The 72089-nt window shown below is 37.3% G+C and overlaps 4 protein-coding genes and 2 pseudogenes across 5 annotated transcripts in view; 5 read left to right on the forward strand and 1 right to left on the reverse strand.

The window, feature by feature from the left end:
• LOC109044911 (vacuolar protein sorting-associated protein 16 homolog) overlaps window positions 1-7077 on the forward strand; it is an 11263-nt gene extending 4186 nt beyond the window's left edge. Inside the window, exons 10-22 of the mRNA XM_042754987.1 lie at window positions 259-335; window positions 790-921; window positions 1030-1193; window positions 1332-1440; window positions 2023-2157; window positions 2248-2356; window positions 2760-2857; window positions 3573-3677; window positions 3940-4017; window positions 4130-4299; window positions 5848-5944; window positions 6025-6128; window positions 6477-7077. Coding sequence (XP_042610921.1) covers window positions 259-335; window positions 790-921; window positions 1030-1193; window positions 1332-1440; window positions 2023-2157; window positions 2248-2356; window positions 2760-2857; window positions 3573-3677; window positions 3940-4017; window positions 4130-4299; window positions 5848-5944; window positions 6025-6128; window positions 6477-6621 — 1523 coding nt within the window. The 3' untranslated portion in view covers window positions 6622-7077. The remainder of the gene's footprint in view (window positions 1-258; window positions 336-789; window positions 922-1029; window positions 1194-1331; window positions 1441-2022; window positions 2158-2247; window positions 2357-2759; window positions 2858-3572; window positions 3678-3939; window positions 4018-4129; window positions 4300-5847; window positions 5945-6024; window positions 6129-6476) is intronic.
• A 132-nt stretch (window positions 7078-7209) lies between these two features.
• On the forward strand, window positions 7210-12298 carry LOC109064102 (regucalcin). Of its 2 annotated transcripts, none has more exons than XM_042754988.1 (7): window positions 7210-7343; window positions 9219-9384; window positions 9600-9785; window positions 10233-10439; window positions 10538-10669; window positions 11723-11877; window positions 11969-12298. In XM_042754988.1, the coding sequence occupies exons 2-7, from the start codon at window positions 9222-9224 to the stop codon at window positions 12017-12019; spliced, it is 894 nt and encodes a 297-aa protein (XP_042610922.1). In that variant the 5' UTR covers window positions 7210-7343; window positions 9219-9221; the 3' UTR covers window positions 12020-12298. The 2 variants fall into 2 exon arrangements, with proteins under 2 accessions (XP_042610922.1, XP_042610923.1); XM_042754989.1 differs by lacking the exon at window positions 7210-7343 and adding an exon at window positions 8586-8658.
• Window positions 12299-13509: 1211 nt separating this feature from the next.
• Window positions 13510-16048, forward strand: LOC109064075 (PI-PLC X domain-containing protein 1-like). The gene is made up of 4 exons (XM_042754997.1): window positions 13510-13600; window positions 13688-13698; window positions 14526-14706; window positions 15731-16048. Exons 1-4 carry the CDS (start codon window positions 13510-13512, stop codon window positions 15976-15978), a joined length of 531 nt encoding a protein of 176 aa, XP_042610931.1. The 3' UTR covers window positions 15979-16048.
• Window positions 16049-30581: 14533 nt separating this feature from the next.
• Window positions 30582-41233, forward strand: LOC122144244 (annotated as a pseudogene).
• Window positions 41234-43704: 2471 nt separating this feature from the next.
• Window positions 43705-49655, reverse strand: LOC109092177 (IQ calmodulin-binding motif-containing protein 1). The gene is given in 23 exon segments (XM_042754998.1): window positions 43705-43811; window positions 44653-44734; window positions 44841-44975; window positions 45630-45656; window positions 45658-45693; window positions 45696-45757; window positions 45760-45780; window positions 46170-46209; window positions 46211-46313; window positions 46408-46529; window positions 47425-47508; window positions 47510-47538; window positions 47628-47696; window positions 47699-47738; window positions 47741-47802; window positions 47903-47930; window positions 47932-48005; window positions 48111-48204; window positions 48780-48851; window positions 48853-48882; window positions 48884-48902; window positions 48981-49146; window positions 49462-49655. Coding segments are annotated over 23 exon segments (1608 nt in total). The 5' UTR covers window positions 49568-49655.
• Window positions 49656-65759: 16104 nt separating this feature from the next.
• LOC122134598 overlaps window positions 65760-72089 on the forward strand; it is a 53465-nt pseudogene continuing 47135 nt past the window's right edge.

A 72089-nucleotide genomic window follows, 5' to 3' on the forward strand; every position in this document is an offset into this window, starting at 1 on the left:
GTTGTGCTGCTCAGTATTTTTGTGAGATTCTTTGATGTATAAAAAGTTTTTATATTTTTTGTAGCATTATAAAGGTCTTTAGTGTTACTTTTGATTTAATGCATCCTTGCTGAATAAAAAGGATTAATTTCAATCAAAAGTAAAAGCCAAATCTTACTAACTCCAAACATTTGAACAGTAATAATGTATATGGATAGCAACCAGGTTCTACATTCCTCAAGCCCACAAGTGATTTGATTTTCCCATGATGCTCTGCAGGTGCATGTGAGGAGATCTTTAAAATTGCCTCAATGGCTCCTGGAGCATTACTTCTGGAGGCTCATAAAGAATATGAAGTAAGATGCATTTACTGTGTTGGTACACATTATTAAAGTTCGACATGGTGTGAAAATGTAAAGTGAAAAATGTAATCCATACAAATGACAATAGATTTACAATTACAGCTACTATTGAAAATTACATACATTTGTTAAAGTTGTTGGAAAAAAAATATTTGTTGTTAATTAGTCTTAGTGGTAAATATTAATATTAATTAAAAAATATATGTTTAAAATGTTTAATTGTTGCCAGCAGAAAAAAAAAAATTTCTGTGTCTAAGGTATAGTTCACCCAAGAATGAAATTTCTGTTTAGTCACTTTTAAGTGTAACTTAAAGAGTAACTTAACAGTTGCCGGTAGCCATTGACTATCATAGTATTTTTTTCCAATTTTTGGGTGAACTATCCTGTAAGTGCTAATTATGGCTGGTATATTATATCTAATGGCTTTTGTGTTTGAATACATTTGCAGAAAGAGAGTCAGAAGGCAGATGAGTATCTGAGAGAGATTAAAGAGCAGAGTCTGTTGAGCGAGGCTGTGAGGCAGTGTGTGGAGGCAGCCGGACATGAACATGAACCTGAGACACAGAAAACACTCTTGAGGGTGAGCCACAAAGCTTAAATGTTGCGAGAAGAGAGACATTTCACTTACAGAAGGAATGACAATACACATTGGTTTACACCTTCTCTCTCTCAATTGTTGTCTCTGTAGGCAGCCTCATTTGGGAAGTGCTTTTTGAGTAATTTTCCTCCAGAGCAGTTTGTCAGCATGTGCAGAGACCTGCGGGTGTTGAATGCAGTCCGAGACTATACCGTTGGCATTCCTCTCACCCACACTCAGTTCAAACAGATGACTGTGCAGGTGCTCATTGACAGGTGAGACCATAAGAGAATCTAATTCTGTGCAGAACAATTGTCTGTTTGCATTGCACAGAATTGTTTTTTTAGCAATTCCTTTAAAATGAGTAAAGTTGTAAAATAAGTGTGACAAAGCAGATTATTCATCTGTTTCAGACTGGTGTATCGTAAACTCTATCCACTGGCTATTGAGGTTTGCCGCTATTTAAAGACTCCAGAATATCAGGGAGTGAGCCGAGTACTCAAACACTGGGCCTGCTACAAGGTGTGTGTGTGTGTTGTGTGTGTGTGTGTGTTGTTTGTTTGTGTGTGTGTGTGTGTGTGTGTGTGTGTGTGTGTGTGTGTGTGTGTGTGTGCTTAGTTTTTTAAAAGTAATTAAAAAAAATATGAATGTTGTGATGTTTATATTTATAGATAAAACTATAAAATATATCTTTTTTTATAGAATTTCATTTTTTAATTTAATTTAATTATTTTGCCTTGGTGAGCATAAGAGACTTCTTTCAAAAACATTAAAAACATCTTACTGACCCCAAAGTTTTTTTACTTTTTTAATTTTAATTTTATGGCACTTTTGTGTCTCTTTGAAGTCCTCATTTATTATAAAGTTATTTTCCCATTCATTATGAGTTTTATAAATCCACAGACATCAAGGGTTTTCACAGATGTTGTTTACAGAACCAGAGGACATCTGCAGGTGCAGATGGGTATCATTGTACTTGCTAAACCTCGTGAAGATGTGATATTTTGTTCAGTCTGAGAGATTCTGATGCAGCACAGTGAAGCTTGTGAATGAAGTGTCAATCATCTAAACCCCATAAAAGTTTCTTTGTGTGTGCTTTTGTAGGTTCAGCAGAAAGAAGAATCAGATGAAGTCATAGCAAAAGCTGTGAGTGTGAAGCTTGCTGATGCTGCTGGAATCTCCTACTCTGAAATCGCCACTAAAGCGTATGAAAGTGGACGCACAGAGCTTGCCATTAAGGTACACACACACAGACTATGTTCTAATAAAGACCAAGGGCCATGGATATTATGGGTTGTCAGTTAGTTTGTGTTGGTCTCTCTCTTTCAGTTGTTGGAGTTTGAGCCTCGTTCCGGCGAGCAGGTCCCACTGCTGTTAAAAATGAAGAAAAGCCCTCTGGCTTTAAGCAAAGCCATTGAGAGTGGAGACACAGACCTCGGTACACACACCTTCGCATACAAGTTCTAAAACCTGTTTACCTAGATACACTGCTTTTTAAATTTGTAACAAAAAATAAATAAATAAATAAAAAAATCTTACTGACCCAAACCTTTTGAAATGTACTTTTGAATAGTAGTGTGTCATAAAGTACATTTGTCAGCAAATAGCAGCTTGGTCAGATCACCTATGTGCATTAAAAAGATTTTATGTATTTTAAAGATTACTCTCCATTGTTTACGATCCATTTGACAAGGATCAAAAATAGAGATGTCATCTGATGCTAAACTGAGCAAACACTCACACATAAGCATTAGAAACACACACTATGTTACAGATACACACTTTTAAACATATCCAGAAACACTGGAGATGGGTTACCTGCATGCTTTCTTGTATGCTAGTGTACACAGTGGTTATGTACCTGAAGAATGAGCTGAACAGAGGAGACTTCTTCATGATGTTGAGAAACCAGCCTGTGGCTCTGAGCCTTTACAAACAGGTATGCACATCTGCACACACCTGCTTCCCAAAGACACACACTCTCTACCAAAGGCATTATGTATGACAAGAACATGCCCTTATCTCTTTTTAAGCTAACCTAAATAATATTCATGAGTTAATGTTCATGTCTGTGAACGTGGCAAAAGGCCACAATAAAATCTGATTGGTCCAAATACCTCTGCTCATATATGTACATCAAATCTGTTCTGATTGGCTATGATTTTGTTGCTCTATATATGGAAAAATGACTTCTGCCTAGTTAGGACAATTGTTCAAAAAAGCAATTCAAGTCAGCACCCGAGCTTCAGTGTTGTTATCGTTAACTACAGTAAAACTAAAACTACTGAAAGTTTTTTTCATAATTGAAAAAAATATTATTATATGAAAAGCCTGAACTTAAATGAAATTTTGGAAACCTACAATAAGGGTTACAATACAATAGGTTACAATACCTCCATTACTTCAACTTTCCAAAACTAAAAATTAAATACAAATAAATTAGAGGTAAATATAAGTATTTTTAAAAGACATAAGTACATAACAAACTTACCAAAACCTAAAATAAAATTAAATGAAACTATAAAAAAAAAGCTAATGCAAAATATTAATAAACACTGATATCTTATCAATAATATTAAAATAACACTGCATTTTGTTGTTTTTTCACCTGTTCACATTGTCATTGTTTTTTGTGTGTGTGTGTGTGTGTGTAGTTCTGTAAGCATCAGGAGCAGGATACACTCAAAGATCTTTTCAATCAGGATGATGATCATGAAGAACTTGGCAATTTTTATGTGAAGGCCAGCTATAAAGACCAGGTAGGTGTTTACAGTTCTTTCTTCCTCATTTTCTTCCCACTTCCATGATTTGAATGACATAAGTGCCATAAAAGTTAAAAAAAAATTATGGTGGCTCCGTTTCCACCAATGCGCGGTGTTTGAAGGCAATCCTTTCTGGGCTTTCCATCTTCATTTCTTAATACTCTTCTATTATTTTTAGTAACGTGATTTTGCTAGTTGCGTTGGTGAAAATTAATCTGTTAAGAATGTAAATGTACTGTATATTTGTGTGTAATTGCAGAGACTGGAAGCTCGGGTTGCTCTTTTACAAAGTGCTGTGGACGAGTACTACAAAGCCAAGAATGACTTTTCTGCCAAGGTGAAGACCTCAGACTCTTCTGTTACAGGGCAGATTAGCAGCCTGGGTCAGAGTTCACTGTCAGTGTACCCAGAACATTACATCTGTGAATTATTTTTTTCTCCTCTCTCAGACAACAGAAGATGAAATGCGTCTGCTGCGGTTTCAGAGGAAGCTAGAGGAAGAGAAGGGTGAGCAGCTCGTGGGATTCTCTCTTCATGACACTATGACCACGCTGCTGTCTGTGGGACTGCACAAACACGCCGAACAACTTTACAAAGACTTCAGAGTGCCCGACAAGAGGTGTGCCTTCTGTTTAGAGTTTTACTTACATGATTTATAGGTTCTCCTTCTGTGGCACTGTTTTATTTTGTTTTAATGAAAGAATATACCTTGAACAACATTTAATTTAAATCCCACTGGCAGTGTTGAGAATCTCGAAAACATTCTCTGAGCTAATAAACCAGAGTTGATACTGTTGACTGTAGTTAAAGACTAGAGTTGTAATGCTACCTTTCATAAAAAGAAATAATATCTTCTGTCATGGGTGTAACCTGGGTAATCATATGTGTAATCAAAATTAACAGGTTCAGCTGCAAACGTCTAATTTAGCAAGTGGTAATAAATTTCAGTCTCAGGAACTCTATTTTTATTTTAAAAATTAATAAATAAAAATGCATATAACCCAAAAGGCTGTGTTTACATATCCCATATAGGGCGTTTAATACTTAAATACACTGATCATCCACAACATTAAAACCACCTGCCTAATATCATGTAGCACCCCTTGTGTTGCCAAAACAGCTCCACAAGTCCTCTGAATCTGTCCTGTTATATCTGGCACCAAGACATTAGTAGCAGATCCTTGAAGTCTTGCAGGTTGCGAGGTGGGCCTCCTTGGATCAGATTTGTTGGTCCAGCACATCCCATAGATGCTCAGTCGAATTGAGATCTGGGGAATTTGGAGGCAAAGGTAACACCATGAACTCTGTCATGGTCCTCAAACTATTCCTGAACAATTGTTGCAGTGTGGCAGAGTGCCACTGACTGCCATCAAGGAACACCACTGCCGTGTGGTCTGCAGCAATCTATAAGTAGGCGGTACATATTCAAGTAACGTCACATGAATGCAGGACTCAAGTATACCCAGCAGAACATTGGCCAGAGCATAAAAAGCATGACTTATCAAACCAGGCAACCTTCTTGAATTGCTCAATGGTCCAGTTCTGACATTCACATGCCTACTGTATGTGCTTTCGCAGTTATCATGGAAACTCTGACTGGTCTGCGGCTACACAGCACTGCAATGCACTGTTTGTCCTGAAACCTTTATAATCATGGCCAGCATTGAGTTTTTTTTTTTTTAGCTATAAGCACTTCAATAGCTTTTCTATGTAATTAGACCAGACAATCTACACTTCGCTCCCCACATGTGCCCATGACCCAGACTCCGATCACCGGTTGTCCATCTGTGTACCAACCACTACATACTGCCCACAAGAACAGCCCACAAGACTTGCCTTTTTGAGATGCTTTGATCACTATTTGGCCTTTATCAAAGTCACTCCTGCCAACTCATGAAATTCAAGAACTGACTTTCCACTTGCTCTCTAATATATCCCACCCCTTGACAGGTGCCATTGTAAAGATATAACCAATGTTATTCACTTCACCCGTAGTGGTTTTAATGTAGTTGCTGTATGTTTCTAAATTAAGAATAATATAATGTGAATAGTGGTCCGAGATGCTGGGATAGGCCCCATCCCCCCTGCAGCCCTGCAGATTATAAGCAGTTTGGAAAATGGATGGATGAATAATGTTGATATGAGTGAAGGTGTTTCTCATTATCAGGTTCTGGTGGCTGAAGTTAAAGGCTCTGGCTGAGAAGGAGGACTGGGAAGAGCTGGAGAAATTTGGCAAAACCAAAAAGTCTCCTATTGGATATCTGGTAACTTGTGTCCTGATGATCTGAATTATTCTTAGACTTATTGTTGTGAAGTATTTATAATCGTCTTTCTCTGATTACAGCCGTTTGTTGAGGTGTGCATTAAACACCATAACAAATATGAAGCCAAGAAATATGTGTCTAAAGTCACACCTGAGCAGAAGGTCAAAGCTCACCTTGCAGTGGGGTAAGTGTTTGTTCCGAAATGTAGTATTTGGCTGTTTTTTCTTTCTTTCTTTCTTATTGAAAGAAATTAATACTTTAATTCAGCAAGTACAAATTAAACTGACCATATAAAATGTTTAGCAGCACAAATGTTTTCAAAATTGCTAACAATAAGAAATGTCCCTGTGCAGCAAATCAGCATATTAGAATGATTTCTGAAGGATCAAGTGATGCTTAAGACTGCAGACTTGGTGACTTTTTTCAGCAACGTTAAAAATTCTTTCTTACCCCAAACCTTTGATCAGAAGTGTACTTTACTGTTCATGATTAAGACAAAGAACCACAATAAATATTGTTGTCTCTCACACAGGGATATGGAGGGGGCTGCAGAGGCTGCTATCGAGAGGCGTAATGAATCAGAGATCAGTACTGTTCTGTCACGCTGTTCAGCCACCACTGATCATCTTCTGATGGAACGTCTCAACCGTGCTAAAGCCACTGCTGTCAAAAAGTGAGCCTGTACACTTCTGTGCTGCTCAGCCCAACTGCATTTTTCATGGCCAACAGTGAACCACTTTGCACTCATTCTCCTGCATAAAGCAGCTCGCAGCAGAATTTGCTTTCGGCTATGTAAATGATTCCTGATGTAATGGAACATTTTCATGAAAATTCTGCACAGTGAAGGAAATTTCTTGGGTGGAGAGAAAGATGGACGGCAATAAAATTGGCATGTCAGCAGTTTGTTTTTGCTGTGTCCGTCGGACAGCTAAAAGTGGTTACCATCTTGCATTTACCTGTAAACCATAAAAACCTTTGTACCTATAACTGCATTATGAACCATTGTTTGTGTTGTATAATCATCCTGTCTTTGATCGTATGTTAATGCCTGTGTTCAGTAGAGATTATCTGCCTTTATGAATATACTGTAACAAAACACTTGTTATTTTAATTAAACCATGATTGGATACCAACACGCGTTGAATGCAATGTGTGCACATAAATCAGGTTCTTTTTAGCACAATCACGCTTTTTTCTCATCATGACCAAGCACTGAGGGACTGGGGTCAAACTCCTCTCTCTTGCACTTATATCCTTATTTTAGGGTGTGTTTAAACGCATGAGCCCAGAGGGCGCTCTATCCTGTCACGTCACATCACATTTGCAGGCGGAAACTTTGCACAGTTGAAAACTTTGCAAGAACAGCGACCAGAGAGGAAAGGGGATATAGTTTAAAAAGGTACGACAATACAAACGTCTTGGTTTGCAGGAAATATGATGCCCAACACAAACTGTTTTCACAAAGCTGCATGCTGCCTTTATCACGTGATTTTGTAATTCAGCGTTTCCAAAAGACTGCACTAATGTGCTGCTGTTTACAGTTCGTATTGTTTCGGTTTGTTTTGTTAGTGTAACTTCGTTAAATGAAACTTGTAATGGTGTCTGTCTTAAAAATCGATGGTCAGCTTTCACGCACTTGCGGTTTGTTTTAAATCCAATTTTCCAGTAACGTTACATAATGTATTAATGCTAATGAGTTTCCAGTGCATTTTTAATAACAGTTGCGTCGTGAGTAGACACGAGCGTGAGTCACGACAAATTGTGACTGAGCAGTGCTTTGTAACATTCTGCATGACTGTCATTTAACATTAATTCGTCAGTAAGTGTCAAATGAATGATCGAGGTGATTACGGTTATGTTTATGAATGCAGTTACATTGTATTAATATACAATCAACTATTCATTGGTGGCTCAAAAAAAAAATAATTAATGAGGTTCTGTATTGATGATCCATATTAAATGTAGTTTTATTAATTAATGATGGGTCGTTCTTGAACAAATCTTTAATGTGACTCGGGAAGAACGAGTCGTCTCGGGGAAGCAGCTAATCAAGGTGTTCAGGGCTACTTGATAATTACAGACAGGTGTGTTGGAGCAGGGTTGGAACTGAAGTCTGCAGGATGGGAGCTCTCCAGAAGCAGGGTTGGAGATCCCTGCCTTAACCTATGCAGTCTGAGTCGGAAAGAGACTTAATAATAATTATAACCAATTCTTTATTACCTTTGTTACAACATTCAATGTATGGAAAATAACCATCATGACAGAAATTCACACATTTATAAACTGTAAGAAGTAAAAAGGTGCAATTTGAGATCAGAAAAGCAGTAACTGTAAGAGTAAATAATCATAATAATGATGATGATAATAATAATAACTATGCACCCGTTTGTAAGGAAGCTTGTAAATTAATTTCTTTATCCAATGCTATCACGTCACGTGACAAAAGAACGAACAATAGGAGGGCCACAGCTCTGCAGAGTTTAGCTCCAACTCACACCTGCTTGGAAGTGTCTAGTAATCCTGAAGAGCTTGATGAGCTGGATCAGGTGTGTTTGATTAGAGTTGGAGCGAAACTGTGCAGAGCTGTGGCCCTCCAGGAACTGAGTTTGAGACCAATGGGTTAAAGCCTTTTACAGTCTATGGTTAAAGCTTATGGGTCTGTCACGTGATGAAGGAACGACTCAAACCCGAAGACTTGTCAGATAAGAGATGAGGTGAGCTAATCATACACTGAAGACCCACGTAAACAATTAATTAATCTTGTCTGTTTCTTATAGCATTATAGTTTATGATTGTTTGTAGTGTGATCAACGTTTGCATAAGTACTAGTAGACATGTTAGGGAAGTAACAGGTAACACTTCAATTATATTTTGATAAAATGAACGAAATATGACTCGAAAAAAGATAACAGATGGGGGCGGTGTTCTGGGGAAACCAGTTTGACAACAGATTTTGTTTTTATTATTATTATACACTTCACCATCAACAGATCAGAAATTCATGTACACATATAAACATAAGAGTTTGTTTAATGTTTATGTATGAATAAATATCTATTTATTTTGTAAGCGTTTTTTAAGAAATACCCTGCTATAAATGTCATAATCCCTGCTAAAATAAAGCTTTCAAGTTTAGTTTATTCTGGACTGTAAACTACACCAGCATCTCTCTTCTTGTTCTGAACTTGTTTTTCTTGATCTTAACTAAACAGTTTCTAAGGTAAAGGTTGTTTGAGGACATCATACAGTAACATGTACTTCTTGTGTGTTTCAGGTCATGTCGTCCATAAAAGTTGAATGTGTTATCAAAGAACAGAATGAAATCGGTGAGAGTCCAGTCTGGGAGGAGAAGGACTCCACTTTGTTGTACGTTGATATTACGGGTAAAAGGGTCAGCCGGTGGAACTCACTGACCAATCAAATAGACAGTATTGCCACAGGTAAGCCTGAAGACATACAGGAAGTTTAGTGTGGGCTGCATTTTTAGTGACTTTCAAGGAAAATGCAACCAAATAATCAATCGATTCCCACAATAAAAATCATGTAGTCAGTGTTTTGAGTTTGCATTTTATTTGAAGGTGCATTAGACATTGATTCAAATTAAATTATCATGCATTATAATGTTGATGAATTCAAATGTCTTATCGTTGCACAGAGAAACTTGTTGGCTCTGTGGTTCCACGGCAGGCAGGTGGTTACGTCATCGCAGAGGGAACTCGGTTTGCATTTGTTGACTGGGTAAAGCGTTCAGTTACACCTGTCGCCAATGTTGATGACAGGGAAAAGCCAAACACCCGCTTCAATGATGGAAAAGTAGATCCAGCTGGCAGGTTTTTTGCAGGTACTGTGTGAGAGAAATCAGTGTTGTGCTCTTGTGAGAGTTGTAATTTTGCATTGTAGTTTTTATTTTTGTTTTTTACAGAAGCTGGTAATAGTTTTTCTGGCTGAATATAAAGATGTAGTCCACACAAGAATGGAAATTCTGTCATCATTTACTCAACATTATGTCATTCCAAACATGTATGCATTTTTTCTTCTGCTGAACACAAAAGAAGATATTATGAAGAATGTATGAAGAACCAAACAGTTTTGTTTCCCAATGATTTCAAGTCAGTGGGAACAGAAACTGAAGAAAGAAAGTCATACAGGTTTGGAATGACATGGGGGTGAGTAAATGATGACAGAATTGTCATTTTGGGGTTAACTAAACTTTTAATTCTTTAAATAAACCAGTTGAATTATTCCAATTTGGACTGCGCCATTCACACTTCTCCTTTACTGTGTGCAGGTACCATGGGTTTGGACATGAAGCCTGATGTGACGGATGGGGCGCTGTACACCCTCCTTCCTGACCACTCTGTTGTCCAGCATTTTGACCAAGTGCACCTCTCCAATGGTTTGGACTGGTCACTGGATCACCGCATCTTCTACTACATTGACAGCCTGGCGTTTATGGTGGAGGCGTTTGATTATGACATCCAGACTGGAGGGCTGTGTGAGTTTGTTTTGCATTGCATTGGACTGTGGTCTTGATGTAAAAATTAAGCTAGTGTGGTTTTGTAAAATCGGTGTATTTATTTATTTCTGTTTAAGCTAACCGCAGAACAGTTTACAACATGGAGAAAGATGAAGGCATACCAGACGGTATGTGCATAGACACTGAGGGCAAACTGTGGGTTGCCTGCTACAATGCAGGAAGAGTGCTGCGTATCGACCCACAAACAGGTGTGTAACATAACATAGCATAGTTAAAGGGATACTCCACCCCAAAATGAAAATTTTGAATTTAATCACTTACTCCCATGTCGTTCCAAACCCGTAAAGCTCAGTTCGTCTTTGGAATACAATTTAAGATATTTTGGATGAAAACCGGGAGGCCTGCGACTGTCCCATAGACTGCCAAATAAATAACAGTGTCAAGGTCCATAAAAGGTATGAAAGTCGTCGTTAGAATACTCCATCTGCTATCAGACATGCAATCTGGGTTATATGACGTGTCGTGACATACATACAGCCAAGTTCGGTGACCCATACTCAGAATTCGTGCTCTGCATTTAACCCATCCAAAGTGGACACACTCACCGTGAACACACACCCGGAGCAGTGGGCAGCCATTTGTAAGCGAAGAAGACAAAAATAACGACTTTATTCAATAATTCCTTTGCCAACGGTCTCCTCTGTGTCTCTCCATATCACAGTATGCTGTTTGCTCTTCTGTGTCATCCGCGCCACAATGATGTGCTGTTTCTATGTGTATTTAGCTTTGATTTGAAATAAAACAGCACATCCTTAAAAACACCTTAAAAAGTGTTCCCATCGCTTCATATAACACAGATTGCAAGTCTGATGGCAGATGGAGTATTCTGACGACGACTTTCATACCTTTTATGGACCTTGACACTGTTATTTACTTGGCAGTCTATGTGACAGTCACAGGCCTCCTGGTTTTCATCCAAAATATCTTAAATTGTGTTCTGAAGACGAACTGAGCTTTTACAGTTTTGGAACGACATGGGAGTAAGTGATTAATGACAAAATTTTCATTTTGGGGTGGAGTATCCCTTTAAAAGTTTCCACGATGTTGCTTCCATAATTGGCCATTAAACTCATGTTTATGACAGAAACATTCCCAAATTTAAATGTACATACACAAAATGTTTCATATCTCTGTTTCCACAAAAAAAAAAAAAAAAGCATCACAATGATATGAGTCTAAATGAAAATCAAAGATCAGTCCAATCTTTCAGTTGTTGAACGGTAATGAGCTTCCCTTCTCAGGCAAACGGCTGCAGACAGTCAAACTACCAGCTGAGAAAACCACTTCATGCTGTTTCGGAGGGAAAGACTACAGTGATCTCTACGTCACCTCAGCGTATGCAGGCATGGATGCAGATTCACTGGCCAAGCATCCTGAAGCTGGCTGCACATTTAAGGTAGACATCTTATTTCATATCATGCTCAAAGTAGCATGACATCAGCTCTGACACATAACGACATTAATTATATGCTTTATTCCTATCATAGGTGTCTGGTTTAGGAGTGAAGGGCATCCCACCATTCTCTTACACTGGATGAAAACCAAGGAAAAATTATTGTTATTAAAAGCGTCATGATCATTTTGCAGTCATGATACAACAATAGTGCTCTAATCATGCAGTCAGAGTATCGGTGCTACTCACACCTCATATAATATTAGAAAATCTTACCTCAATTCAGATGATTTCCATAATATTAGTCATTTCTAATATTAGACACAATTATTAGACAAGCATTTTGTCTACATGACTAAAATCAAAGATGTAATTGTATGTGGAATAATATGCGTTTTAATTTAATTAAATTTCTATTAACTACACAAAGAGCATTATGTGACTTTGCACAGATTTTAGGAGATTATTTCAAGGGATGTATTTTTGGGTCATTTAGGGTAACTTGTAATGTATGTTAACCACAAATGTGATGTTGGTTTGGGTCTGCTGCTAAATTGAGTCAGACGACCATGATTTTAAAAGTCATTTTATTGTGATTGACAGATTTTTTTTTATTTCCCTTCCAAGTCCAAATGACAAACCGTTCACAAACTATTCAGAGTAAAACGATTTCAGTGAGAAAATGTGGAACAGGACATGATTTTAGTGGGAATTGATTGGGTTGTAAAAGTAGCTGTTATATGCCAGAATGCTGGTTGGAAGAGAGAGGCTGAAAAGAAAGAGGGATTTGTGGCGTCAGCTGAAAAGTAATTTCAGACCATGCATGAAGAGGGGTGAAAAGGAGCGGTTTTTATGTTGACTTTAAGGATACTAAAAAAAACTTACAGGTTTTGGTGCAAAGGTTGAATGGATTCATTCGTTTTGTTTGTTGGTTTGCATTTTTTTTGAATCTTTCAGCATAACCTTAAATAATAAGATAAAAGTTTCGAATTTAAATAATCCCTGGAACTGTAGATTTATACAAATTTGCCAGACTATCCATCAAACTTACATTATATTAGCGTATCATCACATACATGAAGTGAACATAGGATGCTGTGTGACTTGAAGAGAGCCAAAAACTGAAACAGAACAGACATTTCTTTTAGGGAGCCATGATGCTATGTCATACAGCTTGGATACAGCACTCTTCAGTACTGGAACCTAAAAAAAATAAAGGAGTTGTTCAGTATGTTTTTTAGGTTGGATTGTGAAATATTGGGGTGTTACTGCCCTTGTAGTAATATGGGGTTGTATGTCAGGAGCCAGTCTATGTTCATGTTTTCAAGTGATTGTCCAGGAGAAAAACATCTCTGAGCAGCTTGATGCGGGAATGCATCAAGTGATTTATTCTTCTATCATGGGCTATACACAACAATGACTGTGAACTTTATTACCCTGATTCATTTTTCATGTTATTCTTTTTAAGTTAATTGCATTTTATAGCTTAATCGGAAAACTGTTATGACAGCTAACCTTGACTTACCACAGGAGGGAATGACAGAACTGGAGAAAAGGTTAGGACAGCATACTAAGGAGGTTGTCATCCTTGCTTTCTTACATTTCTAAGAAACGTCAGCTGATCAACACACCGACATGACCAACTTCCTCAAAGAGCCATTCAAAACAAAACTCAAGTGGTACTTTGCTCAGGATATCATTCAGCTCAACAACAATGCTGACAATGGTTCATGAAGAGAGGATTCTGAGTCAGCATGAGATCTCCTTCAAACAGTATAAGAAGAATCTTTATGTATTTGACTTGGATATGTAGGGGAATCTGTGGTTGGTTAGCCTACGGCAAAAGTTAAGGATTTAACATATTAAACAAACACCCAATGTAAATTTGTTGTTCTAAAGTTCTATGATTTCGTCAGAGCGTCATCATTGACTAACAGCCTCAGTCACCTTCATTGCAATTTCATTGTATCTTTGACTTATGACAAAGTAAATCAAGGGATATAATCACCCGAAAATGAAAATGCTGTCATCATTTACTCACCTTTAGGTTGTTCTAAATCTGTAAGATTTTCGTTCCCACAAATTATTAATTCTTACGTACCTTTTTTAAAATAAATAAATAAATTATTTTTTTTTTTTTTTTATTTAGATTGTGTCCACAATGTACTAATGTGTGCCCTTGGTTTAATTTAGTAAAATCATGACAACGATTTACATTAAACAATGGAACAAATCATGGCCACAATACCTTTTTAGACACTATATATGCATCTAAAATTACATACTGTCTAGTAGGTGCAATTTTTGGTTTGAAAATTACTTTATTACCATTAAAAAAAATTAATATGAATGAAATTTGGACATACTACATCTGCCATGTTGTTACTGTCATGTGATCAACCAGCATCATTTGTGTTACTTCACTGCCATTCACAAATCATCTCCTGTTGCCTCATGGGATAGTACAGTGTCACTCAAATGCCCACTTCAGAATCTCAGTGCAAATAGTTGGTCATCTGGGTACTTTTCGTCTACTATGACTTCTGACATATAACTTTTTTCATGTACTGTTTTTCACATACTGTATATCTCAGTAATCTCTTGATATTATTATTATTATTATTATTATTATTATTATTATTATTATTCAGATCATACCCTCACTACGGCAGTGTTGGAATCACAATTATCAGGTTATTCTGTCATATGATGACTCAGCTGCGTCTGAATATGAGGAATTGTGGCCACAGTGTGAATATTGGTGGGCAAATACATCAGATCCAAAACATGTCATATCTTACCTGGAGGAGAGAGAAACAGAAGGAAGACCAGGTCGGTAATAATTAGGCTACAAAACAAGATAGATAAAGTTAGATGACAAACTTTGATGTTGGCTTGACAAAGCCTTGTTTGAAAGTTTGAAATTTTTTGCAAGGTTTGAAGTTTGAAGATTTTTCTCTGAGACAGTCAATAAAATGTTGCAACCATATTTTAGCATCTTACTAAAATGATATAGCATGTTGCTAGCAAGATTTAATACATTACCGCTAACATGGTCTAAGCATGATTTGATACATTGCTAGCATATTTTAGTATGTTGCTAACATATTATAAAGCATGTTTCAAACATTTTAACGTTGCAAGCATGATGTTGCACATCGTTAGCAAGTTACTAGCATGAGCTGACATGTTACTACCATGATTTAACACATTAATATGTTTGAAAATGAGCTAGCATGATTTAACACTTATCTAGCATGTTGCTGCTAGCATGATTTGGCACATTCCTAACATAAATTAGCACATTACTAACATTTAACATGTTAGAATATTTCTAACATGATTTAGAAACATTAATTGCTAGCAACAAGCTGGCACTTTAGCACATTGCTGTCATGTTGCTAGTATTATTTAAAACTTTCTAGCAAGTTTCTAGCATTATTTAACATGTATAGCATGTTTCTAGCATTATTATAACACTGCATGTTTCTAGCATGATTTAACCAGTTAACATGTTTTAGCATGTTGCTAGTATGATTTAGATAAATAGATTTTAGACTAATCTTTAATGAAATTGTTGAATGTAGCTTTAAAACTGTATTAGATTTAATTTGTGAAAGGGATTCTTCATAGTTTTGATCATCTAGTTTTTGAAAATCTTATGTATGATCAGTTAGAAAATATAGCATACAAAGTCAGAACAGTCTGAAAGTCTGTCCTGAGTTTGATGGTTGTAGCCTAAAGGAGGAGTTACATTTAGAAATTTTGTCTCAGAAGAAGAAGCCGGTGGGTAGGAAAGAAAATATCTTCCATTAAAGCTTGTTTTCCCTAAATATTGCCCTGAATTTGTTTTCAGGTCAGTTTTTTGCTACTGGTCTGAACCTAACTGAGGATGCTAAGTATGTTCTTTCTCATCTGTGCCAGTCTTTACAAAGTATGACCTTGAGCTCATACAGTCTGCTTTTGAACTGGGTCAAACAGCAACGTCCAGGCCCGGGCACATCATGTGTCAACATCATCTGTGCAGATTTTGTGGGGGCTTTCAGCAATGAATTCACCCAGCTGGTTATTGGACTCAATCAAACACTCTTAGAGCAGACCTGACCCTTAAATCTGCCATAAACATTACATAAATGTATCATCTTTCTTGCAGTGTATCTTGTTGTTTTTAATGGAAGCCTTGTTGTTTTTGATGTTTACATATTCATATTTTTTTAGTCTTTTATGACAGTCCCTGAGATGTGAGGAAACAATGTTTTGTGCAATGCTGCCATCTACAGGCAATCCATATTTAGGATTTTGTTTGATACATGTCTCAAAATAATGTTACTTGCAACTTTTACACAAACTACTGAAATGGCAAAAACGAAACTTCTTTCCTGATTGTTCTTGGATATTTGACAAAAGGGCAGATTGATATAATCAAAGACTAAGTGGCTCAATAGATTATAGCATTACCTGTCCAATGAGTCACACTTAATTTTAGTAACGTCTAATGTCCTGTCATGACTTCATCTATTGTTGATACTCTGTTTGGCTTTCAGTCCATGTGGGTAACATGTATCTGTGGGGTCCAATTTTAGACGCCCCTTTGAGTGCACTCTCTAAGGTGCTTAACATTTATAGTAACTACTTAAATGATAATCCAGTTCACTGATGCCTTTCACACTCAGTTTGTGTAGGTTGTATAAGGTAAATAAACATGGGTTTTACTTTTATGCATGGTTTTTCCGGATGTTTTGAAATCTGAAAATAACAGCAAAGATTTTTCTGAAAATCTTTAAGGAAGTTTATTTTTTATTTTAACATCTTATTAATCTGAAGACAAAAACCAAATATGTTTCTTTGGCAACATTTTTTTCATACCAGAGTTACCAACCTGGATATCATTTTGCTGATTTTTTATTTTTTTTTCCAAGAATGCATTGCATTAGTGTGCTCTACATGCAGTATCCAAAGTATTTAGAACATTCTGAATAGATCTGTAGCGGGATACTTCCAAAGAGCTTTGAGAATCCCCTCCCTCCTCTTCCAAGTCCCCACCTCTTTCCTAAACAGATTATTGAGGAGCTAAAGGAGCTTGCATCGGTCCCTGTGTCGTCTCAATAAGGCTTAGAGTTCCAGAGGAAACAGATGGGATAAGAAAACCAGGGGATCTAATTACAGAGGCTTATTTAGCAATACAAGGCCCGTCCAGAACCCAGTCGCAAGCCTCAAGCCGCTGCTCCTCACAGTTTCTCTTTCAGAGGTATTCATCTCAAACCCTTAAGACAGCTACAGTTGTTTAACATGGAGAACGAGGAGAGGAAGAGGAAGATGAAATCTTTACCACATTTCAGGGAGGATATGAAGGGCAGGAAGAGGTGGAGGAGCAGGAGGAAGAAGAAGAACATGAGGAAGAGGAGCCAGAGTCTGAGAGGAAGAGCAGTTGGGATGTCCCAATTCCAAGTCGATCACTGGCCAGTCGCAGAGCTTCACTTCCGTGTCCGGTTAGAACCCAGTATAAGTTTGTGTGTGTGTAGCTTGTTCAGTATCCAAGATGTTAAATGGGAGCAGAAACACACCAGTTATTATGGTGCCAGGCTCTGGATTTCTCTTCCAGACTGCCACCGAGCAGCTGATTCAATTAACACTTTTTAAATAGTATCTCAAAGCACACTTGCTTAATGGGCTTTTCCTAAAGCAATTTAATTCTCTTACCTTCTTAGTTAATTTAGCATTTTTATTTCGTGTTTACTGTTGATGTTTGATGTTTTTACTCTATATTCTATGTCTCATACAATGGCTAATGTCTCATACAAAAATGGCTAATTTAGACTGTGAATCAAAATGTGCATTTTAATTTTCACTTTGATTTACAGGTTAGTGATATCAGAGATCAATGCAGGACACTTTTGCATAATCCAAACTCTTTAAGAGCAGTTTATCCTGAAATTAACATTTGATAATAGGGTTTCTATTTGTGCTGTGCCTGCATCAAAAATGCCAATGAACGTTTTGAACATTTTTAAATATTTTATTTGATTTAAAAAGTTATAAGAATTATGTAAGATTTGCAGTTGTATTCCATGTGAGATCAACATATAAAATGCTTTGTATCGTTCTCACATACTGGAGATAGTATGAAACATCATATTTTACACAAACGTGGATTTCTGCATCTCAACTAGCCATTAAGAGATACTCTTTCCAAAAAACAAAAAGAAATACTATCATTATTCTTAATTATCAAATTCTGTCATCATATTTTGTAAGCATTTTGTTGAAGTTGCAAATAAAGCAAAAATTATTTGAGAACATTGAACAAGAAAATACTATTTCAGACCCACTTGAAAATGTCATGTTTCATGTTGAATTCATTACTTGATTTTTTTTGTAATTGCTAAATGTACAAGCAGTGGAACAAAAACTTGCAAATAAAACAACATTGGAGTCCACTGACTGAAATTTGTGTAAACCAAAAAAAAAAAAAAAAGATTTTTTAATTTCTTCTTTTTTTTTTCTTTTGTGTTTTAAAAATTGTGAAATTTCAATTAAAGTTCTCACTAATGCTTTTTAAAAATTGTGAAATTTCAATTAAAGTTCTCACTAATGCTTTTAAACTGTAGTCACACATTGTATGTGCCTCTTCCTTAGTTTTTTGCATGCATGCATATTTTTCAGGATCAACTGAATGCGATGCATCTGAGCCGTCTGCACGCTGCCACGCTTCAGAGCGGTGAGGCGAGGCCGTGCTCTCGCTCCAGCCATGTTGCCAATAGCGAGGAGGGAGCACACACCAAGAGCAGCGCATGTGAACAACACCCACATGCCATCCCAACCATCCCTGAGGTGCACGAGCCTCTGGAGAGAAAGGCTCGGTTTAGGAGCCGCAATGTCATGTCTCTGGTTGGTGTGATTTTGCTTTTTAACGTGTTAAAATGTAAATGATTAACAATAGGTTATGCAATCACAAGAGCATTTAGATAAGATAAGCAAATATAAGATAAGATCCTTTTATGTTATGATATAATGCTTTGGCAAGGCTATAAATCTGAGGCTCTATCAGTGGAACTACGAGATATGTTATAACCTGAATCTAAAAACAAGCAGCAAAACAACCTTTTGAGACATATAACCAATTTTTAACAGGTTTTTTATGCTTTTTTTTTTACTTTCAGTCAAGTATGTTTGAATATTTTGTTTAGATACTTAGAATTTTGACTTAGTCAATATATTTGGCAAAGCAATTATAGGCCTACTTTCACTTAAGCATAAATTCTTATTCCCATTCCCATTCTATTGTATGGAAGCAGCCTGTTTTCAAAAGAAATCACAACTTTCTATATCACAATTCTGACTATATCTCAAAATTCTGAAGTTTACATCTTATAATTCCATTTATTTTTTTATTTTTATTTTTTTCCCGCCATGGAAATAATAACTTTATAAAATTCTTTTCAAAGTCCAAATTGTGAGATATAACTCAAAATTCTGAATTTATTTTTCAGAATTGCAACTTGCAATTCTTTTTATCTTGCATTTTTTTAGTATATATCTCACAATTTAGAACTGTGAGAAAAAATGTTGCAATTTCTCTTTTATTTTCCTGGTTTTTATTTTTATTCATTCATGCATTCATTTATTTTATCCTGTTTAATTTATCTAAAAAAAAAAATCTTTAGTTTCTTTATTTTTTACACAAAAGAATATATTTGATGACATTCAGTGGACTATAACTTTATTTAAATGGTTACTTCACAGAAAAACGTTAGAAATCGAATTGCATTTTGTAATGTTGATCAAATATAATGTGGGGTGAAACAAAAATTATTTGGTTGATATGTTTTGTATTGTAGATGATGCAGACAGTTTGTGTCTGATCTGCCATGACGACCTACGCAAAGGAGGAGGAGTTATCGAGAGCTTTCACTGTTTCCCACAGCTTCCACTGTGAGGTAAAGGTTCAGACTTTAGAAAGAAACAAATTCAACTTCAGAAATCAATCAGTGCCAAATATAAATGGCCCAGAAACCTGGACTTTTCAGATGAGCTATTTTTTTAGCTGCTGAGCATTTGTTTTCTCTTAAGAGTTCTTCCTCACTCTCCATAACCATCTTAGGGAGTTTCATACTTGCCATTGTCCCCCTGTGTCTTATTCACTGGGGTATTGAGATACAGTCCTATTGTAAAGCTAGCTTTAGAATGTGTTGATGAAAGCACTGTACAAAAACAACTGAATGTAACTAAAATATCGTTCTGCCTCTGGTGTAGTGCATAGTAGGGACATGGCTGTGGACCAAGCAGACCTGTCCCACGTGTCAAAAAGCGTGTTGCCATGCCAGAGCCCCTGTACTGGACATCTACCAGAGTAATAGTGCCCTGAGCTCTTCCAGCCAGCTCCCATTCAAACTACCCCTTGGACACTCAGATGGCTAACCAAAACATCAGGACAATGATGGTGGTATAACTGACTATGTGATAAGAACCAGCTGACAAAAAAAGGTGGTCATAATGACTAATCAGATTTTTGTTATGATCAGGGAAACAGATTGTTTTTGCCCTTTCTTGGGTACATAGGGCTAAAGGATTTTAACATCACTAAGTGTGAAAATGGTTATGTTTTTTTTTTTTAATCACTATTTACATATTAAGAAAATGGGTATTTTTCTATTGTGTTTATTTTTTTCTGCAGAAATGTATGCATACTGCCACAAGTTTTTTTTGTATGAAGTTGTACAATCTGTAAATGTTAAAATGTACGCGCCTCACTATCTTAGTTATTCAAAGTAGGGGCCTACTCACAATGTTCTGTTTTTTCTAAAACATGTAATTACTAAGTCAACAAAAGTGTAGCCTGCATTTACCAGTGTGTGTATATTGAGGTAATAAATGTGCTTTTTTACCAATACTTAAGTACTTCCAGCATTCCTGTGCAGTGTTCCTAAACTTTAATTGGAAAACAGCCAATAAAATCTATTCCAGTGTTGTCATGCATATCTTGTCCTTGAGATTTTTTTTTTTTTTTTTTTTTACCCAAAGCAGCAGGTTTTATTTACATTATAAACGTCATTGCATGTCTGTGAGGGGGGGGGGGGGGCTTTGAAGTTTTAAACATCTAGTAGTGTGCAATTACACTAAAACAATTTTAATTAAAATCTTGATGTGTCCTAGAGAGCCTTACATAATGGGGCATAACAGTGAGACATTGAGGTTAAACAATGTTATGGTGGGGTTATTTTGCACAGGTTTTTAAGTTACTCCTTTAATGCTAAAATACGCCTAGCTAAGCTTTCACTTGAGTATGTTATGTTTAACGTTAGATACTTGAAGTTTAAAATGAGTAAAATAATCGTAGTAAATTCTTAATACTTTTTACACCTCTCTTAATTCAGAGTTTTCAACATGGATCGTCCTAGAAACAATCTTGATACCTACTTTTATACGCCATCGGTAGTGCATGTAATACAAAATGCGACGTAGTAAAGATTAAACAACGAAAGCAAACTAAAAACATTTCGATTTCAGAACGTCGAACGTAATGACGTCGTGTGAATCGTTGCCTTGGATACACACGGAATTCATCGTAATTCACCTGTTGTACATTTTCAAAAAAGAGAAAGGGAAACGAATCGCTAACAGTATTTACTTGACATGTCGACAGGTCGCTTCGAGACATGATTTTCAAGGCTTGCGACTAAGTCTTTTGTTAGGGGTTGTTTTTAGAGAGAGCCGCCCGGTCATCAAACACTGAACCTTTAGGGAGCAAATTAAAGAAAGTTTTTATGAGTGCCAGGAGGGCAATGACGACCTCAACATACTGGCAGGTACCGTTAGTTGCGTTTGAAAGTATACTGCATTACACTTGATACGCACTTACAAAGTACGTCTGACAGTTATGTGTTACAGAGTGATTAGTTGTCCTTGTTGAATTCGAACTTCGCAAATGGGCAACTTTTGCTACTTGTTAGCGAAGGTTGGGCGTGGCATGTGCTGCTTACGTGACTGTTTCATTAGCAAATATCTCATATACTCTGCCTGTTTATGACATATCAAATGGATTTGAGATCTTCTTTTATATGGTGAACATGAATATAGACAACACGCTGTTTAGGTAAGCGAATGAAAGCATCAACACTCGGGATGGGGTCAGCGCGGCGCTCAAGGGATTCCTGAGCGCGTGTTTTGTGGCTGGCGTCTCTGTGTTCAGTTTGGTAAGACGAAGTCCACCAATCGTGTTATATCGATTTATTTATTAATGGTACATACCATAGCCAAATCGTTGTCTACGCTCGTTTCCGTCTCCTTTGTCATCTCAGGGAACCTGTCTTGGCTTTGGGTGCCAGAAACGGACTGACACTGCTTTGCAGTACATTTTACAGTTTAGGTAATATTGCTGCGTATCTCTTTTTAAGGTGAGTCGAACAGCTTTTCCTCTGTCAACCGTTGATATTATTTCACCCCAGGTGTGTCACTGGCTACATTGTGTGGAAGGATGTAATTGACACCATGTTTGCATTAGGCAATGTGGTCAGTGACAAATACGGATGTTTGGAGTTGAAGAACACCGTTTTTGTAACAAATTGATTAATAAGTGGACTTTTAAAGATCATATTGATACCAGCATCTAAAACTGTAAAAAAAAAAGTCAAATTTCTACTGAGAAATTTGCTAGTGAAGGTTTAGCAAATAATTACAAAGAAACTGGGCAAATAAAATTGAGTTAAACATAAAATGGAGCAGGAAAACAAATAGTATGTCGCTGTAAAAACGTACTCAAAGTAATCTTTGTTTTATTCACAATTTTGTGCTATCATTTTTTACAAGTAACGATGTACAAGTCAAGCCAAATATTTTCCTTATCACATAAATGAGTGATTGCAAAACTCTAGGTGAAATTGTATTAACCAAAGACAAGGGTGTTTTTAATTTCTTTTTTAAATCATGAAGGTTATACAATATCGTGATTTAGTTTATACCGCATTTGACATATTAAAAACCTAACCTTTTTTCTTTTTATGTTTTATGTCTGAGAGACCAACAAATCTGTTTTAAAGGCTCAAAAAATGAGGAGGTGCAGGACGATAATATCGGAACCGCTAATTAGGCTAGAGCATCTCGTCACGCGGAAAGCCGTGTTCTCTAATCACCGGCTGTGAAATTTCCATCAGGGGCCTGATTTTTGGGACGCATATTAAAAATCACACTGGATGATGGATGGATTGTTGGAAACGGGGGCCAACGCTGCAAAATTGTCGTGAATCCCCGTTCATTTATGCGAGCGTGGATTTTTAAAGTTGAACGTGACGTGACATACTAGACAGCGGCAAGTAACACTGGTGACGCCAAAAAACCTTTCAACCCTCCAAATTTGCACACACACAGCAGAGTGAACACAGCACACCGTGACCACGAGCATCGGCTGGAGCTCAGTGGGCATGCCATTTATGCTGCGCTGCCACGAGCAGGGAGCAGTTGTGGTCTCGGAGGGCCTTGCTCCACAGGTGCATCCTGAGTCGTTGTTATAAGCGCAGAAGCCGGCAAGACTCTGCGACGCCAGCACCCTTAGGGTTAGGAGTTTTGCAAACTCTCGTAGCGCTACATTAGTCACTACAATTTCCCCCCGCGCTTTTTCATTTTAACAACGGCTGCTGTGTAGTAAGCACGTCTTCTGCACTTTGTGAAATACCCGAATCAGCACGTGATGGAAATTAACGCGGTCTGACTAGAGTAACGCAACATCGGCTTTACTGATGGGGCTATGTGCATTAATTATTGGTCTCGCGAGATATTTAATCGTTGCAACCCTACAAAAAATAAAAAACTGCAGAATTTTGTCTAATCCCTATGCAGAACTAGCGCCTAATAAACTAAATTAAGCTAATAATTGAAATAATAATTGCAAAGATGGATGCCCAGAGTTTTTTTTTCAAGCCTTTTCACATGTAATATGATCCCCCAATATATCTCAAAATAAATTCTTTTAGAGATTTAATAGACCTATTGTTCAACACCCACTATTGTAAATAGTTGAATGCTATAAAACATTTATCAGAGCATGTTTAAAGCTATGTTGTGAATAGATTAATAGACAAAATGCAATGTCGCAGATTGTAACGCCATATGCTACGGCGTTGATTTGTAGCACACTGTGAGCATCGTCAATGTAAGTCTATCCTGAGGTCTCTGTGGGTGTGGATTGTTTTCGGCAGCAATGTTCAAATGTTACGCTAAAAAACGGTTCGATTAAAGCAACTCCACGCGGATGTGGTGCGACAAGAAGCGAGCTCTGGTAAATAGGACCATTATGATTGTGAGATGCACACAATACATATTGCAGATATGCATCATGACCTAAGGGCACCAGAGAGAGATTTCAGTGTTTTTATTAAATTTCCTAATTGGTCTTTTTGTTTCTGTTCTGCCCTAAACGCAACGTTTTGTTGTTTTAAAGTACATGCTCGGAGTGCCGTAGACCTTCCTGTGTCTCGTCTGTTTTGTGTAAGTGTGCTGTTTCTGAAAAGGGGTGAGGGGGGCAATGATGTTGGTTGACATGCATGTGGTAATATAGGGATTCCGTGGGTCAAATGTGTTATGTACCACAGCCTGGGTACATCTAGCTTATGTTTATTTATGATCAGATAGACTGGTTCCTTTACATATCTTTTTAATTTCTTGTTTTTTGTATTTAGGGGGAAGAACTAAAGGGCCTACCTCTGGTGTTCTGCTATCTCTCTGATTTTTTGGCATCCCCTGGTACAATTAACATATGGTAATGAATACCAATAGCCATAGTTAGCGCTTATTTTATAAATGACATGCTATAAATTGTTGTAATTGTATGTATGGAGTATCGTGTATCAAATCAATATCACATACAACTATAAATGTGTATACCTTATATAGAATGAAATTGTGGAATTAGTGGAGAACGATCACAGTGATATATAAGACAATAAAAACCTTTATACTTTGACCGCTATGAATTGCTGCTAAGGGATATGTTTTCGCTTTTTAATGGATGCTGTGCATTATATATCTGAGCGAGAATATCATTCCTGTATAGACGCCCTATCACATTAACCTTTTTGCACAACCTGTCTCGAATGAGGGCCTGGGCAGGAGCTTGTATAAAGGCTTTGCAGAAGTGAATTTGTGTGGCTTTCAGTGGGCAAACATATTCAGGAATTGAGTATGAGTCTGAGGCTGATTACACCCACCCCAGGATGCATACTTTTTTTTTTGAGCAATTCTGCTGAGGCCCAACTTTTGTTTTGCAATGGGCTTTTTTGGGCATTGTTTCTATTGTTTTCACTTTTCACTTGAGATATTGCAGCTAACTAAAGTTATATTTGGATATTTTAGACTTGGTCATATGGGCTTCACGGTGGTATGCCATGGGTGGACCGGGCATCATTTTCCTAAAGTTATGCATGGTAATGTAACAGCCCCTGTCAAAAAGCTTGCGCCCGGATCACATGGCATAGGCTGAGAGATTGAAGTGCGATGCTTTGAATTTGGGGCATCCTCGAATGCAATGTTTGGCTCATCATTGATTTGCCAAGTCATTGAGATGTATGTTCTATCTGGGTGCCGCTTTTCCTTGCTTCTCGGCATGCTCTGTGTATCAGATCGCGTCTCAGATGGAGTGCCGCGTTTTGCCCCGAAAGAGGGGATTGGTGTGTAATACAGCGTATAAGTACTAATCACAAGTTCGAGGTAGCGTATGGTCTCAAGTTTGGGTGCTACAACTACGGCCGGTCACCTTTAATCGGCATGCATAAGAAAACATGAGACAGTGTTTGTATAGCCCGTGCTATCTCGCAGCAAATGGATGTATATTTAAGCAGACATCTCTTATCTAGAAGCTCATAAAATCAGCGGCAATAGTGGCAACCCTGCCTCATGGCTCTGCGTAGGCCTATAATAATCAAAAATCACAAGTAATAACAGACAGCAGTTAAATGCTGGACTGTTATTCCATATATAAATTGTAATGACATCAAATTATACTGGCTATAAGATTTTGTTTGCGTGTGTAAAAGCGTGCCTTTTTGGTCATTGTCGTGATTCAAATGATCCTGCCCCACAAGGACAGATAAACCTGAATTTTTCAACCTACGTTGCCTCACTGACGCAATTTCGCTCTATCTCACGACACTCATTTGTTGCATATTTTATGAGGTGGTTAATTCGTACGACCTCGCACATCGCTTCATGATCAATTTAATATCATTTCTCTGGATTTTTTCTGTATGAGTTTAGGGGTGGTCATTTGTATGAATGCCTATGAATTTGAAACTTGCTTCTAATGAAATAGCATTATGTTTTTTCACAAAAAGTGTTATTATTAGGAATATGTACAAATTGCTGTGAGATCAGCGTTTGGAATTCTTTATATTGTGGGGACATTTTTTGGCGTCCCGTTAGTCAAGGCATCATAAAACATCACACTGAGATGGATGCGATTGTTTGAAATTAGCCTACTAATGCCAAATTATTTGTGAGGGTTAAGCGATTAGCCGAATGAGTGAGGCGCATAGAAGAATAGAATATCCTTGTAGCAGTATTAATTCATTATGTCTTATATTAAAAGTTCCTCATAAAACAAAACAGAAAGAGAGGAAATGTGAGGCTTACGATTTTTTTTATTTGCTATCTGTTTAAATTGTATCTCCGTCTTGTATTTCAGCAGGTATAGCTTAATGCCTACATTCCTGTTTGCAAGGTGGGTTTTCTTTATATATTTACAAAACGCATACATTAAAAAAATGCTGTTGGACAAACAAATCAATAGTTTCAACTGCAGGAGACAAATTACAAATAACTTAGCCTAAAGTGATATAGCAAAATAAAACAATGCCGGATGTCAGAAGAGCTGTCACTGGACTAATTTAAGAATTATTTTATAGGGCACTGTAAAATTGTTAAAATGCAGCTAATTGCCCATTTTCAAAATATGCAAGTTTTGCAATTTAAGTCGCCTATTGACGGTGTAAAAATTCATGTAATTGCTTGTATAGACTAACCCAATCAAAATTCTGTCACATAGCCGACAAAAGGCAACTCTTTAATGCATCTGTTTTTTTGAGCTTTGGCGTTTGTTTGACCTTTGCGCCTAGTTTGTTATTATATGTAGGGATGGCATTATTTAAGTTGTCCATCGCCACTAGCCGGGGCTATTACAGGCCTATCAAGTGAGATTGACCTACTATCAGTTTGCCGGCCTTGGCTAGTACTCTCTGTAATGGCTGGCTTTGGCTGCCAGCTTGTATTCTCGGTGCATGGCCCTTTCAATGGTCCAACTCAACTGGTAACTCACATCGCTGCAGGGCGCTGGCATAGGCAGTACTCATGGCCTCGATCACGTACCAGCAATACGAGGCTCGGGAGCCACTTACCTCCTGTGTCTCCCAACGGATGGCCACACTGCTTCATCTGTGTGAACAAGGGCACAGACACAAGACACAAGTAGCTCTCCCTCTCTCCACACACAAATAGCACACCGCACACACCAAGCACACTGACAGCTACGAGGTTCTTCACACCCACACATACACTACAACTGTGGGCTTATAGGGTGCATTCAAGTAGCGGAAATAGAAGAATGAAACAATCTAATTAGGCTAAGTGGTTGAGTTTTAAAATCAGTCTGGGCCCTGATAGTTGACTATGTTTGGTGGGGCAGGCAGAGATTGAGCATCTCTGCTATTTAGGACATTTAACAATGCTGCTTGTAATTGCTTAATTCGTTCGGCTACGTGCCTTGCCCTCTCTGCCGTCATCCAATGATTATCTTAAGGATTCGCTTGAGGCGTAGAAATGTTAACCAGTGTTTGCAGTTTTATTAGGCTTTAATGTGTATTTACTTGTCTGGGGCTAGAATAGAGGGGCAAGCTGAAGTGGGATTTCTAATATAAGTGTATCGCAACATCTCTTTTAGTTCGACTAAGTTATCTATTAGTATAGGTAAGTACAACCCCCCAACCTGGGCCCCTGCCCCACGCCCGACCCCCCCCCCGCCCCCGACCAAACCCACACACACCGGCACATAAAAGATTAAGGATACGCCGGAAAAGTTGAGCCCTGCCGCCAGCACACTTCGCCTTAGAGTACCGCGACATACCGACCAGAATTCGTCAATTGCGAGGCCTATCATATCCCTATCGCTTCCGCCTGTTTGTCTTCAAAAAAGCACAACTCTAGAGTGTCCTAATCTGATATGCATGTGAACCAGGCGAGTATAACTTATGTGGCTTTTTGGCTGATTAAGAATGTTTTTATGCTGTCCTTATATTTAGATACAAAGTAAAAGCATAACATTTGGCACATACATGTCAGACACATTTTCTCTTGTGCTTATCTGATACAAACCTTAAGCCAGACGAATCACACGAACAAAACGGGACCTGTATAAAGCGGTTCTTGGGCTCTGCGTCTTAAATGTATTTAGATATTAAGACGTAGTAAGCGCGATACAGCTACACGATATGATTCCCTGGCAGAGCATTCACCGGTATTGGATTTCCGTCATATGATGTACAGAAAAGAATAATTTTGACTCAAGCTGTACAATAATGATTTGTGTGGGACGACAGAAAAATGGAAAATGTTTTCCCGTGCATCAATGGAGGATCTATTTAGCCCACCAATGTTTGTTCTTGCGAGTATATATAAATATTGTCAACTTGTATGCTGACGAGGCGGTTGTTTACCGAAGTGTTCTATGGGCATACCTGTAATGCGACATTATTTACTAATCAGATGGGCTAGTTATAACACGAGTACAGATTGCATTTATCTTGCTTACGCTTAATCTTCCGCTCTCCCCGGTGCAATCTCTACCTTTCCTGAGTGTCTTGCCACTAATTCAGTGGTCTTCCCTCCGCACTCGTATTGCACAAAACAGGTAGGCGTGCCGGTGCATGTGCGCTGTAAGGAGCGCCCCCGATCCCCCGGGTGTAAACATTCAGAAGGATTCTTTCATATACAGCTTGTAGCGTTGACTTATTCGTGCGTTGGTTTAAAGGCGATGTTTAAGTAGCTTATGTCCTCGAGAAACTGCCTTAATATGTGAGAAATGGCAAGGGAGGCGTCTGGTTTGGGGGCTGGTTAGTCTTGATCATAGCGTCCGCGGCGGGATTCTCCACGCTCTAATTGAGAACTCTTTTTTCCTACCACACACGGATTTAAACTGCTTCTGAAATCGCTTTAATCTCCTATGCGCCGTGGCTCTGTGATTGAGAGCGGACGCCGGAGTCTGGATCGAGCTCTCCATTCATTTCTGGCGCTCTCGCGCGCGCCGCAGAGACATCCATTATTTTATTTGGGCTTATAATGTGGGAGTATAACAACAATAATTTTAAATGCTCCTACCTGCGTCTTTACAGCAAATAACGGCTTAAAGCGCCTTAGAGACGTATGACCTCTTAGTTACGCGGCCATCACATATGAGGCTCTTTTAAATAAATCGGTATCTTCTGGTGCTTGATTACATGTAGACCGAAGTGGACAACTCGTGCTATAGGCAAGTCCCACGTCGATTGCATGTCTATTTATTATTCAAATTATATGGCATGACTAAATCAGAGATGCCAATAAATCGGCGAGTCTACGACAACTGTCCACTATGGCAGAGGGGCACCAATATGTGAGGCTCAAAAACTGTAAAGTTATACAACATTCCGGAGGGGAGGGCCTGGTGTTTGCTATCGTCACATCTCTAAACAAAAGTCACCCTATGGGATGTAATTAAAGCGATCATTGTTTTCTCAATTCAAGATCCCGTATTTTTATTTTTCCCTCTGACCGGGTGAAAGGGCCGAAAACAAGAGAGTGGAAAAGATTAAAAATCCCAAAATAAGCTTGTGTTTCAAAGTATTGGCAGAAGCCCGAAAACATACTAAAGGAATGCAGCTGGATACTCCAAGTTTTTCTTTAACGTGGATATGTTGTTTTACATAAACTACAGGCACTCCACGTTGCGTTGATAACAAATTAAAATGTTGATAGCATTTTAGCACACACTAGCACCCAGCACTCTCTAAAATAGAAAAATACTCGATGATGTCTGGCATTAGGTTCTGCAAAACAAAAGCATGAAGCAACCCCCTCGAAGTCATTAATAGATTTGCAGTATGCCTATATATGCATATAAACAAACCGGGTAGCGTGTGTCAATGCTGTTTATGAATCATTCTATTTGCTTGAGTTACAGGTATGGGTTTATCATACCTTTATTTGTCTCTCTGAAGCGTTAGTCCTGTAAGTTTCCTTGAACTTCTCTGGGGCCTACGGTTTTTTCATGTTATTTAAAGCAGGGGGCACCAATGATATTTCGGTCTAAATATATAATGTGAAACATGAAAGAAAAAAAAAAACGCCACGATGTGAACATTAAGTGGGTTTTGAACTGAAACAATGTGGGTTGTGAAAGAATCACATTAATTGGTATGAAGATCCAACGTGACTGCGGCCGTCGTATTAGAACCGGGCGGTCATAAGAACATGATGGTCGCAGGAGAGCTGAAGGTAGCAGATCAAAACACACACACCCTGCTAGTAGTACATAAAGAGAGAGTCGTTTTTCTTTATGGTTGAAGCCGTCGGCAAAGTCACATTTGTTAGGCACAACGTTACTTCTAAATCTTCTCAAAAATTCTAGAAAGCTAAAGTTAAAGTCCAGTTCTTTTGTACTTGTCAAGCGCGTGTGAGATTTGCCGTCACTCATGAAGGTGGAGGAAGAGCTGAGGAGCGGCGGCGCGGTGACGGTGCGGTGCTCGGGGCAGCAACGACTGCTGCATCCGCAGACTGCTGAGCGTCGTGGAGTAGCGAGTTTACAGGCCGGCCGAGAGAAGGGAGACCCCACTGAGAAACAGCTCAAAGTCACCCTGGAAGATTCCGAACTCTGGAGGAGGATTCAAGTTCAAAGTGACCAACGAGATGATTGTGACCAAGAACGGCTTAGGTGAGCCACTGTCAACCTGATGCCAAAGTTGTAAAAGTCTTGATTAAGCAGTGGTGTTTGTTAATATTAATTAATAACATTTGTTTAGCATAGAATCTGCTAGACCAATACACATGACGTTTACTCGAACTTACGGATTTATTTTTCACAAATTACATTCAAATTCTTTCATTCAAGTAAATTACAAGTTTTTATTGTTTATACATTAAAGGACGTGGTTATAATTATATACTATTTAATTCGTGTTGTGTCAGAAAATTAGGTTTTATATATATATATATATATATATATATATATATATATATATATATATATATATATATATATATATCTCTATACACACACACACACTAAATATATATATAATTAGTATAAAGATTAGTAAAGAAATATGGCATTCGCGTCAATATGATAGTTTGAATCTAAACTTTAAAAACAATTGTGTTAGTCTTAATCCTTATGAAAATGTTTATTAATTTGTCAAATGTTTATCAAATTATACAATTTTTTTATTTTTTTTAACAGGTATATAAAATGTTCCCATTTGGACACTGAAGTTAGTAGGTTATGATTCATTATAATGTGTTTGCATTATTTAACAATATATCAAATCAAGTGATATTTATTTTAAAGCAAGATAGCAAACACTTTAAAAGTGCAAAACGTTCCACAAAAGTATAGCTTATTTATTAGATTTTTAAGTGATTAAATAAAAAATATACTATACAAAAAAAAAAAAAACCCCTGCTTCAATTCAATTTTTCAAAATTGGCTCAGAAAAGTTTGTCATGGAAAAAAAAGGGGATTTGCAGATGCCATTGCAATGACATTCAAGCAATCTTAAATGTTACTTGGGTATCTTAAAACTCTTAGGGGCCAGTGTAAACATAAAATGGACTGTAATATTGTTTCTAAAGAGAACAGAAAAATGTCAATGTGATTTGAGCTTGAATCTAAACTTTAAAAACAATTATGTTAGTCTTAATCCTTATGAAAATGTTTATTCATTTTTCAGTTGTAGTTTTGGTGTTATTTTTTTTTTTTTTTTAGAAGTGTTATCAATTAATAAAAATCAAGCAATGTTCCTGTTTAGGAACAGGTTGATCATGTTGTGTTGCTGGTATTGGCACATGGTGGTGTTTTTATGTTTTTTTGGAACAGGCAGATTAATTTAATTGAAAGGCTTGTTGTTGAATGTTATCGAGGCTGAAGGGTGACTTGACCAACTCATTCCAGTAGTTACAGGTCAGCTCTGCAGGTGGGTGTCCCTTTCCATTTGCAGCCCGGCTCTTAAGCGTGTTCTCATGCCGCATAAAAAAATAATCAGATCTGGGAGGAAAAAAGTGGTTAAAATGACTACGCGTCGCAACCTCCTTCATGAAGTTCAGTGTTCTTGTTAGAGTTTTGGCAGGACAGTGTGAATCATTGTTGGGGATAACTTTTTTTAATGGCAGCGTATGTGGAGTGTGTGACAGTTTTTGGACAGATTGAATTTGATTTTGTGTCTTAAAGAGATGTAAAAATGTAAAATCCAGAAATGTAAAATCTTTGATTCTTCTTTTTGTGGAAAACAAAAGAAGATGTGTATTGGTCAAATGTCAGTTGACCTTGACTTTTTTATGTATGGACACAAAAGAAATCAATTAAATAAAAGATGTTTTCAAAAGTTTTTGCACAGACACTTATAAAAATACAGATTACTTTGAAAATAATGTCTTGTTTTTTTGTTTGTAGAATGCTATTTTGGGTTCCCTTCACAGGAACCTTTCAGTGTCATGGCGCATATTTTTAGTGTAACAAACATTGTAATCAATCTGAAGAACACATCTTAAATATAAAAAGTTCTTTTCATAGGCAATTAGATGGTCTCCGCAGGGAAGAACGCTTTAACATCCACAGAATCTATTTATAGTTCCAACGAAAGGTTCTTTTTAGTGGAAAAAATGTTCTTTTGATTATTAAGAAATGTTTTTTTTTACTGAACTGAGAAAGAAAATAGGTGTTTTTTTTAAGAACTGTTAAAGGGTTCAAAATGGTTCTTCTCTTAGGGCATTGCTTTGAAAACGTACCCTTTTGGAAGCACTTTTTTTAAGAGTGAAAAGAATCTTTTGTGCAATGAACCATCAATGCCAATAAAGAATCTGTATTTTAGAGAGTGTATGCAACTGGTCTCGCAAACACTTTTTCAGTCGAAAATTCCTAGTAAATTTCATCGAAATAATTACCTAGAAACTACATGTTGATTTAAATGGGCAAATTTTGAAGTAGAAAGACTCAGAAATAGTATTTCGCTTGTAAACAAACTCTGGTAACCACTTGCTGTTTTATTTACAGCTTTGAAAAAGCTATTTTTTTTTTTTTTTTGAGATTCAGTAAGCATTCTTCTGTCCTTTTGTAAGGAGGATGTTTCCAGTTCTGAAAGTCGGGCGTGACGGGTCTGGATCCCCAACGCCATGTATTCATTCCTGCTGGACTTCCAGCCCTGCAGACGGTCACCGCTGGAAGTATGTGAACGGCGAAAGGTGGGTCCCTCGCGGGCAAACCTGAGCCTCACAGTCACCAGCTGCGCCTCTACATCCACCCCGACTCGCGAAAACTGTAGCCTTGCCCACTGGATGAAGGCCCCGTGTCCTTCAACAAAGTCAAACCCAACCAACAAGCGCTCAGCCGGAGGTGGTCAGGTGCCAGCATGCTGACACATACCAGACACACATAAGTTCCCACTCCACTTTCTTGACCAATTTCTCCATCCAAATGGTTCCCCTGTAAAATGCCCCCCCGCACATGTAGCGCAGGTGTGTAGCCAATGCCAGATGTGATCCGTTCCATAATCTTGAGTAGCCTCTCTGGGCTTCTTGTGTGTCCAAACAGGCTTCTGTAGCTTTTAGGAGTCTTGGCCTGCCTTCCAGTCAATCTGTGGCGCTGCCACGGGGAAATTTCAAGTGTGCATTTATACAATTAGTGCGCTCCTCTGCATCCACTTCACCTATGGAGCCCCTTTGTTCAGCAGGGACTGCATGTAAACAGGAATAAACAGCTCTTAATTGCCACTTTTCTCATTTAATGCACTTCCTGCCGTTCAGACAGAGAGTGGTCTACTTCAGCTAGCCATCCTGGCTTTCAGCTGGGCCGCTGGCGAGGTGCTCCAGCCCGCCTCCATTCGAGTATGACTCCTCGGCCACCAAATTATTATTGGTATTTACATGACCTCCCCCCTATGCCTCCCCCACCACCCATCCTCTTCTTCTCCCTATTCCTGTCTGTTCCCTATTTACCGGGGTTTTTAAACGCAGAGCTGGCAGCAGAGAGGACGATGAGAGAGAACCAGCTCTAAATGAAATAATTGCTGTGGTTAGTTGTACATTATGGTAATTACCTCTGTTTTTTCTATGCAAAATTAATTTAGCCATCAGTCCTTAGATGTTCAAAAAAAGGCAACATATTAAAAAGCTAGCAGGCGAGGGACAGAAAAAATGCACACAAAGCCCTTTTTATGTCCCCTGTAGCCATGCAGATGAGTACCTGCCCCTCATCAGTCATTGTAATCTACCAATTAGAGTAAAAAAATTGCTGCTTTTCTCTCTCGGGCTCCATCCGGCTCTCTTTCTCAGAATTCAGTCCATAGATTTATTTGTGCTTGATATGGTCACTGCAGTCATCGAAGAATTTTTCACACACACACACACACACAAAAAAATGCTGTATCTAAATGTAAAGACCTACCAATACACAGTATAGTGTTACTGTCCAAATTTTCAGCTGATGATTTGGAATGTTATGACACAATTGTAATCCCACTGTTTTATCGCATAAATAATTACGTATTGACAAAACAGTCTACATTTATTCTTATTTGATTAGACTTATTGCTCTTAGTAGGATAGTTCACCCAAAATGAAAAATCCTGTCGTCATTTACTCACCCTCAAGTTGCTCAAAACCTAAACCTGAAAGTAGCAGAGGTTCTTTCAGCTGTTGAACACAAAAAATATGATATTTTAAAGGGGTCATATGATGCAGTTTCAAGTTTTCCTTTCTCTTTGAGTGTTACAAAGCTGTTGCATAAATAAGATCCCTAAAGTTTCAAAGACTAAAGTCTCAAACCAAAAAAAGATATTCTTTATAAAGTTAAGACTTCGGCTCCACTCCCTAAAACACCTCGTTTACATGCCCCCACATGTCTATGTCACTGTGTGGGCAGATTTGCATAATGCCACCCAAATGTTTACGCAAAGAAAGAAGGCGTAACTTTAATTCTCGCTGTAGTGTTGTTGCTGCCACCACCATGTTGTGGAGATGCTGCTTTCATTGTGAAAGTGAAACTACTTTGTTTGGCCTTCCAAAAGAGGACACAACTAGAAATCAGTGGTTAAGCTGTATTTAAGTTAAGTTGTATTAACACTGTTCCAGAATAGTTCGACTGAAATATTAGAGTGTGTACAGCGCATTTTATGGAAGACTCTTTCCTGGGAGAGTAGCCTACAATGCCGGCTGTGAACAAAGGCTGTTTCTATATAGTGGGGCAATTCCAACTTTGCAAGGACAGTCTGGCACTTCTGACTCACAGCCTGTAAGTACTTTTCATATTTAAAGAATTTGCAACTGTTGATTCAAACGCAAGTTTTGAGCAGTGTAGAGTAGCGCTTGTTGTTTGTCATTTCTCCGATCACAAATGCAGAAGTCTGGCACTTCTGTTTATCGTTAGCGAGCACGCTAAACACAACGCCAGTAGAAAAGGCAGTAGCATAAGTCATTATAATCAGTAATTATGTCCCCACTCGATGCAACAAATGTCTTGTTTGTAATGGGTTTTATTGGTTTTTATCTCACACACCGACACATCGCATCACAGTATTGGTAAGGGGGCTTAACATTTCCTGGCCACATGCTTCTAAGAAGAATTCGGGCCAATCACAACCACTGGATAGCTGGACAATCAGAGCACACTCCGCTTTTCAGAACGATGAGCTTTTGTAAAAATCTATGTGTTTCAGGAGGCTTAACAATAATGTACAGTATGTGGAAAATAATGTGTTTTTTGTAGAACCTTGAACTGCATAAACACATTGCATTACACCAAATACACAAAAATAATGCTATTTTTTAGCAACATCATGTTATTATTTTTTAGCAACATCATATGATTCCTTTTTAGAAAGAATGTTGGTAACCAAAACAGCCATTGGACTTCTATAGTTTGGAAAAACAATACTATGGATGTCAGTGGCTTCCCATCAGCCATTTAGTTACCACCATTCTTTAAAATATCTTCTTTTTGTAAATTCAGCAGAATAGAAAAGAAAGTCATACAGGTTTGGAACAACATGAGGGTGACTAAATGATGACAGAATTTTCATTTTTTGAGTTTGGAACAACATGAGGGTGACTAAATGATGACAGAATTTTCATTTTTTGGGGAAACTGTCTCTTTAAAATCTTACTGTTACTTAAATCACCCTTGCAGGTAACCCTTTCATACAAAAGATGTTGACATTATAATTAGAATCATTAAAGTTAGACATTAAACTACTAATTTGACATTAAAAACTTTTAATCTTATAAAAATGTTTCTTGGAGCAGCAAACTGCGATATTAGAAATGATTTCTGGAAGGATGATGTGACACTGAAGACTGGAGTAATGATGCTGAAAATTCAGATTTACCATAACAGGAATACATTACACTTTAAAATATATTAAATGCATATATTATATGTAAAATATGTGATATGTAATGTTTGTGGATTTATGGGTAACTCATAACTGAAAAATTAAATGTATTATTATACCCATTTACAACAGTTGTATAATATGCTAATTGATTTCATTCTGTGTTGGTAATTTCTCTCTTACATTCAAAACCTTTTGCCGCTTTTGCATCCTGTTTGATACCTTAAAATTAATTTTTAAAATATATACTTGTACAGTATGAACCTGGGATTTTTAAAGTTGGTGTGTTAATAGATCTTCTGTAATAATCTTCTTACTTCCCTTTTCTCTTCTGTTCTGTTTACCTGGTCCAGATCATGCTGAATTCTCTCCATAAGTACGAGCCTCAGATTCACATTGTTCGTGTAGGAGGCAGCCACAGGATGGTGACCAACATCTCTTTCTCTTACAGAAACTCAGTTCATCGCTGTAACGGCCTACCAGAATGAAGAGGTTCGAGCATCTTCACAAAACAAACATTTAAGTTCAAATTATTGTCTAACGAGATAATTCATCCAAAAAATGAAAATTCTGTGGATTTAGTCATTCCAAAAAAAAAAAAAACAGGTCACATTTCTTACTACTGTAGCCTCTTGAAAAGTCTTGCTTTGTTGCTTGCTGCTCTTTCCCCATGCAATGAAAGTGAATAGTCAAGCTCCTAAAAGTAGTCTATATTAACTTGTGCACTACAGTATACACCCACATCTTTCTGGATGAACTGTACCCTTAAAATAAAGCTTGCTTATGTTTTGCTAAATCTAAAATATAATGACTATATGAGATATTTTATCCTCACAATCCTCTATGCTTCTTCCCTTTCACAGATAACCTGCACTGAAGATAAAGCACACATCCATTTGCCAAAGCTTTCTGATGCAAAGGAAAGGTACAATTAGTTTAAATGACATTAAACAACAAACACACGGGCCAGTGTCAGAAGATAAGTTTTCTCACCGAGTTAACAATGTGTACTTCAACTCATAATAATATCATAGCGGGCATTAGCGCTAGATCACGCTAGCATGACTGTGCGAAATCAGCCATGATTAGCGCACCAATTATTAAACGTTTATGCTTTGAATTCGAAAGTGAGTGTGTGAGTAAAGGAGGAAGGCTTGTTGAGAGGCAGTGTGAAGTGAGAGTGAGAGATTTTGAGCGGCTACAGTGAAGAATGTGTGAGATATACACAATAATGTTGGTGGAATGAGTACTGAATGACTGTTCTCCAGTAAATATAGTCATAACTTCACCAGAGCAGAGGTACAACACTACTGAATTGAGAGTGTACAGTGTAAATTTAAACCATTACGGGTGAATCGCATGTTTAACCCCCCAAAAAATGGTAACACTTTAGTTTAGGGACCATTTCTCACTGTTAACTTGCTTAACAGCATGCATTTCACTAGCATATTGGCTGTTTATTAATACTTTTAAAGCACACGTTAATACCTTATTCTGCATGACCATATTTTACATCCCTTAATCCAACCCCATACCTAAACTTAACACCTACCTTACAAACTATTATTAAGAAGCAGCAAATTAAGATTTTATTGAGGCTAATGCTATACTTAATATATGGTTAATAATGAGAATTGGACCTTAATAAAGTATGGCCAAAGAAATTATATTTTGCATAAAGAAAATTTAACAATATGCATTTATAATTAATGCATATTTTATGGCCGTAGTATTTTGGATTGTTACATTATATTCATGACAATTGAAAAAGAAAGATTTCGTTTCCTTTTTAAATTAACAGAAATTAAAGGCAGTAATTACAAATATTTTGATATAAAAACTTTACTATTTAAGTAGTATATATATATATATATATATATATATATATATATATATATATATATATATATATATATATATATATATATATATATATATATATATATATAATGTGTGTGTATATGTGTGTGTGTGTGTGTGTGTGTAGGTTTTTCCAGCTTACAGTCCATACACAAAGTGAAATATGAATACTTTGAAAATGTGATGAAATTAGAAGTGATGTATCATAATAAGAGTAAAAAGTATAAGAGAGATTATGAAATATTTACCTGTAAAAGGATGTACATCCAATAAAAACCTGACAGGTGTCACCTTTGCCTAAAAAAGAATATAAACAGTGGAAAAAAGTCAAAACCGACCTCATAATAACATACTCTTTGCATACACTATACCATTCAGTATTTTAAATACTTGCATTAATGCATAACATCCATAAATGCACACATGCTTTTAAAAAAGTAGTGATAACAATAAAGATATTTAGTTGTTACTAAAGAATCAGTTTCCTAATGATTCATCATCAAAGAATTCTGTGTGAAAGAAAAATGTATCAGTTTTTCACAAAAATAAGCAACAATGGCTGTTTTCAACAAAAATAACAATAAGAACTGTTTCCTGAGCACCAAAATCAGCATATTAGAATGATTTCTCAAGATAATGTGACACTGAAGACTGGAGTAATGATGCTGAAAAATTCAGCTTTTGCATCACAGGAATAAATTTGTTACATGAGAATAAAAGACTTCTTTTAAAAACATGAAAAAATCTTACCAACCCAAACTTGAACAATAGTGTATGTGGTTCATTTATTTGTATTATTAACCATTATGATATATTAATTCTATATTTGAGGTTTGTCTCATGCATGAAGCTTTTTTATTATCCATAGGAGCTTTCATCTTAAGAATCATCTTCTCGAACTGCCAGCTGAAACCAGCATATGGGCATCCAGCACTGGCATAGTCATTCATTTTCCTGTTTTTGTCAGGATCCTCGTAGATGTATTTAAGAAATATATACAGCATCTTGTTATGTGAATCATATTGGTGTCCACTTGTTGGTTGCAGGCGGATGGTTCATATCAAATCCAGACACTCTGTGTTCTGCTAGTGGTGGTAACTTTCCATACCCAGGAGGGTTTACCGCTTACTCCCACCATGGAGTACAAACACTACCCAGGTCTGCATGGGCACCGAGTGGCCCCCGTGCCCATCACCCCTACCTGCCCCGCCATCATCACCACCACGGCCATAACTCAGGTTATTTAACAGAGTGCAGTTTAATCATATCTGTAATTACAGACAGTCATGCTTTTTGTATAAAGATAGGGTTTCCCACATGAAGGAAATGCAGGGGGTTTGTATGCTAATGAAAAGCTAATAATTAATAAAACTGAATTTGGGGTTCACGGTAAAGGCGACTTCTCACAAACTCTATTTCTGCATTTGCTGTGAGTTTAAAGCATTTGTGAACGCAGTATGCACTAGATTCTCTTTTATATTCACATTTGCATAATTTTCAAAATTTTTGTGGATAGAAGTTTACTGCATCTCACCAGTATTTCACCAAAATAAAAGCTTGAGGATTTCAAAATTTGAAATAGAAGAATTTAAAACAAAAGTATTAGTATTGTAACTATTGCGGTGTAAAACAAAATTATTGTTATAATTATCAAATAATTATTTTTTTATACTTTGCAGCACAATTGTAATTTATAACAGTAATATATTTCTTAATTTTTTATAATTCGTTTAAACTAATCATAATTATTAATAATATTAATATTATGATTATCATTAAATAAAACAATAATTATATATATATATATATATATATATATATAATCTAATGTTTACTTGCATGTCATGCGACCATTAACAGTCATCATTGAACCATTAAATGTACAAATGTGTCTTTAAATTAGTCAAATATTATCTTAAAATATTGGGGTTACTTCCAAGTATTTTATGTTCAAAGGGTTTGGCTGACAAAACAAATTGGAACCCCTGTATTAAGGGAATAATTAATCTAAAAATCAAAATCAAGTAATTGTTCACTCACCATCATGTTTCAAACTTGTATGTCTTTCCTCCTCCTGTGTAAAACAAAAGGAGAAATGTTAAAAAATGCACCAGTCATTAATTTCTGTATAATAAAAGTAAATGGGGATCCATACTCAAGCTCCAAACTGACAAATAGTTTACATATCGTATCACTTCAAGTTCTTCTAGTTGTCAGTTTTTTCTTTGTTAACTCACTCCAGTTTTCTCATTTTTCCTTGAAGTGTCTCTGTCTGAGAATCTGAGTCCAGGTGCTGTGCAAATGTTCTCTGGTCACTTAGGGATGGACAGGTGTGTCTCCTCCTGGTCCTGCTAAGTGCAAGCTGTATGTGCAGCCTGCTCCAAGCTCTCCTGGAGCCAGCAGGTCAGAAGGAAAACCCACTTTTAAGTCTTAGGCAATGTGACAAATATTTCCAACAGTAAGTGAATAAGCTCAAAGTGATTTTCAGTCAGTATCCATGCCTGTGGACTGTGAGCAGTTGCACTGCATCATCCAGTCCTCCGGGTGGCATTGTGAGCGCCACACACAGCCTGGAGGAACCTGTTGATGGAGGGTCCACCTCTCAAGCGTCACTCCCTGCTCTTTGCTGCAGGGCCACGGACCAACCAGCTCTGAGGGTGGTGTGGATCAAGCCAATCATATAGTAGGGCAGGGCCCCGGGGTGAGCTGGCCTTCTGTCTCCACCCATTCATTTTGAGTGTTCTCATTTATTTGCAAAGAAAGATGTGTACATTGTCTTTGAAGATTGTGAGTGTACAGCTGGTTCTGACGTGTCAGTGGTCCTGTCCCAAATGACTCCATCAGCCATTTCTCTCAATTTAACTTCTTTTATCTTTTATGGTCAAAAAAGGAAACTTTGTGTGCTTTCAGCGTGTTGTAAAGCGATGGTCGTAATATCGTATTTTGGTATATTACAAGTCATTGCAATGGATCTGAGCACAGCTTTTGTGTGAATGTTATGCGTCAAAGTCAATGATCATCTAACAGTAGCACAGAGGTCATGGGTTCAATTCCCAGAGAACACACATAGTGATTTAAAAAATGTAATTTGCATAAAAACATCTGTCCTATAACTATAAATGTACATCAGTGTTCAAAAGTTTAGGGTCTGTAAGATTATTTTGAATGTTTTTTGAGATTTTCGACTTTTAACTCTCTTATACAAACCAAGATTGCATTTATTTGATGAAAATACAGTAACAACTGTATAATTATGAAATATTATTATTATTATTTAAATTCAACTTTTCTATTGTAATATAATTTAAAATCTAATTTGTTCCTGTGGATGGTAAAGCTGGATTTTCAGCATCATTACTCAGTCTTCAGTGTCACATGGTCCTTTAGATTATTCTAATATGATGATTTGCTGTTCAAGATACATTTCTGATTATGATTAATTTTGAAAACCCAATGTTCTTGAATTTCCATGGAAATGGGGATATATTTTTTCAGGATTCTTTGATAAATAGAAAGTTCAAAAGAACAGCATTTAATTAAACTAGAAATCCTTTTTAACATTATAAAAGTAACATTATTACTATCACAAGTATTAATTTTGTTAAAAAAAAAAAAAAAAAAAAACTTACTAACCCCAAACTTTTGAAGGGTATTGTACATGGAACAGACACTTGTTCCTTTATATTCTTATTTCTTTTCACAGTCCTTTTTTGTACATTTGTACAGTCTGGTAATAAGTTCAAAGCTGTTATCTGAACACAGAACATCTGACTGGAGTGACTCGGAGAGAAAGCTTAACACAACTACAACTGTGGTAAAACTCTACAATTAGGCCCCAGGCATAAATGGTTAGTTAATCAATTAAACCACTTTGGCCTGTGGAAAACAGCAGTGTTTTGGCAGGCACAGTGATTTCGCTCTTACCTGGACTTTTTCCCTCCACAACAGCAAACACATTCATTCACAATCTCTTTTTCTCACTCTCTCTCTCTCACACACACACATTCATTGCATTCACACTTTCACAGGCAGAAACACAAACACATTACAGTTGCATTCACACAACTACACACACCGTTCTGCTTCCTCCAAAAGCAGGCCTCACTTACCACGCAGTTTTAAAATGCTGCATAAAGAGAGACAATTATTCCCCCCATCATATGTTTCCGCTCTTGAAAATGTGTTATTTTAATCGTGCCGGTGGAGTGGACCACTCTGTTGTTTTCACATGAGTGTAAAAAATAATGACGGCTGTCCTGTGAATGGGCCCTTGGCATGTTTTGGCCACTATGGGCATGCAGCACACGCTCACACACACACACACACACACACCTAAACAGACATATACAGTGTCTAGACAGCTTCAGAAGGGACCAAGAAAATGTTCTGAATTTTATTTTCTTAATCCATTGATCTCTTATATATATTTTCGTTTTCCATTTCTCTTATATTTTTCATATTAGTACTTATTTTTGGTCTCGCGATGACATATTGTGTATTTTAAGCCTTTAAAAATGTTGAAAATATAAAACATTAATTAGAGTACCTGGATTAAAAAACAACCAAATTCCACCACAGCTGATATACGACCCCAAAGACCTAAGAAATAATTAAATAAATAAAAATAAATAGCACTTTATATGATGTGAAAAAGGTGACTACAATAGTCTTGAACCTGACTGCTAGTGCACTATGTTGCCTGACATGTTTAATAATAAATTAAAAAAAGACAAGAACTTATGTACAAGACTTGTATTGTTTTGCTGTTTTTTAAAGGACAGTTCACCCAAAAAAATTTAATGTACTTACCCTCAAGTCATTCTAAATTTTATGGAAAAGTCTTTTTTTTTTCATCCAATGGTGTACCAAAAGTCTTTCAAAAAAATCTTCTTTTGTTTTTGCAGAAAAAAAGCAAGTCATACAGAACTTCGTGATAACATGATGTAGAGTAAGTAATGCTTGAATTTTGACTTTTTAGGGTGAACTGTTCCTTTAATGAGACACTTTTAAAATATCAAACATTCTGTTTCTGTCTCTGGACATTAAAGAATGTTTTACATTATTAATAATAGCTAAAGGACTCAAGCTTCACTTGTATTTGTTCTGTTATTTGTAATCATATTGCTCTTGAAATCACTTTGGAAGCCTTAACTTGCCATAAAATCTGTTCAAATGTACCGTTCTTTCATATTGATATGAACAATATATTGCAAATAAAGTCTGGGTTTCATCATCTGTTAGTTGCCGCCTAGATACAGTGACTCAATGTCCATGTCATAGTCTTTCCTGGGAGGCTCCTCTGGGCTGGAGGACTCCTCTCCAAGCATCCTCCACCACGGGAGACGCATGCTCTGCATCAAGGCATTGTGGGATTAGACCAGGTAGCGTGTGGCCCACAGGGCAGGAGCGGCTCAGGAACAGATTCACATCCTCCGCTCTGGCATCCTTCAGCGGCGGCGGCATCTAAAATAAACAAACAAATGAGTGATTTTAGATTTGGTGCAGGGTTGGGGCAATGTCTATAGTAACATATTAAAATAAAACCAGTGAAATGATAATAAAATGCATGATTTACAGTTCAGACTGAGGTTTTCACAAAAACAACGTTTAATAAAATGATAAACTTCACATTTTATACTTTAAACCATTTTTAAGAAAAGCGATGACTCAAAAGTATCAATTACCACATTATTTTAAACAATTACAAATCATTAGATTAATTTAATAACATAAATATGTCTTGGTGTCTTAATTGTTTTGAATTTTTTAATGCATAAGCATTAGCTTCTTGTCGATCCACCGTTTCACATTTATAAGTGCATGTTTGCTGCATAAAAATATGGGTAAATTTTCTATGGAAGCCCGTTTCCGCCACTGAATAAAACAAGGAAAATCGTGAATTTTTCTCTCACAATTCTGACTTTTTTTCTCAGAACTGCAAGATATAAACTTGCAAATGCAAGTTATAAAGACAGAATTGCATGTGAGAAATAAAGTCAGAAACGTGAGATTTAAAAATGTGTGACACTTGTAATATAGAGGTATTGCACCAGATGCATAATCTATGCAGATTTGCACATGTGGCCACATCTGAAATCAGGCTTGCATATCTTCAGTAGAAGCTTTTGCGCTCACATACAGTATTTGGATATGTTTCGGGCCTTACGCTTTGCAGAATTCCTGAAATCATACTTCACATCAGTAGATCAGATATAGATTTAGGTATGTACTTAGTAAAAGCTCCACGTCTGTGTTGATCTGCACAAGTAGAGCCTGATTGTGCTGCTCCCGTGCTCGATCAGACCTCTGTGGATCAGGTGCTGGTGCAGGAGACTCTGTGCTCTCTGATGGAGCTCCACACTCCCCTCTGCTGACTTCACTGATGACTGCACAACAGAAAAAAACATTTCATAAATGAGAATTTGCCTATATTTGGATATGGCTTAATTGATGCTTTAACTCAAACACAAAATTCTATTTCTTCAAGGTGACTAATTTGGATGTAGAGATGTGCTCCTGTATGTGTTGCCTGAGCTCCGTTCTTCTGCTGTCAGTCAGTCCTTTGGGTCCTTTTAACGGCGTGAGAATACTTCTTTGTGCTCTACGACGTTTTAAAAACTGCAGAATCTGACAAATACACACATAAATGACATAAATGATCACGATTATCAGAGAATAACAATTCAACCTCTTTGATGTATTAAAATGACAAGTGTACAATGTTCATTTATTGTTTTCATATATGTACAAAGTCCACGGTTATTAAGGTGAACAAACTGAAACCATAAAAAACATTTATACTACTTGAAATAAACTTATATCTGAACTAGAATAAAATATACAATACATTAATATATAAGCTTATTTTATTTTAGCTAGTTGATAAAGGTAACATTTCTAATTTTTGCTAAAACTGAACTAAAAATAAAAACTACAAAGACAAATTTAAAAAATATGTATTATTACACTACTCTGTGGAATACTCGTTTCCGATTGGTCAGTCACCACATTCCGAGGTATTTTATTTCCTGATAATAACTGGTAAAAACTAATAACACAGGCTCATCCGGGTAACTCCGTTGAGAGCTTTATTCTCTTGATAACAACTGACTGGATTTACATTATCCCTTACTTAATAAGATTAATAAAATAAAATAAAATAATAAAACAAAACTTTTTTTTTTTTAATGAAAATGGAAAAACTATAACAGGAACTCAGCGATATGAAAATAACAGTGACAGAGTCCGAGCTTCCTTTAGTCACATTAGCTGTACACTCACGGCTCTCTGTAGAGTGACAGCAGCTCTAATGCTGTCTGAGAATGTATCTGTGCTGCTGGAAGCTGAACTGCGTCTCTCTCTGTGTCCTCTCCATACTCTCTGAATCAGCACGGCTGCCTTGTTCTCCAGCCCAGGTATCTCTCTATCTGGGCTGAGAGAGAGAAGACAACAGTTAAAGACCTCACAAAATGGTCTTTCATTTGTTGACATGCTTGCTCGCCAATATTTTAAGTCTTCATTTTATGTGCTTTTAGTATTTTTTTTTTTCGAAATACTAGTTTTTTATTCCATTAAAAATACATTTAAAATTTTAGTTTTTTCACCTTAAAATTATTTCAGCTAGTTGCTAATGCAGTTTCTAATTTTGTTTATTTTAAGTGTTTCATTTAATATTTCTATTTTATTTTATTTCAGCTTTTTTCAATTAACAAAAACATTTCAACAGTTTTAATTTTAGTTTTTGGTTAATGAAAATAACCCTGATGCATACACACACAACAAAGGTTCCCACACTCTGTTTGGTTTTTGTGTGTTTGTTACCAGCTGGTAGTATCTCCATCAGATGAAGCTGGTGTTGGCGGGAACTGTCTCATGGCTCTCTGTCTTCGCAGACACACTTGATGGCGTAATTCTTCTTCTGCGCGTTGCCTCTCGGTGTGTTCCTGTTGTCGCCTGCGCTTATCCCTATTGCAAAAAGATAAATCTCATTTACCATAATATAGTGTCAAATGGTAAATTTCTTAATTTCACAGAGGGACTGACTAAATAGTTTCCTTACCTGAAGCTGCGCTGTATTGCGCTGACTGCTCTGGGGAGTTTCTTAAGTCTTTTTCGGGTCTGATGGGCTCTCCAGGCTGCCTGGACAATACAAGCTGCTCGCACATACTCCTCAGATGACTCCTTCATTTATATACAGTATGTGGGGTAAAGAAATACATAACAAAGAATACAAATACAAAGAAAACAGCAAGTATAACTCTAAGTGATCAGAAGATACTGGGAAAAGACCATATATGATGAGTTTTTTAATGAAAGAAACCTTAAAGAAATGGTTCATCCAAAAAATGAACATTTGCAGAAAATGTACTCTTGCTCAGGCCTTCCAAGATGTAGAGGAGTTTGTTTCTTTATTGGAAACAGATTTGGAGAAATGTAATACTTATTACATCACTTGGTCTCCAAATGGATCCTGTGCAGTGAATGGGTGCCGTCAGAATGAGAGTACAAACATGATAATCTTGTGAAGTCAATAGCTGCATGTTTGTAATAAACAAACTAATCAATTAAGATAATTGTTAAATAAAGTTCTACACTAATATGTCGGACTTTGATGTAAGAGGACAACAGGAGACTTTCATTGGAGGATGGGTTATTATGGATAAAGTTTTTAAAGCCTTAATGATGGATTTGTTTTTAACAAGCACACAGATTTTTGCTTCACAAGACGTTCATTTTTTTTGACGTGTGGATTATTTGTGGATTATTTTTTATAGCAGCTGTTTGGACTCTCATCCTGATGGCACCCATTCACCGCAGGGATCCACTGATGAACAAGTGATGTAATGTGGATTATTTGTGCTTCATATCTGTTCTGATGAAAGATGAAGAAACAAACTCCTCTACATCTTGGATGGCCTGAAGATGAGTACATTTTAAGCAGATTTTCAGTTTTGGGAGAACTATTACTTTAACTATCATCATAAGTGGACAGGGAAAAAATAAAATGCTACCAAATGTAAAATATGTGTCTACATCAAGGGCATTTAGCAGACACTTTGAGCTGGTGGCCACTGACCTTGTAGTGTCTCTCCATGGGACGATCTGGACCGCAAAAGTGATCAATAAGCTGATCCAGTACAGAGTCAAAGCCTTTACCACGCACAGTCTTTCACAGCCAAATCAGCCAAACCTGCAGGACCAAACATTGGAAGACTGGTCTAAACACTCAGCAAATAAAACCTGAAGATGCTCTGAGGATCTAAAGAGTGCTGACTCTACCTCTGTATCGCCTGTGAATGAGCTGATGGGTTGAGCTGCTGTGGTCCATAATCAGAACAAGGGTCTTACAGCTGCTCTGCCAATCACAGGATTCGAGCAAACTGGACATTTTTATACACAATATCATCCATGATTTCAGTCAGAGCCCTGTTTCCCATTTCAAGCTGCAACAGCTCTGCAGAAACACAGGGAGAGATAGGAGGTATTTGTATTTGGATGTAAAAGCAGTTACATGGATAAAGACTGTATTATGGATTAGGTGGCTTTCTGTGTGCACCCGTTTGCCCTGAAGATATTGTTCCACCATGGTGACAGTAACAATGGAGACGTCGTCATCTTCACAGATTTGGATGTTCTCATAATGTTTAGATCTCAGGACTGAGAAGAGAATGCTAAAAACATCAGTTTTATTTCATTTCAAATCCATCTCTAAACACATCTTGTGATGGTTAATTTGCTAAATTTATAGAGGAAGTTGTTTACCACGATGAATGAGATATGTATGAGCCCTGAGGAGCCAGCCAATCGAATCAAAGACTTTTCTAAAAAAACGAATGATCTCATTATGTGCCTTGTCCTGTTAAAAAGAGAAATGAAATGATCTGGTTGGTTATTACTTTCGAGCTAATAAAATTATGTTTTAAGAACTTTTTGCTAACATTCCCACTATTTATGAATGTGCTTTTAAAGTTCAAAACATCCTTTTTTTTAATGTTAGTGAAAACATGAAAGGAATGTTTTTAAACATCATTTTGTTAAAGTTTCTTCTGAAACAAATAGTATGTTTTAATATTAGACATACACTCAAGGTTCCATGAATGATGTATAATGTAAACAACATTAATCAAGACTTGATAACTTTGAACTAACATTCTATTACAGTTACTGGAAGAACATAACATTTGCCAAAGTTCCCAGAAGCGTTCCCTACTGTTAGCTGGGTATGCTGACTCTTGTAATCAAAATATAGTTATTATTATCAAAAAGTCAGATATGAGAGAACTATATAGAAATAATGACAGAGGTGTTTAAGATTTGTATCACTCTGAAAGGGTTTATTTTACATTAATAACTACTGACTTTAAAAATAAATAACCCAAACCTTGCTACTTGATGTTTTCTGTGATTCAGGAGACTGTAATATCTTACCACAAGCAAAGCTCTGTTCATTAGACGGTCTGCAAGAAAAAGAAGGCTTTCCACCACGGAAGGGAGAAAATCGTAAATCAAACACATCCATGTCTCTGAAAGCGCCTTAGACCCACACAGCATGTGCTAGTTGGACAGAAACATGCTTTAAAACTCTGACACTGAAATTACAACAGCACTCGGCGTGCATTTATATTTGAATACCTGAGGAGGTCTGCCATCTGTGTCAGAACCGCATAGCCTCCGTGGATCTTGGCTGGACTGAATCTCAGGGAAGAGGAGCAGTACTGCAGCACACCATGAGAGTAAAGACTCTGTTTGCATGCCTCCAGATCCCTCTGATCTCCTAAAGACTTCCTGCCTACCAGATCTGTTCATGAAAGCTGTTTGAGTTCATTCATGTAGGAGATACATGCTTGTGTTCTAGGACAGCTGACATGTAACATATATTTTATCTAAAACTGTTTCGAATAATACTTTATAATTATTGTAAAATTAATGTACATGCAGTTTTATGAGCTTATATGATCTTAGAGGTTATATTTTGTATATCTTATAATGCATTTGTCACACCGCATGATTATTTGGGTGAACTGCAAAAAACAAACAAAAAACAGACAGCTTTAAATAAACGAAATTCTACAGTGATAAATGTGGGAAAAGAGAGGACTTTCATAATCTTTACCTTTTAATTTTGAAAGCACGTCGTTAACCTTGTTTTCAGGTTTTTCTCGAGTGTCTGCGACCAGATCCTTCAGTTCTGGGCTAATTTTATCTCCTGATGGACCCATTGCGCTCACCAACTCGGAAAAACGTGTTAGATTTCACATATAAAAACCCATGTCGAATGTTAAGAGTTTACGTAGTTTATTACTTCTCATATTTTTTGGGTAAAGATGTAACTTCCATGATTGTTCTGGTCAAGAAAAGCGACAAAACAGACGGCAACAGACAAGAGCCAGTTCGGTCTCTACGGAAACCTTACGTCATCACACTGCGACCCGTACATCGTGTTGAGAATTTATTATTATTATTTTTTTTTTTAATATATAATTTTTTAACACATTATGTTGTATTATAACAATAATCGGTATTATTGTTAAAATAAAAGACAAATTCATATATCATTTTCATATATCTGACTGTCTGTTGTGCATTTATGCTAAAAGGGTAAAAGCACAACTAGTGTGAAGAATGTTTTGAATGTGTTTGTTTGGAATACTTTTTTTTCCGTTAATTAAATTTCCTCTTAAATCTCTAACAATGCCAAGTTGCCAACAATGTCGTTATTTCCGCGACAACAGCGCCTCCTACTGATGCGTCTGGATGAGTTTAGTTAGTTGTAAATTGCTGATCTGAATCACATCAAAATAAGTGTTTAAAGCAGGACAAAAGATTATTAAACCATAATGAGTTAAAATGCAATTAAAATTAAGTGACCTTTTTAAAAGTATAGGCTATTTACGTGTGTTAAGAAGCACTGTCATGAAAGTGCACTTCACACGAGCCTGGAGTAGCCTAATGTTACAGATTTTTAAAAATAGCTGTGTTTTTAAGATTTGAAGCGCACTTCTTTTTCACAAAGGTATACTACACAATATAATTTTGCACAATAAACATATTAATGTAAAGGAATAGTCGTGTGTTCCGTATATGCATTACATACTCTGTAGATTAATTAGATTAATGAATTTGCTAGGCTGTTAACAATATATTAACATACATTGAAAGCTATCCCCTCACTCCCCACCCCCTTTTAGACTGAAAATGTAAACTAACAACATTTTGTGTTAATTTAGCTGGTTTTATTGCTGCTTTTAATAAATTAAGCGTTTATAAACTAGAAATTGAACAAAAAATGGTCAAATTAGCTACACAAACCCAGGGTTAAAGGGCACTTAATATGCAAAGTCCACTTTTTACATGGTGTTTGGACATAAATATGTGTTGGCAGTGTGTGAACAACCACCCTACAGTGGTAAAAATCCACCCACTCATTTTTTAATCCCCTTTAAACCAAGTCAGTCTCACGAGGCCTGCCGTTTTGATTCTCGCACAGTGTGACGTCACATTGCATAGGGCCGGTGTTGTCGATTTGTGCTACCCTGTTCGATTTTGCAAACTCCCATTAAAATAGTGGGTTGTACAATTCGACAACGAAAAATTCAACCTGTAAAATTATGGTTTATTAATGTCTACACCTACCACAACCCTAAACCTACCATTACAGTAATGCATTAAATATTGTTGTTCAGCATGTTCAGCGGTTGTACACTGTCCTCCATTTACTCCGCGCTCGAGCAGCTGTAACATCAACAATGTCTTGCAAGCAATCCCGATGCTCTGTGTTTGGATGTAAGACTGAACATAAGAGTCTTCATTTTCTCTCAACATCTGAGCTGCTGAGGAGGCTGTGGATTACTTTCATTTTTCAAGGAAATGCACCTCAAAATCTACCTAAATACATGTATCACTCCAGACTCCTCTGTGAATGTCATGTTGTTATAGTGCTTAGCATTTTAACCATATTTGTGTGTGTACATTCAGTATTTTTAATAACTGATCAGTGCCGCGCTTCTGAGAGCAATTGATCCATGCTGATGACAGGTCTGCGCGCCGCGAGCTCTGTAACATTGCGCTGTTTCGTCCCACTTTCACTGCATTTGGCTTTGAATATGTACGGCTAAACACCGGATCTCTCGCTCTCAGTTATGATGCTTCTACCAGCTGTTTATTGCTGTAGATATGCAATGCAGGGAAACATATACTGGACGCCCTCTTCTGGAAAAGGCAGCAGGAATATGCAGCTCCTTTGCATTTAAAGTGATACACTCCAAAACAGCTCTTTTTTAGACGCTCTAAAAATGACAATTTCCAGCTGTTATAATAAATGATCTGTTGGGTATTTTGGGCTGAAACTTCACAGACACATTCTGGGGACTCCCAAGTCCAATATTACATCTTGTTAAAAATGGGCATAGTAGGTGCCCTTTAAAACTAATGTAATAGGCTAACGGTGGAAATTCAATGTTATAGACAATTTATTTACAATAGAACTAGAAAATCCTGTTTGCTTTTTTAAAAATACACATTTAAACATATAAGACTGAATCACTTGCGCATACACACACATTTCAAATTGAATTATGTAAATATTGTACAAAATATATTGCACTAAAACAAGAACAGCAGTTTTTTTTTAAATTAGGTTTCAACTAAACGTCATAGACGTGTGTGACACTTTTAGAAACATTGAGCATGAGACAATACAGATGCTCTACATACATTTTCAGCGGACTTTTAATCATTTAGGGGAATGTTTCTGTCCCCTAGGATGATTTTAACATTTTCAAAAAACAAAACACTGAAGAACTTCCATGAACATTCAATAATTACTTATTATTTTATTTCAAGTTTTTGGTTAATGTGCTCCTCTTAAGATCAGGGGACTCTACAGCAGAAGACCTGTCCCGTAGAAGCAGGGTCTTCAGGAGCCCTGCACCAACAGCCCTAATGTCCTCTCCACTGAGGATCAGCAGGTTCATCCTCGTCCAGCGCAAGCCTTTGTTAGCATCAGTATTTTAGGTTAAAATAAGTACAAATATTCTAAATAATAGACATTCAATTACTATTTATAAATTAAAACTACAGGTGTAACAATTATGAGAACAAGACCCAGCTAAAGTCATTAATATTGTGATTTACTGTTTTCTACATAAAATCATCCAATAAAGAACATTCTGTAAAAATGTAACCTTGGTATCTTTAATATTAACTGAGTAAGACCATGGCAAAGATTTAAATCGTAGTGAAATTTATAGTTTAAATCAAACTTTGATGCTTATCTCATAATTAGATTTTGAGACTTTATCCTGGATTTCACAGAGAGGTTACATATATACATTAGTTTGAGAAAGCTGTAAAAAGTGTTCTTGACATGGCTGAGCCAGAGTACTTTATCAGTACCAGAGCTCTCTATCTAGGCCGTCCTGGTCCCAGCACTCCATTACTGTCCAACTAATTGACTTCCGGTCCAGGGACCTTCTAAAAATTCTGCCTATAAGACATTCTGGGGTATATATTGTGTCTTAAACCTGTAGTTTGCAACAAATTCTAGTAACCAGTTACAGCCATATCTCAATATGCATTCTTCTTGTAACCAATCAAAAAAAAATCTCTTTCTTCAGGCACAGAACTGTATTGCCCCCTAAGTGGCAAATACCATTGGAAAACCTGCAACTGTGTGTGGGGGACCCTCCAGACAAGTGACTTAAGCCAGCAATAGTTGCATATGGCAATATTACTAGTCTAGGGATGTTTAAATAATGTTTCAGAGGTTCTTGATGTGATACCAGACAGAACTGGTGCACCACTTCTAGAGCTTCTCAGTTGGCTTAGCATCTCGCAGGCTGGACGGGCAATGTTTCACACGGGCATCACTTAGGGCGGACCTTAGCATCTTCACGGCTGAGCATGTTTCCTGGCCACATACCAACCGAACTTTACTCAGCCTAGAGCTCACTGTTGTAGTCACACACCAGTCCTACTGAATTCCTTAATGTCCTCCTGGATTCCTACTATATGAACTCCCCCTCTCAGAACTCCCTGTCCAGTCATTTTAATCTCCCTTTCCACAACGCCACCCCAGTTGCCAAGGATTCTTAGCTGCTCTAACGGTTCCTACTGTGATTCTTCCACAAGCAGATCTCCTTCATTTCATGAGTCTACCCTATGATAATAGCAACTCTTTAAGGTGTGCTCCCTGCCATAACCGCGTAACCTGGCCCCATAGTTACTGTGATGGCCACCCCAGAGGATATGCTGTAAACATGTGCCTGCCACATCCGAGCCAGAGCCGTATTCCTAAAGCCATTGCCTCCTAGTTCTAGTGCTCAGTCGTATAACACCTATCCTCAACTGAGGCACAATCCCTCAAGTGTACATCCCGTTCCTGACCAAACCGTGGTCGCTGTCACACCCAAACCTAGAACTCTCAATCTATGCCACTATCCTGGTCCCAGCCACTCCCTTTGAAAATCATCTTTATCTTATATCTATTTTTGTTAGCAGCTGATTATGTTGTACAGAAATACATACAAAAGATAAAAATAAAAAAAATTGCCAAAATAAGTGCTGACATAAATCAAGCTCCTATGCTAACCTTATGTTCAAGCTCAAAGCCACATGAGATGATAGGTGAGTCTTAACAAGACGATCATTAACATAGTTTACTATTAATTATCTTTTCTTAACTGTCTCTTGGCACCCTAGCATCCAATGTAGTTTTCATTACTAGAATTTCCTACAGGGCGTGGCCCTTTGGAGGATTTCTAATTGAATTTAACTAACACCTTTCAATAGATTCCCTAGAAGTATCAGGTAGTCCCTTATAATTAAAGCACGGAAAGGAATAACAATGCTTGCGAAGTAACACGAAGCTTTATGCACGCCCTGCTTTGGTTGAGTTCGCAGGTCACCCACTCATCCATATGCAAAATGATTCAAACACAATAAATGAAGACGTTTAATATCAGCTTTGGTGAATGTATTAATGTTAAAATACAGGACAAACTGTCTCCTGTATGGATCTAATATGTCGAATTCCTTTTCTGTGTTGTATTTCTTCTATTTATTCAAGCTAAAAAACATCACCTTGAGAAATTCTGTATATTTCTGATAATTTCACATAATAATTTAATAAAAAAATTAAAGAGACATTTACAAAACATCTACTAATTACATATAAATCAAAACACAATACAAACATTAGTCATACTGAATTATTTCTTTTAGATATTCAACTCTCAAGGGGGCGCTCGTCTGCACGTATCTTCTTCTACATGCGGCATTTCTTGTCAGTCTTTGCTTGTAAGACGCGTCCCCTGAAATTCTGCTCCATCGTCTTCCCTCTATGTCGTGTCTCAAACGTGGACTCCTAGTAGGATTTATGCGTTCCAATCAGAAGGCTAAAGATTTAACTTTGATCACACGAGGAAAAGGTGTTCTCTCCCCTGTTCACTGAAGGTGTGGTCCCATTCCGGATGCTTGTCTGAACACCCATTGCCTTAGGCATTGATCGGGGCATTTGTCGTTTTGGGATTCCTCACTACTATAAGCTCCTGATTTGTCTCGCTCAGGCTACCGTTTCCTATCTTGTATTTTTCTGGATGTTGAACTCTTCTTTTCTAAAGGACCATTCGGCGCTGTGATGCGATGATCTTTTCTTTTCGTTCAAGTCTCGCCATCATTCGTGTGACACCTCCTGAACATGCCAAGCATTTATATCAAACACAAGCATGGCCCAATATATTTCAGGCCTACATGAGCATCCCACATCTCCCGTCCCTTTGATTCTTGGATGTCATCAGCTCATTACACTGAGTGAGTGGAATTACTGTGATCCCAAACCCTTGAGGCAAGCTGTCTCTCACCACTGGAGTCGCTCTTAAGGAATGCAAACGTTTGTTCGTATTCTGCTCTTCTCTTTAACTGAGACTACATTCTCAGTCCATATGGTTTTCATGGGGTTGGTTTGCGTATATATGGAGAGGCAGGACTGGCCATAAAAGTTCTCTTTTCCATCATCGTCCCCACCAGGACAGAGGTTGGTTGTAATGTCTGGGACCTACAGTAAATTCGGTTTAAGAGGAAGAGGTCTGTTGCGAATACCTCCGCCGGTCTGAAGGTAGTTCTTCACAGCAGTTTGAAAAGTTGATCTCTGAGACAGCAGTCTCCCTCTGTGCATTTTCATTGCAATTCCAGAAACCTCCTTTGGTAAGCTGAGAGTTTGCGCTGACATAAATCCAACTGAATGAGAATATTGATCCTGGTGTGTCTTTTGTTTGACTTATCTGCAGATTTCTGTGTGATTGAAAAAAAAAACAGCATTTGACCTACATATTCTGTTATATACTACATTCTCTAGATTACATTTGAAAGTGTACATGTTTCATTGTAGTTTAGATTGAGTGGCACTCAAGCCAGAATTTAAATTACAATCAGTGGCACAAAGTACAGTAGCAAAAATGCATTATTCTACAGACAACACACAAAAAGGGATTGGCTTGTCATGCAACCTGTCCATATTAACATATCTCCTTTTGTCTTTTTTTTATATATATCAAGTGACAGATGAATGTTCGTCAAATACAGAGTTTGAGACTGGATGCACATCCTTTTTCAACAACAAAACAGAAGCACTTTCTCCTCCCTTGTAAAAGTTGATCGTCTTGAACTATTAACCATTATATGTTTATTTGCTGAAGATGGATTTTTTTTCCTGCTGCTCTCATGACTCCATGAAACATCCTACCTGATGACTTCCTGCATGTCTGCTGATCTCTGCCTCCCTCTGCCTGAAGGCTCAAAGTCAGTTCCGCTTCTCATAGTCTCAATACTTTCCAAGTTTACTCTGGCAAACTCTGCATTTCAGCTAATGCCCGCACTCACCTCTGCATGGGTAAGTTCTGACAATTACTCAAAGCATACAAAGAAAAAGGCTTCAAATATGAAGGGTAAATTTTACAGCAGTCCATGTTTTTTAATATTAGTGAAATGAAAATATCTTGGAATGTGCAACAAATGTTATAATGCAGTCATACCTGTTTATATAACATCATGATAGTGATAATAAAAAATCCCATTCTAAAGTTTGTTTTGTTTTTAAGAAAGAATAGGATAATATAAAAATGCTAGACCAGTTAACATACTTACTATACTATAACTTTAAGAAAATAATAAATAAAACCAATATAGTATTACAAATACGGGGGTGACTAAAAATAACAACAGTCTAAAGAATACCCCTTACCCAGTCTTATTATCCGGCTGTTCTCTAGACAACACAGACACGTCTTTGTGGTGCTTCAGGTCACCGCCGTCTGTGTCCTTTGTCCCCATGGCTTTCTGTAGTCCTCATTGTCTCCCTGCTGCAGATTTCATCAAGCTCTCTACGGCTCTCATTTTTAACTGAGTTTGTAGCGTGAGGTTCCTAGACTGCAAACACAACCACTGTAACCATGCCAAAAAACTCAAAGGGTTGTTTCATACATCCTACTTGGTTAGAAACTACAAGGCTCAATTCTAAGACATATACATATTTGTACATTTACTCTTTCATTGGTTTATTCATTTTCTAAATCAGCCCTTAATAGACAGCATGAAAGCCAACTCACCCTCCAGTCGCAGGCCTCCGGCCTGTCCGCCGTTCTGCTCTCTCTCTCTCTGAGAACTGTCTGATTGAGTATTCGCAAACCCTGGGTGGTTCATGCAAATTAATACAATTAGATTTGTCAATTGAAGTGTGATTTATTAAGATATCAACTAACAGGATGAAAATTTAACACTAATTATCTGCATAAATGAGCTTATGTCCAATGCCATGCAATATATTGACTTTCTAAGGTCACTTTATTTGTTATTGCTATTCAAGAATGCAGATTTTTTGCCACAGTACAGACTCTGAATGAACTTTGATTTGGAGGCTTTTCTCAACATCAACTGATAAATCTGATTAGTTTTTTTTAGTTTAGATCTAATTAATTGGCATGTACAATGTAATCAATTTAACTGCAGTTTTATTTTCTATTATATATTGTATTTTGCTGTAGTTGTAAGCGTTAGGCAAGTCCACTGACCTTTCCGCAGCTGTACACTTCTCACAATTCCTGAGTGCTGCAGGGCGAGTGCGATATCTCGCTTCTTGGATGTTGGTGCTCTGCCCACCATGACAGGAAGCAGAGAGATGCTCTGCTCCACCTCAGAGATCAGCCGCACAGGCATCACTGTTCTGCTTCAGAAGAGTGAACGATATAACCACTGTGAAACTAAACACACATCTCTGCTTGATCGGCCAAGTTTTCTAGAATCTGCAAACCAGCCAAACTCAATCCTTGGGTGATCTGCTACTCTGACGGTCCAATATGTTTATTATGTTACTAGAAAGTGAATTAGATAACCATTGTATCAGCTTTCATTAATCAGATCTAGAGATCAGGACAGAGGGAAGAGAGAAGAAATCCCTGTAAACAAGAGCCATGACAACAACAACACACAGAGAACAAGAGAAATTTTCAAAGATATGTTGACCAAATGTCTCATTGTTTTTGGGTGCATGTATGATTTATTTTTTGTTCCACAGAAGAAATTGCATCATACAGGTTTTGAACAACAAAGTGTATATCCAGTAAATAACGAGAACTGGCTTTTTTTTGTAATATAGATTTGCTGACATCTAATATAATATGAAAAGTCTTATAGAGTGGAATTAAAGTCAAAGGAAGGAAAAGAAATTGAATCAAATATTCTCACCCTGATTAGCAACTAAAGTCTGCAGCTCTCCCATCAGATATTTAGACAGTCATCACTTTCTGTGTGGTTTTCCCTCTGGACTGGTGGGTTTTGGAGAACTGTTAATTTCTCATTGCTGGTCTCACAGCTGAGTGTCCCTGACAGTTTAGTGTCCATACCCATCTTTTAATTCATCCTCAGCATTAGTAAACCACTTTCTTTAGAACAGCATCTCCCTGCTCCTGGTCATTGCAAATAATTATCAGCTAGTTTCCTATTGAGTCAGGTTGAGGCTGGGCTGCGCCGGGTGCTGGTTTGGGCCACCTGTGTAGTTAACACTGCGCAGACATGAGGGACAGGTTGCGGACCCCGTGGATTGTGCCAAAGGGGTACTTTGGCTCTACAGATCCGCCCTTGTGATGAAGCAGCTATATTAATTAGAACCATCAATGAAAGTGCTAATTAAGTACTATTAGTTAAATTAAACATTTTACACATACAACATGTGTATTCAATAATGAGGAATAATCTGAACTCCCAAGAAAGTTAACAATGACACTTTTCAAAAGTTTTGAGCTCAAGTTTAATGCTTTAAGATTAATACTTTTATTCCAGCAAGTATACCATTCAATTATAAACATGAAATTAACGCCTTTCACTTAGTACACTATATTACTAGTATAATTAAACACTTCTCTTTTGGACTTTCTAATCGCTCAAAGAATTAATGCTTGAAATGTATCCCACGCTTTTTCATCACGTTTGTCCAACTGTTTTTCAACACTGATACTTCAAAAGTTTCTTGAGGGACCAAATTAGCATATTGTTTCACATTTTTTTTATCTTAAATTATTTTAATCTGTAATTATTTAAGAGGTATTTGTATAGTAGGTGTTTTCCTACTACTATATCAATCCTGGAACACTTAAACTTTCATAATTATACACCGTCCAGGCACAACTGACATATTTTTATAACACAGATAGAATCAATTTGTGTAAACTTTTGGTACATTTTGTAGCACTGCACACTTTTGTTAACATAGCCTATCTGCACACTTTAACATGTTATTTAAACCAACTACAATTTTTTCCCTAGACTTCCCGTGTGTGTGCCCATGGACCACAACCAACATCATAAGGGTAATATTTTGTGAAATTGAGATGTTTAACAATCAGCTGAAAGCTGAACAAATAAGCTTTCCATTGATGTTATTGTTTTGTTAGGATAGAACAATATTTAGCCGAGAACAATGGTGAAGAATCTGGAATCTGAGGGTGCAAAAAAATCTAAATATTGAGAAAATCGCCTTGAACGTTGTCCAAATTAAGTTTCTTATGCAATGCACAATATTACTTATCCAAAATTATGTTTTTTTTAATACTTGGACGAAATATTTTCATGCCACATGATCCTTAACTTAATTCCTAATGATTTTTGGCATAAAATAAAAATCAATAATTTTGACCCATACAATGTACTTTTGTCTATTGCTACAATTATACCCCAGCGGACTTAAGACTGGTTTTGTGGTGGACCAGTGTCACATAACATTTATTTTTATAACATTTTTAATGGATCAACAGCTCTCATTGTTTGTGGATTATAGTGCAGTAAACATACAGGTTCACTGTGAGCTGATCCATTGGTCTCTGAGGGCTCAGTGCAGGGTGTGGATGTAGTCAGCCCGAACAGTTACAATACAGTGGATTTGTAAACCTGACCTGCAAACATAAAGTTGAGTACACAAATTACATTTTCATTTACTAATTCTATTTACTACATTAGAGTCTTATACTGTGTGTTAGTGAGTCTGTCTGTTTCCCGAAGATGGAATATTCCAGCTTGCAGCAGGCTGAAAGTAAGCCAGTGGAAGTGATTTTTTGCTGGTCATGTTCTGCTTGTGTTACAGGGGTCAGTCCTGAAGGTGTTCCTGTGACACTTGTGCCCGTCTGATCCCTGGGTTTTGATCACGACGCCCAGCTGAACTCAGGTGACAACTGGCAGATGGAATCGTCTTCTGCACTGGAGGGAGCTACAGTTAAAGAAGAAGAGCAGGTTGTGATCTTGAAGTATCTGGTGCTTCTGAAAATGACTTTAACAATAATCACCTGTTTTTTCTACATTACATTACATTTAGTCATTTAGCAGACGCTTTTATCCATGCGACTTACAAATGAGGACAATGTAAGCAATCAAAATCAACAAAAGTCTCAGTTAGCTTAAAGTAGTACATGTAGCAAGGTTTTTTAAAAAATGATATAATAAAATCGAAAGAAAAACAGATAGAATAGAAAAGAATAGAGCAAGCCAGCGTTAGATGCCTTTTTTTTTAAGAAAACAAGCAGCAAAATGAATAGAGTGCAAGACTAAAGGGGACAAGAGTTTTTTTAAGAATAGAATTAAAATAGAGTGCTAGTGTTAGAGGGTCAAATAAAGATGCAAGAGATGTGTTTTTAGCCGATCCTTGAAGATGGCTAAGGACTCAGCTGCTCTAATTGAGATGGACAGGTCATTCCTCCAGGAGGGAACATTTAATTAAAAGTCATTCAAAGTGATTTGTGTTTCTTTGGGATGGCACAATAAAGCGATGTTCACTTGCAGAATGCAAGCTTCTAGAGGGCACATAAGTCTGAAGTACAGAATTTAGGTAAAGGGGTGCAGAGCCAGTGATGGGTTTTGTAGGCAAACATCAATGCCTTGAATTTTATGCAAGCAGCTATTGTAGCCAGAGGGTGTGACGTGCATTCTTTTTGGCTCATTAAAAATTAATCTTGCTGCCAGCGTTCCTGGTTTAATTTTAAAGGTTTGATAGAACTGGCTGGAAGACCTACCATGAGAGCTTCTGCAATGGTCCAGGCCTGGACAGAAAAAGAGCTTGAACAAGGAGTTGTGAAGCATGTTCCGAAAGAAAGGGCCTGATCTTCTTGATGTTGAATAAAGCAAATCTGCAGGACCTGTGATTTTTAGGAGTGTTTTATGAGTGTGTTATGTGATGGTCAGTTGTTAATCAAAGGTTTCTGGCTGTTTTTGAAGGAGTTATGAATTGATGTGCCTAACTGGATGGTGGTTTTGTGATTAAACGATGGGTTTTTGATGGAACCACAAGCAGTTTCTGTCTTGGCAAGGTTGAGTTGAAGTGATGGCCCTTCATCCAGCAAGAAATCTTCATCTCAGCAGCTGAGATGCGAGCAGCTACCGTCGGATCATCAGGATGGAATGAGAGGTCCAGTTGAGTGTCATCAGCATAGCACTGGTATGAAAAGCCATGTTTCTGAATGATAGAACCTAGTGATGCCATGTATACAGAGAAGATAAGTGGCCCAAGAACTGAGCCCTGAGGCACCCCAGTAGTTAGATGTTGTGACTTGGACACCTCACCTCTCCAGATACTTTGAAGGACGCTAATCTAAAGGTAAGACTCAAACCACAGGAGTGCGGGTTCCTGAGATACCCTTTGCCATAAGGGTTGACAGGTGGATCTGGTGGTGGTTAACTGTGTCAAAAGCAGCGGACAGATCCAGCAAGATCAGTATTGAAGATTTTGAATCTGCTCTGTTTCTACTGTGGCATTCACACACAAATTGGTACTAGGGATTTTACAACAAAGGATGGAAATGAAATAGGAAGACTGACAAATGTCACATTTCATAAAACAGGTATAAATTCTTGCAGAACTTCTTTTGATAAGATAAAAAAAAGGTACAGTATATTAAGTGACATTACCTGGCCTTTTATGTTTACATGTATAGCTGTGTTTGTCTTCTTCCCATGCCTTTTCTTGTCCAGTTTCCATTTTTCTTGATACATTTTTGGGTTTGGATTTGAAGGTGCAGGTTTTTGTTCCCTGTGGTTTGGGCTTTGATTCTGTTGTGGGAAGATTATTGATCTCATCACTACTCAAATGCTGAACATAGAAAATTTATGGATTTTGTAAATACAACACCTGCTTGTTCAGCTCGAAGTATCCCATTGAGTAAAGCAGCACATTGGTCGAGTCCCTTGTGTATCGTCGTCACCTGGATGCAATTTTGCAATGTGAAAGAATGTCACAAAGCTTAAAAATTTATATACCGATTTTTAGTTCTGTTCAGTTTATACACTACTACTTGTAGTATGTGGCTGCTTTAGTTTACCTGATCTTCAGAGTCTGTTGAATAAAGAGAATATGCTGGTTCAAGTGGAGGAACACATCTCCCAGCAACCCTAAACCAGACACCATTTCTGTATGTCAAATGTTTGTTTCAACTATTTAAAGTGTCTAAATTCACGCAGTATGGACAAGATTTCTGTTATCCAGTCTGTTACCTTTTCTTCTGTATCTGTCCACGTCCAGAGGCTGTCAGCCTGCCTGTTTGAGATCACCTGCAAAACATAAGTTAGTGATCAAACAAAACAAGGTACAGTAACTTATATAATATAAATAATAGCTTGCAACCACTACCTTTGGTCCCTTGATACTCCCTGTCTTGCCATATTTGATTAAATCTGCAAAATTCACCAAGTGCACCTACCAAGCAACAAATATTTATTCATCGTGATCGTATTGGTCTTATAATGGTTTGTATGTCATTGCTTGTGTTTATTGTGCAAATTAACTTCAAAACCATAAATACCAAATGTAAAATCATCAACTGCACTCATCTAAAAACAAAGCAATGAAAACAAACCGCTGCTGTTACAATCATCAGCAGTAGTTCAGTTTGCGTTCAAAAAAACGGAAGCTGAGTGCCGTGGACCAATAGGGAAACAGACAGTTTTAATCTGTGGATTTCATTGGTGGATTACGGGGTGGGGGGGGGGATCAAACCTGTCATCTATTGGCCTCGGGCTATGTCAATCAAATGCGCACTAGCCACTCAGATTCCTCAGGTTTAGCCAACGCCCTTTACGGCTTCAGACGCCAAAAAGGTGTTTCTATGGAGATGGAATGGCAGAATAATCATTCTGATATTTCGCGGTTCTGTAAAATGATATTCCAGCGTGTCAGTTCTAGAATTAACCTACTTTTTTATTTTATTGTTTTGTTTTCTATTTTATTTATTTTTATTCTTTTTTGCTTTTAATACTTTTTATACAGTAAGGTAAATAACTTCTTTTATTTTTATTTTCGGTATCTTAAATAGTCAATATGTTAGCACAAGTAGGCTCATGCACCTCAGCAGAAGTGGTCCACCATATTTCAGAGCAGAGTGCGAAATACCCTGCATTACATCCAGTCTTGTGAGAGAGCAACAAAGCTAAAAACCCTGAACGCTATTTTTGACTGGGGTGTTTATTGCCTCCTGGGTAATGGGTAGATGAGGTTACAGTCTGTTCTCTTCCTCTCGTTATCCCATTAAATTCTCATCCAAAACACAGTTCACCACAACTGATGAATCAGACACCCTCACGATGCCATATGCCTTCCTGTGATGAAAGAAATCATAGAGCTTTTCAGAAGGGAAAGATGACCACAAACTATTCATGTTTGATCGTTTATAATGTTATATCTTTGAACAACTACATCTGTAAAATTCATTTATATATTTTAAAGAAGTTTATATTATACAGGGTATCCAGAGGAGATCCCTTCTGGGGTCTGTGAAATCTCTCTCTGTAAGATAGATGCTACAGGTCACAGAACATCTCAAATGGCTAGCATACATTAGAGCACACAGGGTTATTGTTCAGATGTGGCATGAGCAATGACATTTCTATATATTATTATTTAATTTGATGTAACTCATGAATTCTTTTGCATATGTTTTAGATTCAGCTGTAATTCAGAGTCAAGAATATGATCACCTTTGCATGCCCAGCAGTTTGAGATCCATTAAATCAAGCACTTTTCTCACTGGCAGAGGGTTTCATTAGACCACTGCTCTGAAGATCTCATTCTCACAAACTTTCCCCTGCATACTCTGAAGAATGTAAATTCTTCCTTATGAATGTTTGATGTCTTATAGATTTGTGTTCTGCTTTCTCAGCAGGTTAACTAAATCTACGTAAAGTGACGTGAAGCTGTTCGTTTTGATCCTCACAGCGCTGCCTATTCAATGATGTTTTCCAGCTGGGTTTTGATGACATCCTTCAGGAGGGATGATCACCTGCCTTGGTGTAAGAACCATTATAAAAGACCAAGCATACATCAAGAATCAATCCATCTGAATCAGGTTAATTTAATATTAGCTAAATTAAGTATGTCTACTAGAACACTGCATGCTTTCAATTGAATTGCTTGCACATAGAATTAAAAAAAAGTGAATACATTTTTCTGTTGTTGTATCATTTCTAACAACCACTGAGGCCTCTATGAAATCATATTTCCTCAAGAGGGCGGCACTTCACCATCTGCGAGCACGTTTTCCTCACATACCCTCAATCTTTCTAAGAAAGCGTGTTGTCTGTCATTGAATTTAAGTTATGTAGACGACCGATTAATCGTTTTAATATTATCTTACAAATCAGCAAGTCGTGCGGTAATACAATCATTCAGTGGGCCCATGTCGGCATTTGTTTTCGCAGATGTTGAATTCACCCTGTAAAAATCTGAATCACAGGAAGACCAAATTTCCTGCATGGTTAGAGTCGACAGGGCTATTTAACTTCCAGAAACAACATAACTGTACCCACGCTCAAGCATACTTTTGATTTCTAAACAAACATTCTCATTCGTAAGGGGATGTGGTTAATGACAGCAGTGCTACTGGCACATTCTCACCAAACTAAATAATATTGTTACAACTAGAACATTTTTATAGACTGTACTAAGAACCTGATAATAGGCCCTACAAGTGACACAATGAGACAACACAGTAATATTATGTGTACGTTTCTATATAAGAATAATCATTCAAATGTCTCTTTTATAGGCCTGCAGGTTATTTCCTGCTAATCTGAGGAACAAAGTAGGCTACTTGAACTAATGTCTGTGTTTGCATGGAGCAGGGGAGAGCTTAGGAGGTTTCTTATTAGTTATTTATTTATTGTTTTATTTTATTTTATTGTGCTAATTTTAAGTGGAGTTGTGTGGTTTTGCCTCCAGCATTTATGAGCGTTTTTCGCTTAAAAAAAAAAATCACCACTCGGAGCAGGGTTTCTCTCATCAGCAGCGGAGAGTGGAAATCGGAACACCTGGAGTGGATTTAGAGCTTGGATTTGGAGTTGAGAGGGGAAATCTAACTCTGCTCCACTCATATGTGCTCCAGACAATGATGCTTTGGTTTCTTTTTTTGGAACCATTTTCGTTCGTGACTGAAAAAGAACGATATTAATTGTTTATAAAAATAAAATAAAAAAATCTTAAGCAATAAGGTTCCTTAATATAATAAATATTATATATAAATGTATTAAAGTCGCTTGGATAAAAGTGTCTGCTAAATGACTAAATGTAAATGTAAATGTATTTATATAGTTTAAAAATCTATAAGTTCTCACGGTTTGTGTGATACTGTTTAAATCTATTTTCAAAAAATTCTAATATCACAGAATATCTAGCTACTAATGTTATTTTTAAAGAATAACATGACCAACAATTTATTTAAACAACGATATTCAGTGAACAAAATAACCACTTTTATAGAAATCTGCATATAAGTTTTAAATGGATGATAAAAGCATTCTAACAGACCGCGATTCGTTGATTCTAATTAGTAGGCATCCCTTTAACAGGACCGAAAGGTGATGGTTGGGGTTCTCCGGCCTCTTGAAAAATACACACACCCCATTATCAGGAAGCGCCTGAGCGCATCAGGAGGACAGATTGGTCCAGTTCTCCAGGCTGCGCCACAATAAAGAACCTCTTTCGCGCTAGAACGATTGTATATACCTCTATAACAGTCGCTGCATTAGCTGCATTGTTTCATCTGTAATAGTGGGAGGCTGGAGCGTATCGTGGGAGGCAGTTTGCGGTTCGCTCGGTCAGTGTAGGTTAGCGCTGCCATTATATCCACTGGGTTGTGCGAGACATCGAACGGATGGAGGACTATACTACGGGTGGAGCTGGAACGGATGAATAAGGGATTTTTAGAGACCTGCATTAACATTGCATACGCGTTTTTTACGGCTCTCTATATCGGGGTTCCCCCAGCAGTTATCTTGCAGAGGCGGGTAGGCTTTAAACAATAGCGCCCGGAGGAGCGCTGGATACAGTATCGCTGAGCGCACAACCTCGGGCATCATCATCACCATTCACTACTACGAGCGTTCACCAATGGAGACGGCCACGCGCTCTAGTGTTCCTCACACATAGATTTCAAAGAACCGTAGGCGTAAAGTCCGACCATCATCATAACCATCATCCGTGGAAACGTATCCTGCAATGATGAATTCTGCCGAGGCGGCTGAGGAAGGACCGAACGATCCAGATACGGAGCCGTTTTTCAAAACTGGTAGGCTTATTATTTGCTTTTGTTACATTTGATGTCAGTGAGTTTATTTTACTCACTAGGTGCATCCATCCGCACATGCACTTAGAGGTTGCATTACAGAGTTAAACAGCATTAGAAGCTGTCAGATGTGTCCCATTATGTCCGAATGGCATAATTTAGCGGTCTGGATGTGCATCACACCCTTCACATATAGGGTATTGCATACATCGATCCTGTGATGCATATGTGTGATAAAACTCCCATATTCCTTAAAAGCCTGTGTGTGATGTTCATACGTGCTTTGGCACGTTCAACGCCCATACATTGCATATCTGGGTTATTGTGCACAAGAGCAAGGAATCCCCCTGTAAATAGGATGCTACCTCACCTGTCACTTTTTCTCACACCTTCAGCACCTTCTCTAATTACGTTACTATCACCTCTGGACGCGCCGGGGATCGCGCTGCGCGGCGCGGCGGGCGCGGGAGTGGCTCAGCCTTTTGTCGGTCGTGACATTGATTCATGTTTATAAAGCCTGTTGATTCAAACAAACAGTAGATGGTCTGAGTGCTGTACTTTCTTTTTCATGAGAAACAGAAAAGCTTTTTATTATGAGAAAAGGCAGCGTGGAGAGATGCAAGAAGGGAATCTACTCTTCTGCATCCAGCCAAGCCCCTGCTCATGTCCACCGTGACACCTCCACCAGCTGTGGTTTAGTGATTTTGTTCACTTTTATGTACTAGAGATTATCCAGTGCATGAGCTATGACCCTTAAAACTGACCCACTTCTGGTAACATAAGCCAATAATGCACATCTGTCTGTATGTTCCCTATGTAAAGCTCTGTGTGCTTCTGTGTTGGAATGTGAACATGCATCTATGCATGTCATAGGTGAGTATGAATGATATGGCGTGCACTCACTGTGTTTTGTGAATAAATATATATTATGCGTCATTTGCATCTACCCTGGTGTGGTGCGGATGGTGTTTGTTTACATGTGAAGATCATACACTGTATTATACACACCAGTGTCTGCATAATTTACGGTTTATATAATTATTATATGAACAGAGATGGCTAAACATATAGTTTTCTACTGTATGTGAATAAGTGTTTAGGGCTAGTTGTCATTTTACACTCCTGTTAATATTTCTCAGATTGGCTTATATGCCTTAGGTCTTGCTTTTGAGCATTTCCATCATTGTTGCACAGGTAAAAAGATACAGTTAATTTAACCCATATTGACCCACATTTGTAACAACATTCCCCAGTAGCGGGTCAAATTATATGAGAAGTTGTCACACTGAGAATCTTCCGTTATAGCACATTTAAACAGTTAAACAATTGCAAAACATTTAATGCAAAAGCAAAAATGCAATATGTAACATACAAAAATATTACCATTGTTATGTTTAATATAAACCATAATAGATATAAATAAATTATGTAAATGTTTTATGTTTTATAATTCTGTTTTCCTCTCCTTTACTTTTATTTGAATATTGTGTTTTGAATGTGTTATTTGTATCTGATGTGAACCACTTTGGACACCTTGTGGCTGCTGTAAAGGGCTATAGAAATAAAGTTTGATTGATTTAAATTAAGTAAATTGTATAAACTGTATAAATCATAAATAAAGTATAAATTGCAGAAGATTACAAAATTTGAAACACATGACTTGCTTCAATCTAAAATTAATATAAAAATGCCTTTGTTGTAAGAAAACCACATTATAAACATTTTTTATTTATTTTTTTAAATTGCATTCAAATATTCATATGGATATTACATTTATGTATGTCATTGTGGTTTACTTTTTATGCATCAGCTAGAAAAATATTATATTGGAATTTCTGACTCTTTATAAAAGACAGAATTTATTAAAAAAAAATGTTGACTGCAAAAATATATATATACATATCTCAATATTTTTGTCATTTTGGTTTTTATTTCCAGTAAAAAAATGTAAACTTAATTCAAACGGAAAACACGTTTATTTTTCTTATACCCCTTTTGCATGTTTTTCCTCTTTTTTTAAGCATAAAGTCATTAAATACATTTTTCAGAAAATACCATATCTCTTATGTAATTTTGATTCTTAATGAAATGTATCTTGATTTAGGAATGCTTACATATTTGTACTTGAAAAGAGACAAAGTAGAGTATGAACCAATTTTTGCAGTGTTTGATGTTAAGACAATTTTTTATCTATATATTAAAAAGCAACATACAAAACCACTGCTAGAATCAGGCATTTTTGTGAAAGGATTTTTGACCCAAAACCCTATAATTACAGCCTTCATATATAGCTTGACGTGTGTCAGTCAGTCTCTCTGATTTGTCAGTTAGCAGGAGGTGTGTGCACAGGGCAGACTCTGAGTGTCTCCTCCTATGACGGAGGTTCTCTGGCATGTTCCTCCCACACCCCCTGTGTGTAATCCAACATATTCACCATCTAATAGTGCCTGTATTTCTGCTCTCTTCAACGGATTAGCATGATCACACTGGGTGGGATACTCATGTGCATAGGATTGGACATCTGGGAATCAGGTTGTCCCTAGTCCGCAAGGATGTCAGACACTGAGAGAGGGCGGCAGAGGCAGACACCGCTGTGCCAATGTGGGAGATCACAATCACTGTGTGGGGATGAGCGTCTCGTTCATGCACAGCATTCCTGCAGATGCTCATCTGGGGTCTTGTTTGAGGTGTAAGAGGGAGGCAGAATGAAACAGAGCTTGAATGTTGGTTTATGAACATGAATCACTTCATTTTCTCTTACATGAGTCCACAGATAGATAGATAGATAGATAGATAGATAGATAGATAGATAGATCGTCCTTGTTACATAATGATTTCTAATCTTTTAAATGGCTATTATGCTTCTGGTGGTTCATGCTTTGCAGAATTTAAAAAGTAACTAGTCCGTAGAGTTTCTCATTTAAGCATTTTGACATTTAAAGGTTGAGATCTGCCAGAGAACGGATGTGTGTAGATTGTTGTGACATGATTTCTTAGCCCCAACAACCAGTTTTTAAATAAACATAGGCTCACACTGTGAAGCACACAGCTGTTGAATTTATGATTGCTCTTTTATTATGTTCATACATTCCAGGTGCATAGATAAAGGGTATTTGCTTTTCCTGATGGACACCATTCAGTTTGAAATCTCTCTTTATAACAGTGAAAACACAATAGTGACGCTGTAAAATGTTTTTAGAGAAACAAACTGTAAAAATGCTGTTAACTGAGTAAATGCTTTAATGCTGCTTTGTCATTTAAAAGTAAAATACCATCAAATTTTTGCTTTTTGCAAGTAACAGTATAAGAACATTCCCAGAAGTCCCTGAAAGCACATCTGATCTATATATTCTTTTCATTTCTGTAATGTACTATTAGTATATAGTATACTATATTAGTATATTTATAAAGTGTATATTTTTCCAAAGAAAATGAGTGGTGCTTTCTTTTTGAAAAAGTCCATCCTCATTTGCTTATTATATTTGGGTCTCTACTGTAGATGTCTGTAATGTCCACTAATCATAACATGCGCATGTCCTTGACTAAGTGACCTTGGTAAGTGAGTAAATGTAGTTCTTTCTTTTGGAGTGAAAATCCAGGATGTTTTGCTTGTAACTGTGTTCAATGGAGACAAATTGTTGAGGTTGTGGCCAGTCAACCAGAAAAAAAAAACTAGTGAACTTGTTATGCAATTACATTGCATGTGTCATCACACATTGAACTAGAAAAACTGTCTCCATTTCCATGAGTGCAATAGTACACAAGTATGCAAATTAGTGAAGATAAGGTTTCATCCTCGGGAAATCTGTTGGAACTTGATAATGACATGACTTTAGGGGTCATATCACATTGTTTTGATTTGTGAAGTTCATCTTCCAAGCATAAAAAGAAACTGAAAAACTGTGCAGGAAAATGAACAGCAGAGTAAAGTGTTACTACTGTAGTTACTGTAGTTATAAGATAGAAGGCTCAAAAGTGGCAAAAGAACTTGCTGCTTACTGAACATATTTTACTGAGCAGCACTGATATCGAAAAAGTGTTATCTTCAGCAACTAGACCACAAAGCAAAATCGCGACCTGTGCTATTATGATTTACTGTAATCCCTGAACATATGGATTTTACAAGATGCAAGAGTTACCCTCTACACCTCGTTCCACACAGAAGATTACTGTGCTTAAAATTTGAAACATGGTCTTCAGAGAGGCAAACCTTGCACCACACACTTCATCCTCAGCAGGCTTTCTCTACTGAATGAGGGCCAGAGGGGTTGCTGTAGCAACTGTTGCCAAGATTCCTGCTCAGGACTGGAGTTCTCTGAGCAGAATAGGTACATTCCGTGATTATGTTGGCCAGGAGACAGTGAAATCAATTTCAGAAGTATTTTTGGATTATATCCATTAGAGGCAACTCAGCTGCACTTTTTCATTACAATACTTCTACTTCCTGTCATTTGTCGGCAATGCACTGATTGAAACGGTTTCTATAGAAAACCTTTAAAGGGTTAGTTCAGCCAAAATGAAAATTATGTCATTTATGACTCACCCTCATGTCGTTCCAAACCCGTAAGACCTCCGTTCATCTTCTGAACACAGTTTAAGATATTTTATATTTAGTCCGAGAGCTTTCAGCCCCTCCATTGATAATGTATGTACGGTATACTGTCCACGTCCAGAAAGGTAATAAAAACATCTTCAAAGTAGTCCATGTGACATCAGAGGGTCCGTTAGAATTTTTTGAAGCATCGAAAATACATTTTGCTCCAAAAATAACAAAAATTACGACTTTATTCAGCATTTTCTTGTCTTCCGGGTATGTTGTGAACGCGACTGCTGTGACTGTTGACGTGCGACACTGCTGACGTGTTTTCTGGTGCGCCCAATAACAAAGAAAACACGTCAGCAGCATTGTACGTCAGCGGTGTCACTGCAGTGTTGTGAACGCGCTCATAACAGACCCGGAAGAGAAGAAAATACTTAATAAAGTCGTAATTTTTTGTTATTTTTGGACCAAAATGTATTTTCGATGCTTCAGTTAATTCTAACTGACCCTCTGATGTCACATGGACTACTTTGATGTTTTTTATTACCTTTCTGGATGTGGACATTATACCGTACATACATTCTCAATGGAGGGACAGAAAGCTCTCGGACTAAATCTAAAATATCTTAAACTGTGTTCCAAAGATGAACGGAGGTCTTACGGGTTTGGAACGACATAAGGGTGAGTCATTAATGACATAATTTTGATTTTTGGATGAATTAACCCTTTAAGGGACTTCAATAAATGTAATATTAAAGGAATAGTTTGCCCCAAAAATTCTAACTCTGTCACCATTTACGTTGTGTGTGTCACATGCTAGAACAAACCTCATTGGTTCTCGTACATCATACACGCGCGTTGGAGCTTCCGTGTTCACCATATGTGATGTACTTTACGTGTGTGAGTGTGACGGTCATTGTTTAGATTTAAAAAAAAAGCCTAAATTAAAGGAGACCTATTATGTCCCTTTTTACAATATGTAATATAAGTCTCAAGTGTCCCCAGAATGCATCTGTGAAGTTTAATATCAAAATACCCAACAGATTATTTATTATATCATTTTAAAAATGCCCATTTTGAGTGGAAGCAGAAATGCACTATTTTTGTGCATGTCTC

The sequence above is a fragment of the Cyprinus carpio genome, unplaced genomic scaffold (assembly GCF_018340385.1).
Source record: "Cyprinus carpio isolate SPL01 unplaced genomic scaffold, ASM1834038v1 S000006625, whole genome shotgun sequence".
In the NCBI taxonomy this organism is placed as follows: Eukaryota; Metazoa; Chordata; class Actinopteri; order Cypriniformes; family Cyprinidae; genus Cyprinus; species Cyprinus carpio.

Coding starts and splice junctions, on each gene's coding strand:
- LOC109064075 (XM_042754997.1), top strand. CDS start 13,510: ATGACCAACTTCCTCAAAGAGCCATTCAAAACAAAACTCAAGTGGTAC. Junction 14,707..15,730: donor AGAAACAGAAGGAAGACCAG/GTCGGTAATAAT, acceptor ATTTGTTTTCAG/GTCAGTTTTTTGCTACTGGT.
- LOC109064102 (XM_042754988.1), top strand. CDS start 9,222: ATGTCGTCCATAAAAGTTGAATGTGTTATCAAAGAACAGAATGAAATC. Junction 9,786..10,232: donor AGCTGGCAGGTTTTTTGCAG/GTACTGTGTGAG, acceptor TACTGTGTGCAG/GTACCATGGGTTTGGACATG. Junction 10,440..10,537: donor CATCCAGACTGGAGGGCTGT/GTGAGTTTGTTT, acceptor TTTCTGTTTAAG/CTAACCGCAGAACAGTTTAC.